At 40.6% G+C, this 72,089-nt stretch overlaps 1 protein-coding gene and 2 pseudogenes across 1 annotated transcript; all 3 read right to left on the bottom strand.

Moving 5' to 3' along the window:
• Positions 1-5,503: 5,503 nt before the first annotated feature.
• Positions 5,504-11,007, bottom strand: LOC122239490. Its single transcript, XM_042989204.1, has 3 exons — positions 10,963-11,007; positions 10,121-10,304; positions 5,504-6,216 (listed from the first exon to the last, which is right to left on the bottom strand). The coding sequence occupies exons 1-3, from the start codon at positions 11,005-11,007 to the stop codon at positions 5,504-5,506; spliced, it is 942 nt and encodes a 313-aa protein (XP_042845138.1).
• A 6,125-nt stretch (positions 11,008-17,132) lies between these two features.
• LOC122239489 lies at positions 17,133-18,797 on the bottom strand (annotated as a pseudogene).
• A 28,853-nt stretch (positions 18,798-47,650) lies between these two features.
• On the bottom strand, positions 47,651-52,924 carry LOC102951463 (annotated as a pseudogene).
• Between the last annotated feature and the right edge of the window lie 19,165 nt (positions 52,925-72,089).

The raw sequence follows: 72,089 nt of genomic DNA, 5'->3' as shown, positions 1-72,089 counted from the left end.
ACTATAGGCATAAGTTTTATTCAGGATTCTGCAGTTTCCCAGCAAAGTTTGGCCAAGAGTTTTTTTTTTGTTTTTGTTTTTTTTTTTTGTTGTTGTTGTTTGTTTGTTTTTAAGGCTTTGATTAGCTCTCATGACCTTTCCTGATGGTGGGGGTCTCCAGGCAGCATGGAGGTAGTGGTTACTCCCCAGGGCAGAAGACATATGTTGAGTAAACTTTTCAATAAATGATGGACTATTATCTCTATGCAAAGACATTGAAAACATGGGATACTTTCTTTTAGTAGGATTTTTACTACTTGAGTTTTGTTTTGTTTTGTTTTTCTGTTCTAGAAGGATAAACCCTATGTAACTAGTGAAGGTATCTACAAAGACAAGGGAGGTATTTATATCCTTGAGATGGGGACATCTGAGTGAAGTCTATCTGCCAGTCATCTCCAGGGTATGTGCCTCACTTCAGGGTGGGCTGGAGGAGTGGAGATGGTCTATGCCCTTCCCCAGAGGTGTTTTTGTAATGTAAATCACAGGCCCTGGTGACTTCTTTGATCACACATTACAGGCCAATTCCTGAAAAGACTTTATCAACTAACAAGGTTAATGCTTTTCTTTCCAAATGAGAGTTGTGTGTTCCCCTGATGATTTTCCATCAGGATGCCTGGGGAAGCATCACCTTTTGATATTGTTTTCATCATCCATCAGGATCTAGTTGGTAGCCTTTCTGCAGAGCTCAGTTTGTTTCCCTTTCTGTATGCTGGGGCCTTGTTGGAGGCCTGTCTTAAGAGAGAATAAATATGTTGTATTGAGAGTGCTGTCAGGGATGAATTTTTAGCCACATTGTCTGCTAAATTGTTTCCTGCAATACTTAAATATCAGTATTTCCCTACTGATGGTCTCTGAAATGGATTACAGCCACTTCTGTAGGCTCCTGTACTGCTTGTAAGAGATCAAGGATCTCTTGGCTATGTTTTATGGGGAGTTTGGGGCAGTTAAAAGTCCCTTTTATCTCCAAATGCAGCATGGGTGTAGAGTCAGTGTACATATTACCTCTTTTGCCTTTTCCTAGTTTTAAAGCTCTAGTTAAAGCAATAATCTCAGCCTTTTGTGCTGATGTATTGAGAACAGACCTCCTGCCACTATGACCTGGTGAAGGTCTACCATGGCATATCCAGCTCTTTTAACCCTTTCTTTTATACTACTGCTGCCATTGGTAAATATTATATTGTCTGGGTTATCCAAAGGTTGGTCTTTTAAATCTGTATTACTGGAGTAGACTTGTTCTATGGTTTCTACACAGGGGTGAGCTAAGTTTTCATCGCCTTTGGATCGCAGAAGGGTAGCCAGACCAAGAATTTGGCACACTTTAAGGATCTCTTCTGGACACTCTAGGAATAGAGCCTGATACTTAGTAAGGTGCCCTTCTGTTAGCCATACATGTCCTTTAATTCCTAGACTCTCTGTAGCTAGTGTGGAGTTCGTATTTCCAAGGACTGACCTAGGTTTACTTTGGTGCCTTCTTCCATCAAAAGTGCAGTGGCAGCGACTCCCCTCAAATATCCCAGCCATCTGGCTGCCAGTGTGTCCAGTTGTTTAGAAAAATAGGCCATTGACTCTTAGGCCAGTACTGATTTTTTAATAACTACCCACCCCCCAGGACTACCCCTTGCCTTTTAGCCACAAATAATGTGCAGGGCTTTTCAAAATTAGGAATTCCCAGTACAGGGACGTTTGTGAGCAGGTTCTTAATTCTTTGAAAAGTCTCTTGTTGTTTTCCCATCCATTCAAGCAGGTCGTTGTCTGGGCCTCTCAAAACTTTATTCAGGGGTTTGGCTATCAATCCAAACCCTGGAATACAGATTCTGTAAGAGTCTACCATACCTAGAAACATCTTAAGCTACTCTTTCATTTGTGGTAAGCCTACATGTGGTATGACTTCTTTGAGCTTCACAGGAAGTTCCCATTTTCTTGGGATCAGAATATACCCCAAATAAGTTAATTCCTGTTTGGAAATTTGGGCCTGTGTTGGGGCAACCCTATGCACTTATTCTCCCAGGAGGTTTAGAATCAGGATGGTGTTTTTATCTGATTCTTCCTTGGAGGGGCTATGGATTGAGTATATCATCTACATATTGTTAGAGAACTCCAGTGGCTAAAGTGAACTTTCTGAGTTTTCTGGCAAGAGCATTACCAGATAGGAGGGTACTATCCCTAAAGCTCTGTGGTGGGACTTTCCAGGCATACTATTGAGTTACATTGATAGATAGGTCAGTCCATTCAAAAGCAAACAAGTATTGAGATTCTAGATATAAGGGTATGCAAAAGTAGGCATCTTTAAGATCCAGGACTGTGAAACAAGTGGTACCTTCAGGTATCTGGTCAAGAGAGTGTAGGTATTAGGCACAATAGGGTGTATGGGAATGACAGCCTCATTTATAGCTTGGAGGTCGTGGACCCTCTGGTACTCCCTACTTGGTTTTAAAAGTGGTAGGATTGGATAATTACAGAGAGACTGACATGGAACTAGGAGGCTATATTTTAGGAACTTTTCTATTAAGGGCTGGAAACCTTGTTGGGCTTGAGGTTTAATGAGGTACTAGTGTTTGCAGGTGTAAGTAGTTTTGTCCTTTAAGGTAATTTTTGCAAATGTTGCAAATACTGCTTTCCCTGGAATTCCTTTGTCCCACATGTAGGGATTGACTCAGTCTTAGATTTATGGTGCAATATTATCAGAAGGGTCTTCCTGGTGTGGGGGCACAAGCTAACTAGGAAGAGGCCCTTTGTTTCTGGGAAGTTGATAGTATCTCCAAGGGTGGATAAGAAATCCTTTTCCAACAGAGGGCTTGTGCATGTTGACATGGCCAGGAATTTTGAGTTATGAGACAATTTACCCATAAAGAAGGTAGGGTTTCAGTGAGATATTTTGATTTTGGCTTTCCCTCTCCCCTAACAATAGAACATGATTCAGAGTTCAAGGATCCAGAATGGGAAGTAAGGACTGAATATGCGGCTCGCTCCCATGTTATTCAGAAATCTGACAAGTTTACTTGCCACATCAAGAGTTACCTATGGTTCCTCCCCAAAATGGTGATGTTTTCGTGGGAGCCAGCAGGAAACTCAGGCCCCATCAGTCATTCAGGGCAATAACTGGTAAGGAATCAGATCTTGATTGCCTTCAGACATGAGGTCAGTCCCTCTTCCAATGCCCTTTGCACCCAAATAGAGGGCAGGACACTTTACTGGAGGATAATTTGGAGGGCATTCTTGTCTACAGTGGGCTGGGGTCCCGCAGGAGAAACAAGCTCCTTTACCTTGTGCTCTTCTTTGGGGTTGGTTTGGGTGGCCATGAGGTGGTCAGGCAGCCTAATGGCAGTGGCTAAAAGCCTTAGTCTGTCTTCATTCCCTTTGTTCCTTCCTTTCTTCTTCAGCCTGATCTCGATTTGAAGACAGAGAAAGTCACATATACAAGCTGGTTAAAGGGAGTTGGGGCCCTAAAGCCATCTTTTGGAGCTTTCTAAAAATATCTGGGCTGATGGGCTTATGAAGAGGGTCCCCAGGATAATTGCTTTTCTGGAGTGTCTGGGTCTACATTAGTGGATTTTTGTAGTCTTTCCACCAAGCAAGACTAGAAAAGGACAGGATTATTGCATGGGTTGTTATGCCCAGAATTTGCGATCCCCAAAGACCACCAGGGAGCCAAGTCTGATGCAAAAGCAAAGAGCCTTTATTCGAGCTAGCTCGAGCTCAATCCCCTACCTGCACCGATGCAGCGGTGAGATGCCAGAGAGAGCCAGCGAGTTTCAAAAGCACAAAGGTTTTATAGGGGTCTAGGGGCAGTTGGTGAGGTAATGGCTGTGGCCTCAGCCGATTGGCTGGGGAAGGGTCGGAGTCCCATTACGCAGGTTGCCGGGCGTGTTTTGATCAGGAAGTTTGAACGAGTGAGCGGGAGGTTACTCAAGGGGAGAAGGCGTGGTCTGAGGTTTCTGTGATTTTCCTGGAAAAGGGCCATGTCGGGGACATAGTCACTCAACGTGGACACAGAACAAGATGGAGTCGGCCGGCGTTAGTCCGCTCTTTCATTCCCCCCTTGTCATCTAGCTTGCGGACCCAATCATGGGATGGCTGCATTTCTATTTTGTCCTCTTCTGTTATTAGGTGCTTGCACTGAGCACGGAGGACCATTAGTTGGATGGCTCCCACGCAGTCCCTGACAAACTGGACCAGTCTGTTGATTATACAGGGTCCAAGGGTTACTAGTAGGAGCAGGATGGCGAGGGGTCCGGCAAGGGCTGAGATGAGGGTAGTTAACCAGGGAGACCAGTTGAACAAAGACTCGTACCAAGACTGAGATTGTTCTCTCTCTAACTTCCGTTTTTGCAGCCCTTCCCTTATGAGGGCCATAGATTCTTTTACGACCCCCAGTGATCAACATAGAAGCAACATTCTTCCCTTAGGGCTGCACATAGTCCTCCTTGCTGCAGGAATAATAAATTTAATCCCCTTCTGTTTTGGACTACTACTTCTGATAAGGAAGTAAGGGATTCCTGTAAATGAGAAATTGATTTTTCAATTCTTTCTATGTCTAAGTCAATGGCTGCCCTTAGCGTTCCGTAGTTTTTGTCCTGAATGACGACTGAGGATATTCCGGTCCCCGCCCCCGCTAATCCCAATCCCAAGAGCACAGCCAGAGTTAAGGTTGTAATAGGCTCTCTTTTATTTCGGGGGTTAGCAGAGCCTAAACTGTTAAGTATTTCTCCCCCCAAATGGCATACTAACTTGGGGATCAACTGAACGAGTATGCAGAAGCTTTCTTTCGAGGAGTTAAGGACCTGGGAGTGGACGCAGGGAGTAAGGCCGCTGGAACAGGCCCACCATGCATTTTTGGGAGGGAGTAGATACACTGTATTCCTGGGAACTGTTTGGGTTTCGTTACAGAGATGTGACTGCTCAGGGGGTACGTGGCCTATAAAAGTGCCTTGCCCTGTTACCGCCTGGAGGGTTAGTCTTGCAGTAGCCTGCTGCCATCTGCAGGAGCTAGAGTTGGAGGCTGTTTTATAATTGCCTGTAATGTCAATACCTTTGTAATATGGGGGCCGGACATCTAGACAGAGCCAACAGGACTTGGTCAGGTTGGGCCTAGAAGTGTTTAGTACGTGGTATGCTCCGACAACCTTGCTCCACAGGAGGTTTGCATCAGATAGTAAGTTGTGACCTGGGGCAGGAGATGCGGGTGACGCTCTGGTAGGGACAGGGGATGTGGAGGGTGGTGTGGCTGGGGCCTGGGTGTTTCTGGGCGTGGCTGTCCAGGTAGGGGCAGGTCGGGGAACTAGTACTTGGTTGGGTCCTACCCTTGTGGGGGACTGCTGGGTAAGGGGAGTCACTTGCATTCAGAGAGTAAATAACACTCCCTTGTCTTTGGCTCCTGGCCTAACCCGGTCGTATATCCTGAGTCCCCAGGTTTTTCCACTCTCCCATCCTGTTGTTTTTTTACCTTGGCTTGTAAAGGATATAACTATGGGATTGCCATGCCCCCAGACATATGGTGGTCGGGGCCACTGGGCCGCTTTACCACAATGAGATCTCTGGTGCGTGGTGGGGTCCACCAGATGTGCCCCGTGAGACACATGACCAAGAGGTGCCAAAAGTAGTCAGCTGCGTCCCCGCATGTGCTCGAGCAAGAGTGGCCAGGGCAGACATAGAAATAAAGGTTCTGCGCATGGAATCCGGGGGCATATGGTGACAAGGGAAACAGAGTTTGGAGGTCTACGCAAAATTCTGGGAACCAAGTGTCCCTGGGGTGGCTCTGGGAAGTCTGATTAAGTATTGTCCCCGAGCTGGTGTCTATGATCTGCCAGGTGATGTTTTGGGGGGCATGGGGACTCTCAGCAGCATGAGCAGTGACAAGCAGAGCTAAAAGAGTTACCAATATTAGGTGGGTCGAATGCTCTGTAGCTTGAGTTTGAGCAGGTTGTGTTGGTCCCGATTGATGGCCCATTGCATGACGAAGTCCTTCTGGATCCAGGAGCGGTCCACTGGCTGAACATCGATGTGGACCCAGGTCACGATGCCGTCTACTTTGAGAGCAGTGGGGGTTGTCAGCACCACGATGTAGGGTCCCTTCCAGCGTGGCTCGAGGGTCTCTCGGTGGTGCCTCTTGACGTAGACCCAGTCTCCCGGCCTGTACTGATGAGGTGTCAGCGTTGGCCAAATGTCCTTGTGCACCCTCTGGAGCCCTCTCAAGGAAAGAAAATGTTCTTGATCTTTAAACTCAACAAGAAGTTCAGCTCGAAGGTTGGGAATAATAAGGCGTGGCCTGCCAAACATGATCTCATAGGGAGTAAAACCCAAGGTGTAAGGAGTGTTCCTAACCCGGTAAAGGGTGTATGGTAGGAGAGTCACCCAGTCCCTGCCAGTCTCCATGGTTAATTTGGTAAGGGTCTCTTTTGGGATTCTATTCATTCTTTCTACCTGTCCTGAGCTCTGGGGCCTATAAGCACAATGTAATTTCCAGTTTGCCCCCACTGCCTTGGCTACTGCCTGCATTACCCGCGAGATAAAAGCTGGTCCATTGTCTGATCCTATCATGGCAGGAAAACCATACCTGGGTAAGATGTCTTCTAGTAGCTTCTTAGCCACCGTCTGAGCCATTTCATACTTGGTTGGGTATGCTTCCACCCAGCCAGAGAAGGTGTCCGTAAATACTAAAAGATATTTATAACCATACTTTCCTGGTTTGACTTCAGTGAAGTCAACCTCCCATTGGGCTCCTGGTCTGGTGCCTCTGAGCCTGGTTCCTTTTTTATTTGATGTGGCTCTCACGTTGGTGAGTTGGCAGGTCTTGCAGGCAGATACAACTTGCTCTATTTTGGTGTCCTGTTGGTGAATCTTGATTCTGGCATGTCGGATTAAGTCTTTTAATTTTCGGGCCCCCATGTGAGTAGACCAATGCATGTGCTCTAATACTGAGACTCCGAGCCGGTCTGGCAGCACGAGCTCCTTGTTAGGTGTATACCACCATCCCTTTATCTCCTGGGCCATGGGAAGTTTCTTGATCTGCTGTAACTCCTTCAGGGAGTATTTGGGCTGGTCTGGTAAAACTGGGTCTCCCGGATCTGGTAGTTGTATGGTCATGGTGGGGACTGAAGTAAGGGCTACTGCCTTGGCTGCCTGGTCAGCTTTTTGATTACCTCTAGCTACCGGGTTATCAGCTTTCTGGTGCCCTTGACAGTGGATAATGGCTAGCCTGGCAGGAAGCCATAAGGCCATAAGAAGGTCAAGTATCTCCTGCTTATTTTTTACAGTCCGTCCTTCTGCCATCAGTAACCCCCTCTCCTGATAAATTGTCTCATGAATATGAGCTGTGGCAAACGCATAACGGCTGTCTGTGTAGATGTTAAGCCATTTTCCAGCTTCCAGCATCAGCGCCTTGGTGAGGATTATGAGCTCTGCTCGCTGGGCTGACATTCTGGAGGGTAGAGCCTCCACCCATACGGTGTCCTTTTCGGTGACAACCGCTGTACCCAGATACCTGTGTCCATCCCACACAAAGCTGCTGCCATCAGTGAACCAAGTAGCCTCGGCATCGGGGAGGGGCCGGTCGGTCGGTCTGTCTGTAATCCTTGTACTTGCTCCAGTATTCCAACAGTCATGTAGTGGAGCACCTAGGTCGGGTCGGGCAGCAGGGTTGCAGGATTGAGGGCCACACTGGGGTGGAACCGCACTCATGGAAGGTTGAGTAGGAGGCTCTTGTAATGAGTCATACGTGTGTTGCTCATCCATCTATCAGGAGGCTGTTTCAGGACCACTTCAATGGCGTGTGGGGTCGTGATCCAGATCTCCTGTCCTAGGTAGGGTCAGTTTGTCTGTGTCCTTGACTAGGAGTGCTGTCGCTGCAAAAATTTTTAGGCATGGTGGCCTGTCGGCAGCCACTGGGTCTAGGTTCTTGGACAGGTAAGCCACCGGGCTGTTCCAAGGGCCTAAGGCTTGCGTTAGAACCCCTTTTGCTATTCCCTTATGTTCATCTACAAAGAGGTGGAAGGGCTTCATAATGTCTGGCAGGCCCAGGGCTGGGGCACTTAGAAGGGCCTTTTTTTAACTGATTAAAGGCAGTTTCTTCTTTTTCAGCCCATTTAAATGTTTTCCCCTCTTTGGTAGCTTCATATAGGGGCCTGGCAATCTCAGCAAAACCTGGAACCCAGAGGCAGCAGTAGCCAGCTCATCCTAGAAATTCCCTTACTTCTCTTCGGGAGGTGGGAGTAGGGATCTTTAGAACAGTTTGTTTTCTGGAATCTGATAACCGCCACTGTCCACCCTCCAGGATATATCCCAGGTAGCTTACCTTCTCCCTGCATATCTGAGCCTTCTTCGCGGATACCTGGTACCCTAAGGCCCCCAGGGTACCCAGCAGTTCCTGGGTCCCTCGCTCAGTCTTTGGCCATGTCGGCAGCAATCAGGATGTCATCTACGTACTGTAGGAGGGTGAGGCCAGGGTGCTCCCTTCTGTACTCACCCAGGTCCTCATGTAGTGCCTCATCGAAGATGGTGGGCGAATTTTTGAATCCCTGAGGCAGCCTTGTCCAGGTGAGTTGCCCACTGTGGCCCTCCTCCGGATCATGCCACTCGAAGGCGAACAAGGGTTGGCTCTGGGGTGCCAGCGGCAGACTGAAGACGTCCTTTAAATGTAGTACAGTATACCAGACCCTGGAGGGTGCCAAGGAGCTCAAGAGAGTATATGGGTTGGGAACAGTTTGGTGTATGTCCGTGACCCTCTTATTTACTTCCCGGAGGTCTTGTACCAGTCGGTAGTCATTTGTGTGAGGCTTTTTGACCAGCAGTAGGGGGGTTGTTCCAGGGAGACTGGCAAGGAACTAGTACCCTTAGGCTTCGTAGTCTCCGGATGTGTGGCTGGATCCCCTTCCGGGCCTCCTGAGACATGGGGTATTGTTTGATCCTTACCGGACTCTCTCGTGGCTTGAGCTCTACCAGGACCGGGGTTCTGTGAGCGGCTAGTCCTATCCTCGCCCCCGTCTCTGCCCAAACCGAGGGGAATTCTTGTAGCCATCTGTCTATATTATCCTCTCTCGGGAGCGCCTCCTGGTGGAGGCGGTATTCATCCTCCAGTTTCATGGTCAGGACCTGGATGGGGTAGCCCTTGCCATCGGTGACCTGAGGCCCCCCTTGTCTGAAAGTTATCTGAGCTCCAATCTTGGTCAGTAAGTCCCATCCTAACAGCAGGTAGGGGCATTTTGGTATTACCATAAAGGAGTGGGATACCCGGCCTGGCCCCAAATCTACCTTTCTTCAGGTAGTCCATGAATACTGGCTCATACCAGTTGCCCCTTGTACCCAGGACTTCTTGCTGGCTAGTTTTCCTTGTGGGGTGCGGAGGACCGAATGTTGCACTCTGGTGTCAATGAGGAAATCAACAGGGGTCCCCTCCACTTTAAGAGTTACCCTGGGCTTGGGGGGAGGGTCTGAATCCCGACTCCCCTAATCACTCAGTTCATTTAACTCTAGTACTTTTACTCAATCAGTCTTGCTTCCCTTCCCGCTGGCCTTTTTCGGACAATCTCGGGCCCAATGCCCTATCTCCTTGCAGTATGCGCACTGATCTTTCTGCAGCCTCTGCTTCCTCCCCTTGGTGGTTCCTTTACCTTTTCTTACATCGTCCGCCAGCTGCAGGAGACGGCGGTCTTGTTCCTTGGGGGAGTCAGCAGTGGTAGCTACTAGTATTCTGGCCAGGTCTCGAGTCTGCTTACTGCTGGCAGCCGCCATGGCGTGAGCCTGCTTGTCTCAGGAGGCTCCCGGTTATTATATACCTTTTTGGCTACCACCAGTAAGTCCTGCAGACTTTTTTTCTCCTAGTCTATCTATTTTCTGTAATTTTCTCCTAATGTCTATGACCAATTGGTTTACAAAGGCCATGATAACAGCTGCCTTGCTTTCCAGAGCCTCTGGATCCATGGGGGTATAGGTACGGAATGCCTCCATGATCCATTCTAAAAAGGCAGCCGGAGATTCATCTTTTTCCTGTTGCACATTTCCTACCTTGGCCAAATTGGTGGCTTCCTAGCATCCATTCAGAGACCCCCCATTAGAGTCTGGCGGTAGACCCGGAGCCTCTCCTTACCTTCTGCCATGTTGAAATCCCACTGGGGCCGAGTTAAGGGGAAGGAGGCATCTCTCTGAGCCTGGTTGGTGGTGGGATTCCCATCTGCGCCCAGAACTAGTTTTCGGGCTTCATTGAGGATTCTTTCTCTTTCTTCAGTCGTGAACAGGACCTGCAAAAGCTGCTGGCAATCGTCCCACGTAGGCTGATGAGTAAAAAGAACAGAGTCTAATAAATCAATAAGCCCTGCTGGTTTCTCAGAAAACTTAGGATTCTGAGCTTTCCAATTGTAGTGGTCACTAGTGGTGAAAGGCCAATAGTGATGGGCTGATTCCCCTCCGCGTCTGGGGGTCCGGTGGCTCGCAGGAGCAGAATAGTGGAGTTGGTGGCAGAGGTGGATTGCTCCCTCTGAGCCCTTTGTCTGCTAAAGGGCGGGCTTCCCACTGGAGTGTTTCCGCCTCCTGCTCTCAGAACAGCGTCTGCCTCCCCCCGGAGGGGGAGGATGGTGTTCTTCTGGCATCCTAGGAGGATTATACGGGGGGGGGGGAATAATTCTTCAGCCCCCCCCCCATAAGACAGGGTAGAGGGGTGTTGAAGGCTGGGTAAGACTTTTCTTGTTCTCCTTCTTCTCTGTCCCCTGAAAAGCAAGAATGCGTTTTGGCTCCGGAGGGAGTGGGGCTAGGAAGGGCTTAAGCCAAGAGGGTGGGTCTTCTACAAGGTCCTGCCAAGTGATAATGTAAGGGAGCTGATCAGGATGGCCCGTCTTAGGCCGAGAGATTATACCCCTGACTCGGTGGATACCTCTGGTGGCCATCCGACATTGAAAGCTGGCCACTCGCTAGAAAAAAACACCTGCCACCGACCCTTTCAGACTTCCACACTGAGGTTGTTAGTTCTTCCCCTGACATCCTTAAAGTGATCAATCATAATACTTAGAGGAGTAGTCTGAGTCTGTCTCATAATGTCCGTCCAGTAAGTCCACAGAACAAAACAGAGAAACACAGAAACAAATAGAGGGCCCCTAGAAACAGTCTTCCAACTCCGTGGAAGCAAAACTGAAAGCTAGATGATGGCCTCGCGCCGACCGGCGGGAGCAACCCGCTTCGTGTCAGACCTTTGAGGGGAATCCACGTCCCTCCAGAAGGGAGGATCAGAATGTCTTCCGAAACTCCTGGCCCATGGTCCTCCAGTGTGTCCACTTAGACCGCGCCGGGCACTACCAGAATTTCAGAAATGAGCTCACACAGAACAGATGGAATGAACATACACTAACCGTGGCCAGTCAGGCTCTCCGGGTCAGGGTTCCCTCGGGGGTCTTGGGGATCCTGGGACAAGCCCTCAAATGTTATGCCCAGAATTCACAATCCCCAAAGACCACAAGGGAGCCAAGGCCAATGCAAAAACAAAGAGCCTTTATTCGAGCTAGCTCGAGCTCAATCCCCTACCTGCACCAACGGAGCGGTGAGATGCCAAGGAGAGCCAGCGAGTTTCAAAAGCACAAAGGTTTTATAGGGGTCTAGGGGCAGTTGGTGAGGTAATGTCTGTGGCCTTAGCTGATTGGCTGGGGAAGGGTCAGAGTCCGGTTATGCAAGTTGCCTGGCGTGTTTTGATCAGGAAGTTTGAATGGTGAGCGGGAGGTTACTCAAGGGGAGGAGGCGTGGTCTGAGGTTTCTGTGATTTTCCCAGAAAGGGGGCATGTCGGGGACATAGTCACTCAAGGTGGAAGGCACAGAACAAGATGGAGTCGGCCGGCGTAGGTCTGCTGTTTCAGGGTCTTGGGTGATTTCCCTAACCTTGTAATAATTCACTGGCTTGATTATTGCTGGGAATGGCCAGCAAACACTGAAACAGTGGATGAAAGATTACTCCACACTTTGCTATGAAAGAGAGGAGAAGGCATGGGGGTCAACGTTTGCAGATGAAGAAGACCCATTAGCCTCACTCATATTCTCACTTATTGCAGTGCTGGGCCAGTCACAAATCTCAGTTGGCTTGTTGTGTACAGAGGGCATATAACTTTTTAAGCATGCAAAAACAAAGGGTGTATGACTTAAAGGTGAGAAATTACAAGAAACTAATCAAATCAGAGCCAAAGGCAAGTGTCTATATGTCCTATTGTTTTGCTAAACTTTGTACACAATGTATAGATAACCGAGTTCCCCAAGGACTGCAGAAACTTCTGGGAGGGCTGGCCCCTGGGCATTCTGCAATCAGGGCAGTTACAAGCCTCTGACATTCCAAGAGACCCAAGCCCCTCCCAAACTTAAATGTAGCCCATCAGAAATCTCTGTGTTACATTTTAGCTAGCCAAGCATTGTGTATAAGCTCGTCATCCTCAGTAATAACCCCAACAGATGATAACATCTTTCATGCCCTCCAAAAGGCATAGACCATGTGGTCCCTGCTGCCCAAGCTGGTAATTCAAATAGGGGTATATTTGAGGTACTTCCATCATTCCTTTTGGATAGGCTAGGAATCATGAAGGGCATCTGCAAGGTTCGTGCTTCTGCCAGGATGTGGAATTGCTCCTCTGTGTTGGCAGCAATGAAAGAGATTGACCATAAGGTCCTTCCAGATTAATTCAAAAGACTGCGTCAGGTTCCTGAATTCCTAGTACATTTGCTGGGATCCTCAGAAAGTTGGCTTAAGTGCTCACGGCACTCCCTGAAATCTGACATTGAAAATGGAACATATACTCTTGTGGTCCCCTAAGGTCCACCCACCACTCCATGTAGGGGGCAGAAGAGGTCTTTCTCTTGGCATGAATCTGGTAAAGGAGAATAGAGTGGTTGATGTGGTTGATGTGAGTAGTTGCTTCTGATGGAGCTGATGGATCTGGGGTGTCACTCTGGGTCTTGGGTTGTTCCCTGTGGGGAGCAACTGTGAGAATTCCTTTCTTGGGACCAATTTCTAAATGACCCCTCCTCACTGTGCATGTTCTATACTTGTTAGGGTCATCCCTGAGGACCATAAAGGCCTGGTCATAAGTGATTTCTACCCATTTTTCTAGTTTCTTACAGAAAAGATCAGGTTGCAATATAGTGTCATAGTTAAGACTACCATTTTCCAGCCAGATTTCCCCATTCCCTAGCTTATACTGAAGCCAAACAGTGTTACAAAAGAAGATAAGAATTTTCCATTTTAGGCTTTTTAATCAGAGCTGATCCTAGTATGTCAAAATGTATCCCGGGAGTCTTTGGGGATAGAGGTGGAAATTCCCATTGTCTTCAGGGAGAGAGTTGACTCCTATAATGAGAAAAGGAGCAAGTGAATAAGGGCTCCCATTATTAGAAGACTTGAGTTCTATTCTTCCAAAGAGAGTTATCTCTCTCTTTATCATGAACTTGGTAGGATCTCAGGTGGGATCTCTTTCAGAGAGTTCCAATGATGAGTGGACCATGGCTGTCCTTAACCTGCTGTCCACACATCACCCTGTAATCACAGCGGTGGTTAGCATGCTGTGTGATGGCCCTGCCAGTCCTGGAATCCCAAAGCCTGTGCTTTATCTTAAGCACAGCCTTAAGTGGCAGCCTTCTGGCCCTGAGAGAAGAAGGCTTCCTGAAGACCTCAGTATAGATGATGCTAAACAATTATCCCTGACATGCTGGGGTAAATCCCTCAGGAATGGGCATCATCATGACTCTAAGATCTCTTAATGTCCCATTCTCCTTGTTCTGATCAGGTGTTCAGCAACTGGTGGCAGACAACTGCCACCAAAAGGCAAGGGTCTTTTTGATTGTTTAAATGTTTCTTGTCTATAGGTATCTGTTGATCTCTCCCACTTTTCAGTCAGTTCTGGTGAAATTAACCTCTATTTTCCAATTCTCTTTTTATCCCTGAATTATTTGGGTTGCATTACATTTAATTAAGTGCCAACTAAGACAGACCCACAGGGATAAATCTCAATAAGTGGGGTCCTTTTCCAGGGAGTAAAACAGTTTATAGTCTGTTTTACATTATATTACACAGATACAACAGTCTGACTTGGCCCTCTTGCAAGACCTTTGTTATAGGTGGCAAAACATCTCACAGGTCCTAGTGCCCCACCTTCAACAAAGGATAGTTCAGAAAGGTATGAGAGGAAATGGCTGAAGCTAGACCCAGGGCCGGGGCCTAGGTGGTCAGAGTGTCCCATAACTAAGAGAGATTTTTGCAGAGATAGAGATAGACTGGGAATATCAAGAGTCACCTAGGGATCAATGTGATGGATCTCAGGGTGCTGTTTGTAAGCATCACTCATATGAATAGCCATGAATCACTCTTTTATGTGTCTCAGTTTCTCCTACTGGAAGTCTGAAATAAGCAGGGGGGCTTGGAGTACTGGAGTACTCAGAGTGTGCGTGCATGCCTGGGTCACCAGAAATTAATTACCATAAGAGGGAGTTCCCCATGGGACTAATGCTCTTCTGGAGGAATGACCTTAGATACTTCCCCTAGGTTCTTAGTTGCTCAAGAAAACCTTTCTGTGGGAAGGAACAGGTGCCCCTTATTCTTTAGGAGTGAAAATAAGTGTCCCATAAATACTAACAGACTACTACTGTTCCCAGTAGATCAGGAAGAGAGAGTAGAACAAAGAAAATATGGTTCCTAAGCAACTCTCAGCACAAGGGAGGCAAGAGTTGAAGACTCACCAATGAAGAGTGCTGCTCAACATACGGTTATCTGGTCCCTTTGTGGTCACAAAAAAGATATTGCTGGGTGGACTGGGGAGACTCCCAGGCCCTGAGCTCTCCACCCAATCTGTCCCCTGGGACAGAGTATATGCACATACATATACATATACATATACGTATACATATATATGTATGTATATGTATACGTATATGTATATACATGTATACATCACACACACATATATATCACATCTATCTATCTATCTATCTATCTATCTATCTATCTATCATCTATATAATATAGATAATGAAGATGTGATCTATCTATATATCTATATCTATATCTATCTATCTATCTATCTATATCTTACTATTTTCAATAACATGGATGGAGCTAGAGAGTATTATGACAAGCAAAATATATCAATCAGAGAAGCAACAAATACCATATGATCTCACTCATACACGAAATTTAAGAAAAAAAGGAAATGAGCAAAGGGAGAGAGAGAGAGTTAAGACTCTTAACTATTGAGAATAAGTGGCTGGTTACCAGAAGGGAGGTTGGTGGGGTAATGGCTTAAATAGGTGATGCAGATTAAAGAGTGCCCTTGTTGTATGGAACAACATATTGTTGTTGTATGGAACATACATATGGAAGTGTTGTATGGAAGTGTGGAATCATTATATTGTACACTTGAAACTAATATTACACTGTTTGTTAACAGGAATTAAAAACTTGAAAAAAAAAAAACAAAGATGTGGCACACACACACACACACACACACACACTGGAATATTAATTATCCATAAAAATAATAAAATCTTGACATTTGCAATGACAAGGATATAACTAGAGAGCATAATGCTAAATGAAATAAGTCAATCAGAGAAAGACAAATAACATACAATTTCACTCATATCTAGAATTTAAGAAACAAAGAAATGAGGGGTATCTGGGTGGCTCAGTCATTTAAGCATCTGACTCTTGATTTTGTCTCAAGTCATGATCTCACAGTTCATGGGATTGAGCCCAGCATTGGGCTCTGCACTGACAGTGTGTATCTTGCTTGGGATTCTCTCCCCCCCCCACCCCTCTCTCTGCCCCTCCCCAGCTCGCCCTTTCTCTACATCTCTCAAAATAAAGAAATAAACTTAACTAAAGAGAAACAAATGAGACAAGGGTATTAAAGAGAGAGAGAGAGAGAGAGAGAGAAACCAAGAGACAGACTCTTAATTATAGAGAACAAACTGATCATTACCAGAGGGGAGGGGGTGCAGGTTGTGTTAAATAGGTGATGGGAATTAAGGAGTACACTTATGTTGAGGACTGGGTGATTTATGGAAGTGTTGAATCACTATATTGTACACCTGAAACTAATAAAACACTGGCAGTTAACTGGATATAAAAGAAAAATTAAAAATAGAGAGGATCTTTGGGTCACTATGGCCATAGAAGTGATAAACTCATTGGACCATGCCAAATTTGCCAATAGGAGATATCCAAATCTAATGTTTTCCATTCTCTGTGAGCCTTAGCAGGAATCGCTGTGATGGAAGGATGGGCTCAGTGGCAGGCAATAAATACCCAGGTAAGGGGAGAGTGAACCCTGGTACAAATATATGGCTCTACAGGATTTTCCTTCCTGTCATTAAAGCAAGAAGTTAATTAGGCTTTAACAGGACGCCTGAGGCCATCAAAAGGTCGGTCAAGGCCTATTATTAGGAAAGTTAGCAACCTGTGTTTGCCACATTCCACAAACAATCCTACAAAAAAGCCAGATGAAACTACCCAGGCCAATTCAAAGAAGGGCAGAAACCCTGACCAAGTAATGGAGAAAAGGAAAGAAACCTTGCTCTCAAAGTAATCTTCTCCCCAAATAATAACTGTTTTACCTCTGAGTTAACACCTGTAATACAAGATAGAAGACCCAAACCCCGGGCACATCTCTCCCTTGAGCTCGCCTGCTCTCACATCTCTAAGTGTACCCTCACTTTAATAAACTTTCTCACTTGCACTGCTCAACCATTGTCTGGTCCATTCTTGCATTCTTTCTTGCCAGGAGACCACAATCTTCCAGTGAAGTCCCAGGGGGCAGATTGGGTGGAGAGCTCAGGGCCTGAGAGTCTCCCCAGTCCACCCAGCAATATCTTTTTTGTGACCACAAGGGACCAGATAACTGTATGTTGAGCAGCACTCTTCATTGGTGAGTCTTCAACTCTTTCTTCTCTTGTGCTGAAGAGTTGCTTAGGAACCATACTTTCCTTGTTCTACTCTCTCTTCCTGATCTATGGGGAACCAGGCTGGTAGCATTTATGAGAGACTGATTTTCACTTCTAAAGAATAAGGGACACTTGTTCCTTCCCACAGAAAGGTCTTCTTGGGCAACTAAGAACCTAGGGGAAGTATCTAAGGCCATTCCTCAAGAAGTGCTCTCAGCACTTGCAATGATATCAAGGGACAAGATGACCTTTTCTTCTATCTTGTAGGAGATAACAGACCTAAACAGATTAAAGATGATATACTCCACCAAATTCATATCTGGAATTTAGTAATTCAAGGGCAATGACAGATGCATCTCCAATCACAGGAAGTTTTCTTCCCACTTCTTTGAAGGTCACCACAAACTGAAATGCCCAGAGTCTAAGAGACCCCCAAAAACGAACCACCAGAGTCCAGAGTCAAAGCTAAGCAGCAAGGGTCATTTATTGCAGGTTCGAACCTGGACCTCTGCGCCCTCGTTGCCGGTGACGCCGAGAGGCCCTGAGAGAGGTTTTTACCCCCCTTTTATAGACAGGTACAAACAAGTCATGGGGAAATCAGGAATTTTCCACAGTTACAGAGCTGCGATTGGTTGGTGTTTAAAGTTGGACACTTAACAGTATTCGATTGGTTCCTGCCTTTAGGTCAGACCACAACAGGGGGTACGGGTATCACAATGATTGATCAGGAATACACGGATGTGCCAGGCAACAATGATTGATCAGGAGTACACGGATGTGCCAAGTAACAATGGTTGATCAGGAATATACGGATGTGCCAGGCAACAATGATTGATCAGGAATACATGGGCGCGCCAAGCAATTGTACAGAAGCGGAACAAGCTGGTTAAGCTTGGTTAGGTTTCAGTTTCCCGTAACTTAAGCTTTTAAGTTTTAATTTTCTCAGGCCTCTCAAAACTTGTCAGAGTGAGTCCTATGAAGTATATTGATGATTTTACCACAAATTCCAACAAGTGTAACTTCTTTCTCAGCTGCTGTGAATGTGGCCACCTCAGTTTTCATCTGTTTAGGAACTGAGGAATGAATACTACCACAGTACCCTCAATCTGAGGACATATCAATAAGAAGGTATTACTTCTTGTCTTCAGGCACCTTAATATCAGCTTTTTCATAGAGAGCCAAAGATCCTACTTCAATACACTTGAGCTGGTTTTAGCTCCCTATCTGCTTGGGTATATGTTGCTGCTGAAACCATTTTCATAGACTTGGTAATTTTCTGGATGCTTTTGATTGACTTTAATTACCTGGCACTGTTGCATCCACACAACTCCTGAAACAATGCTACGGGTACCAGTGACAGTCACAGCAAAAGTTTATTGCAGTGAGAGGCAAGGCCGACCGATCGGGACACTCTTAATCAGAGTGTGGCCTCGAACAGCCTGGGTACATAGTTTTTATAGCCAACCACCTCGTCTTATCATCACCTGGGAACAGAACAAAGAAATAGTTCCCAGATGGGGGTGGAAACAGTTCAGACCTTCTGCCGTTAAGCCGTAACCAGTTGACCTCCTTAACCCTGCCTCCGGGGCCACTTTTTCAAAGTTCTCAACATGCCCTTGCCCCAATCCAATCAAACACTAATCCAGTTGATTTTCCTTGAACTTTTGTCCCCTTGATTGATAGGACAAGGCTGTTATCTCTTAACCTACAGTGTCAAAACAAAGCTGTTATTTCTCAAGGCTACAGGTTAGCCCTAAAATTTAACCCTACAGGCAGCACATTTTAAAGTTGCCATTTTGAACTTGGATCCATTGCATCTGCACAGCCCAGGCCAATAGCCCAGTGATGCTCATCTGAGAGAACATGGTCGTACCAGACATGATGAAGGTCATTCAGATAGGCCTCTGTGGTTCTCTTTTTTAGTGGTGTTGTTATCTGCTTTTGGTATCAGGGCAATGCTGGACTCATAGAATGAATTTGGAAGTTTTCCTTTTATGTTTTTTTTTTTTATTACTTTGAGAATAATGGCATTAACTTTCTTTAAATATTTGGTAGAAATAATCTGTGAAGCGATTTGGCTCTGGGTTTTTGTTTCATGGAAGTTTTTTGATTACTGATAGAATTTTTTTGCAGGTTATGAGCCTAAGTTTTCATTTCTTTCTTTCTTTCTTTCTTTCTTTCTTTCTTTCTTTCTTTCTTTCTTTCTTCTTCTCTCTTTCAATTTAGATACAAGTTAATTACCATATAGTGGAGCATTGGTTTCAGGAACAGAATTTAGTGATTCATCACTTACGTATAATGCCCTGTGCTCATCCCAAGTGTCATCTTTAATTCTCATCACCCATTTAGCCTATCCCCCCACCCATCTCCCTTTCATCAACCCTCAGTCTGTTCTCTATACTTAAGAATGTCTTATGGCTTTTCCCTCTCTCTGTTTTTTTTTTTTTTAAGTTTATTTATATATTTTCGACAGAGAGAAAGCGCATTGGGGAGGGGCACAGAGAGGGAGACAGAGAATCCCAAGCAGGCTCCGCTGTGCTGTCAGTGAAGAGCCAAACGTGGGTCTTAAACTCTGGAACCATGAAATCATGACCTGAGATGAAATCATGAGTCAGACACTTAACTGACAGAGCCATACAGGAACGTTCCCTCTCTCTCTCTCTCTTTTTTTTTTTATCTTGTTTTATTTTTCCTTCCCCTTCCCTATGTTCATCTGTTTTTTTTTTAAGTTAATTTATTTATTTTAATATATATAATGGAATATTACTCAGCCTCTTGGTGTAGGCAAGTTGCTTGTGCTGGTCTTCTGGTGGAGGGCCTGCTGCATGGATTCTCAGGCTGATTTGTTTCAGTGGAAATGTGCCTCCAGGGTGCAGGGTCTGGGGTTTAGTGTAAGTGGCTCCAGCCTCCACTAGGTGGCGCTGTTTTGTTTCCTGAAGTTTTTCAGTGCTAATGGGGAGGATGAACATGGAGGCCCCCCACCCTCCAGCTCTGGAGAGTGGCCCCGCCCCGCCACTCTCTAGGAAATGGTCACAGAAGAGAAATCAGTCACCCCTCTTGTATCCCCAGTTTTCATCAGAACACTGCATTCACCTTGCCTGTGTCCAAGCTTTTTTTTATTTATCTCAGGTGCACTACTGAGTTTCAAAACTCCAAATTTTAGGGATTGCCTGGTGTAGATCCACTCTGTTCCTTTGGGGGAGGGTCTCAGCACGTTTTTGCCAGCCCCTGTGAGGTAAGTGGTCACAGGACTGCCCGATAGTTCACGGTTTATGTCAAAAACAGAGCAGAAATCTGGCCCCCCTGTGGGCACCAGTAACCCACTCCTATGCCTGGAAACAGCATAGCACATTGAGGCCACCTGTCTTGTGATACAGGGGATCCTCAGACCACGCTGTCACTCCTGGGATTCCTCCCCACTTCTCCACCTGAGAGCCTTTAGATACATCCCCTACTGTAGCTGACTTCTAAAAGTTCAGATTTTGTGCTCCACTGCTTATAATACTTTGTGGTAGCCTCCGTAAGCAGGCTTCCTCAATGCCACCATACCTGCAGTTTTCTCTCCCACAAATCAACTCTCCACACCTCCTACTTTCCAGGAAATGCTCACCTTTTTACAGGCAGACTTGCAGTTTTTGTTCTCTCAAACCTCTAATTGAGTTCTTTGGTGTTCAGAATGATTTGGTAACTATCTAGCTGTGTTCAAGGGATGAGACAAACTTGGGATTTCCCTGCTTTTCTGTCATCTTAACTCCCCACCTCCCAGCACTTCTGGTTTTTAAAGCCAAATGTTATAGGGATTTGTCTTCCACATGTGAGCTCCATGATTCAGGGGTCCATTTCTCTGCCTTCTTCACTCATAGCTAGCTCCTTCCCTCCTTCACACAGCACTCTTATACCTTTCTGACCTTCATAATGTTTCAGATGCAGATTCTTCTCTGTATTTACTCGTGTAGTTCTGCCAGTCTTTGGATCACTCCTAAGGTTATTGACTTGAATGTGGATGATATCTAGTTGTAAATATGGGATGGGTTGAGCTCAGGTTTCTCCTAGTCTGCCATCTTCCCAAGCTCAATCATCTCTCTTATTTTTAACCCTGAAGAAGACCCACTTTACTCTCAGTACAGAGAACTATTTTTACAGGGTTCTACTCTTAATTATAGGACATCAATACTGGGTTTTATTAGGACTGCCAAAACCATCCGAAAGGTACTGGAAGGCATTGACATGGCTGCCAGGTGTAAAGGAGATTCTTATCCAGACACCCAGTTACTTCAGCCTCTTGCCCCTCCATTACCACTTCCCCAGGAAGGTCCCTCCAACAAAGTTCTCTCAGTGGAAAGGGCTCCCCATTCTTTTTCCAATAAACCTCTAACCTAATTTTGCCCCTTATGAGAACACACAGGCAACCTTTACTGAGTTACAAAATTTTGAGTTACTGGTCACTGAATTTCTAAACAGCTAGTCTCTTAACTCCAGGCTCTGAAACCAGCATTCTAACAGCTTATAACCCCTTCTGCCATACATTCTCTTGTCACAGCCACACACTAACCATTCTGGGTCTAACCCATCCCCTGCCACTTCCTCTGCCCCCTTCCCTAACCTCCAGGATAGTTAGAACCTATGTACCTATTCTAGGAAATTAGTAGCTCCCTGGAGCCTGTCCCATGTCCTGGGGATAATCACCTTTATACTACATTGGTGGTTCAGTGGGACAATAAAAGTGCACAGTGCTTTTTGGCCCTATAAGACACCAGGGCTCAAGCTATTGGCATTCCAGAAAATTTCTGTAGCTCCCCCAATGGAGATCTCTTCTACCTACTCCAGTAAAACAATCAAAGATGAACACACCCATTTGGATGTAACTATTTAATGGATACCTCTGGTGATGTCTACCTGGCTTTTTCTTTGTCTTAAGTTTGTTTGTTTGTCTGTTTGTTTATTTTTGAGAGAGAGAGAGAGAGACAGAGAGACAGAGAGACAGAGAGATAGAGAGAGAGATTCACAAGCAGGCTCCACTCAGCAAGTGCAGAGCCCAACTCGGGGCTTGATCCCATTAACCTTGAGATCATGACTTGAGCCAAAACCAAGAGTTGGACACTTAACCGACTGAGCCACCCAGATGGCTCTTTTATTTTTTAATTATACATATGGATACATTGACACGATGCCATACCACTCTTGGCTTTCCTGGTGGGATTTGCCAAATGGCCTCTGTTATCTCATCTTCCCCTGGTCAAGATCGTAAACACTCCACAGTACCAAATTAAATTCTTTTTTTTAATGTTTATTTATTTTTGAAAGAGAGAGAGAGAGAGCATGAGCAGGGGAGGGGCAGAGAGAGAGGGAGATACAGAATCCAAAGTGGGCTCCAGGCTCTGAGCTGTCAGCACAGAGCCCAATGCGGAGCTTGAACTCATAAGCCATGAGATCATGAGCTGAGCCAAAGTTGGACACTTAACCAACTGAGCCACCCAGGCCCCCCTCAACTTAAATTCTTAAATAAAGCGTTGAAGATCTACACCCTGTCATTAAAAATATGCTTTAAGGAATTATTAATCCCACAATATACCATTTCAATGGCTCTATTTAGCCAGTAGTTAAGCCAGCCATTAATGAATGTCACCTGACTACTGACTATGGAAATCTCAATGCTCAGATTTCCCAAATCAAGGTTCCAACTCTTAATATCATAGAATTGATTGAAAACGTATATTAGGCCCAATAAGCATCCTTTGTGGTCATTGACATCGCTGATGTATTCTGTTTATATCATAAAGGTATCTCAGGCCCTATTTGCTTTAATTTTTGAAGGAGCTCAATATACATTTACATAGATTCCAATAGTATATTTAAACCAGTCTTCAGTGTCACATAAATTCTTCCATCAGGATTTGAATATATCACAATTTGAAAAGTGCCGTTTTTGGCATTATATTGATGACATGATGTTTGGAGATCCCTCAAGGGAAGTGGTATAGCCCTATTTGCCCAGTCTCACTAACCACCTGCATGAATGTGGTTGGGCAATCATCCCCTCTAGATCCAAGTCTAGTCTCATCTGTCAAGTTTCTGGGTATCATCTGATCCTCTAGGGGCCCTAAATTCCCCTACCAAAATTTAAAAATCAGTTATGCACCATTAAACCATCCACTGCACTTAGATAGGCATAATGGCATACTAGGTCTTTTCCTGTTCTGGAGCAACATCTCCCATCTCTCACTAATTATTTGCTCTATATATGCAAGCACAAGCAAGTCTGCCACTTTCAATTAGAGTGAAGCCCAATAGTGTGTTTTGGAAGCTGCCCAGCAGGCAGTCTAACAGGCCCAACTTTTAGTCCCACCTGTCTCCATATTCTGAGCCGTCCTTGTCCATACCATAGAGTCTCTGGAACAAACATGAGTTTACCTGGCTTCTTAAGGAATTCTGGACTAAGCATCTAACTCCAGGGGAAACTTGATAAACTCCCTTTGAGTCAATTTTGGCATTCTATTGGGCTCTTTTTTTTTTTTCTATTTAAAGAGTGTATATATATATATATATATATATATATATATATATATATGTTTTAATTTAAATTCCAGTTAGTTAACATACAGTATAATATTAGTTTCAGGTGTAGAATTTCCTAACTATAATTTCCTGTTACTACTTACTCCCTATAAAAGTTCCTATAATGCCATGGGTTAGAGACACTTCCCAATGGAATTCATCATGGCTACTGATGCCCCCTTGCTAAAATTGAAATGGTACCTTCAAGACAGGGATAAACCCCTTACCAAGACTTTTCCAAATACAGGAGGGTGTGGCTTCCCTCATGCTGAGCCCCTTTCCTTAGGGACTTAGGAAGCTTCCTTTGGAAGCATTAGGGAACTCCAACTTCCTCCTCCTCTTGCTACTTGGGTATCCCATTGAGACCAACTTCTGAAATTTTCAGGAAGTTGTTGTTCTTCCCCAATGATAGTGCCATCATTGTACACAATGAAGCTTGCTGGAAGACCATGGCATTCCACAAGGCCTTGGTCACCTCTAGTCAAGGATGCCCTCCTCCTTCCCATCCTGGCTCAGTCTAATTGGCAGAACTTGTAGCTATTCACCTAGTCTTTAAGAAGATCATAAAAAGGGGTCTTTTGAAGGTCCACATTTTCACAGAATGTTGGGTTGTGGTTAATGACCTTTTGGTTTGATCTGGTCAATAAGGGGGGATTAGCTATACAAAGCAAGATCATTTCATAAAAGGCAGGTTCACATGAAGTGTACCCAGATATAGATGGAATAAGAAAATTCCCCATTCATATCATTGTTACTCATATTTCTATTCACAATAACTGCTTTACATTGGAAGCCATTGTCAACAATATTGCAAATTTCACCACTATCCTGCTACAATCCGCCTGGCACAGACTTCTAAGGGTACCAACCCTTCCTACCAGCTTACAAAATAGTCCCACACAACCAGGAGTTACCAGGAAACCCATACCTTAACAGGGCACAAGCAAGGTCCTTCCCCTCTCCTCAGGGGCAGGCAAGGTTGTGACAAATTAGTCTATTCTCTACTCCCAAACCCAATGATGGAGACTATCTAAATAGAGACACATTCCCTAGGGAGAATGACCATACGACAGCTGGTAAATTGATTTCATCAACCCACTGCCCCCTTCAGCTGAGGCTTCCAGGTATGTAGGCACAATCATCAATTTTTACATAAGATTTATTTGGTAAACTTTACACAGAATTCCTCCTCAAAGGAAATAATAACTTCCTTTACTAAATTTATTCTTGCTTGGTTTGAATTTTTTAAGGTTTGTTTATTTTTGAGAGAGAGAGAGAGAGAGAGAGCGAGAGCGAGCACATGAGCAGGGGAGGGTCAGAGAGAGACATACATACACAGAATCCAAAGCAAGCTCCAGGCTCTGAGCTGTCAGTACAGAGCCTGACATGGGGCTCAAACCCACAAACCATGAAATCATGACCTGACCTGAAGTTGTATGCTTAACCAACTGAGCCACCCAGGTGCCCCTATTCTTGCTTGCTTTGTATCACTAAAAATTATTGCCTATGACAAGGACACCTACTTTCCCTCTTAGGAAACTCAACAGTGGGATGTCAAATTTAATATTCTTTGGACTTTCATCTAGGCTACTGCCCCCAGGCAGCTGGCATGATTGAGTGTCATAATGGCATCCTTAATGAGACTCTCTTTAAATTACTTCTACACAAGTGGTCTCTGAAATAAATTAAACTTTCTCAAGCCCACATCTTATTTAGCTCTCAACCCCAGGGCCTTTAACCCCACATATTAATTATTATGTATCCCTCAAAATTCCACTTGGGGTCATCTCTGGCAAGCCTCAAGCTTTTATTATCCAATACAATGTCCTTTTTATTTTATTCTCTGACTCCACTGCCCCCTTCTGCTCTGATTTCCCAATTATCTTATATTCTGCTTCATGCTTCATAACCTGATTAAGACTAGATAACCCAATATCATCCACTCATTATTGGATGCCTCCAGGCCAAAAGCCCACCAAGTTAATGTCATATAATTTCTTTGGAAACACTGAAAATGATGAGGACTCTCCAGAGGGAGCCTTCTTCATGCCAGCCACTCTCCCTAAATATAGTTACTGCAAGGGCTGGCTAATGACACTAAATTCCCTTACAGATTTACAAAAAGTGGAAGCCATTACCCTGGGACCAAGTGGTACAGTTGTCTAAAGAGGGTGTCTTTAGAGTGTCTAAAGAGGGAAAGAAACTCTCCATATTTGGAGATGAGAGTGTGCAAGACAGCTACAAGCCCTGCAAGTCTTACACCACACTGAATGAGGTAACCCATGACTTTCTCCCTGAGAGCAACCACACTCATCCTCAATCAACATACAAATAGCTCAGCCAGAAGGGAATCAACCCAAGCTCATATAATGCGAATACTTGATTTGGTTTTGGCTATTCTTACGGCTTTATATGGCCTGAGCGATAGGGTTGTTGGTAAATACCTCAGGCCTAACAATCACCCAGATATAATGCTGGAACAATATCATTCCAGCCCACAATTGCACCCACTAGGTAGAAAAGTGGGGAATGTTGGAAAGCCCTGTTAGAATGCCTGAGGGGGTGCCTGGGTGGCTCAGTCAGTTAAGTGTCCGACTTTGATTCAGGTCATGATCTCACAGTTTGTGGGTTTGAGCCCCATGTCAGGCTCCGTGTTGACAGGCTCAGAGCCTGGAACCTGCTTCAGATTCTGTGTCTCCCTCTCTCTATGCCCCCCTCCCCGGTCTCAAAAATAAATAAACATTAAAAAAATACAACAAAGAAGGGTTTAGGAAAGTATACAACTGAGTATGAGAGCAGATGGATTGAATTCTTTTTCAGGCAATGGGCTTTCTAAAGGCAGCAATGTGTAAATGACTTTCCCTTGTTTTTTGTACATCAAATATTGCTACAAGCTAAGTGGCTTTATGATTGTCCATACAAAAACCTATCTGGTTACAGTGGCTGTGCCCCCATGATTTGTCCATCGCCATCACTGTTTGTTTCCAGGATTTCCTAAATAGCATCTCCACATCTCTCTTAGTCTGGGATATAAACGTGTCCAGAATCTTTATATGCCCTGGGTGAGCTCCTTGGGAAATGAATTAGAAGCCACTGATTCTGTTGCTGAATATACCTTTGATCTCAGAAAGCTCATAATAATCTGTACCAGATATGCAGCTCATTCTTCAGGGAAGCCTCTAAGTTATGTTATGCCAGCCCACCTCCCTCCCATGACCAATACCCCAACTGGATAACCACATGGATCACACATATTCTATTTTGACAACACTCTGGAGTACCTTCCCTTTGAGTGAGAAAGACTCAATACTGGTGGGACACTATCTCAGATGACATCACCCAAGCCCAAAAGTTTTCCGTTAGTTTCCTATGCCTCAAGAATGTAGAGCTGTCAGTAGAGATGACATTCCAGGGACATGTAACCATGTCAGAAACCTCATTGCTTGCCCAAATGGCCCCACTCACCAGTTTGTGGTGTTAACATAAAAAATAGTAGTATTTTTACTACTACTTCTAATAACTACTAAAAATAGTAGTTATTTTACCAGCAAAAAAACATTTTATTCAGAAATAACAGATAATTGCAATTTGGGACATATAAGTTACTGCAAAACCATGGACGAATCTGGAGAACAACAACAACAGCAAAAGGGCTACTTTAAAAAATATATAATGTTTATTTATTTTTGAGAGAGAGAGAGAGGGAAAGAGAGGGGGAGGGGCAGAAAGAGAGGGAGACACAGAATCTGAAGCAAGTTCCAAGCTCTGAGCTTGTCAGCATAGAGTCAGACATGGGGCTCAAACCCGCCAACCATGAGATCATGACATTAGCTGAAGTCGGATGCTTAACTGACTGGGCCACTCAGGAACCCCAAAAAGGCTACTCTTATAGAAGAAAGGAGGTATTGGAAGAGGTTTTATTTTTATTTATTTATTTTTTAACAGAAAGTCTTTGGAATAAACTGGGAGTTCAAAGTGCAGAAGCTTTTCATTGGTTAAGTTGTGAAGGTCTCAAACTCGCTGAGTTATTGCTCACCAGGAAAACAAATAAACCTTTCCTCCTCCTGTAGTGGTACATTATAGTCTTTTTCCTGTTGGGAATGCAAGACACCCCTTTTCTTCGTGGGTCTGCAAAGGGTTGATAAGCAGTGGTATGGTATGAGTTCTCCCTGGTCTGAACTCCTGAGTCCATTTTAGTGAGATTTTTCCCTATTAATTTTTATGTTTACCCCTTTTGATCAAGATCTTTCCTCAAAAGCATCACTGATAAAGTGTCAAGTTTTCATTATTTAGTGTTTTTTTTCTTCAGTTCCAGGGAAGATTTTCCTGGTCGTCATGTCAGAGGCAAAGTACATTGCAGTTGTAAACCACTAAAGACCATATTTAAGTAAAAAAGAAGCTTAAGAGGGGACACTCTGACACTTCTTATGTAAAACCTATAGTTTCTCAAGGTTGTAAGGATTGGAGATTATGTCAAATTGTTCCACCAGCATCACTTATTGAGTACATAATTTTTACAAATGTTTGACAGACAACAAGTATTAAATCAAAACACAATGAGAATTCTAAATTGCAGGATGGTTATAAACCAAGAACTCAAACATGTAGGTCACCAGATAAATAGAGGGTTAACTAGGTGAACCAATGGGAGTTTTCTGATATGTTATAAAAAGAAAATAGAACAGTTGAATACAGCAAGAGAAGAACAAGTTCAGAAGATACAGTGCAAGAGTATAAATAAAGCAATAACTGACACACTTTTTGCAAAACAAAAATATTAAAGATGTTTTAGAACATAAACACAAATACATAAGTATTGTTATCTCAAAAGAATGTTTTGGTGGGGCGCCTGGGTGGCTCAGTCGGTTAAGTGTCTGACTTCAGCTCTTGATCTCCTCGTTCATGGGTGCAAGCCCGGATCAGGCTGTGTGCTGACAACTCAGAGTCTGGAGCCTGCTTCTGATTCTGTGTCTCCCTCTCTCTCTGACCCACCCCTGCTCATGCTCTGTCTCTCTCTCCCTCTCAAAAATAGATCAACTTTAAAAAAAAATAAAAGAATGTTTTGAAACAAAATACATTATCAATAATACTGTCTATAAAGTTATAAGTTAAAAAACATGAATTTGGATAAGAATCTAGAGTGCATTAATAATCAAGATGAAAGAAAAACCTTTGTGAATTCTGAATATTTTAACCCTTTATAAGAAAGGAAGTAAAAAGATTACTTGGTCATGGGATTATGATGAGGCTATTTCCGAAAGGTTTCAATGAAAGGAAAAGGTTTCTCCTTTTACAGTGTTTGGTAAATATGGACAAAGGAATGGTCTTTCTACAAAAGAGACAGAGTAGAAGCAACAGTGGTAAAAAGTACACAAGCCTGGTTCATGCATTTTGGGAAAGCTGTCTTATCAGATGCTGTCTGCTCCAATTCCAGAACATCTTTACTTTTAGATCACAAGATGGTGTGCATGCCCGGTTTGGTGCTTTCTTAAATGTGTCATGTGAATCTAAGAGTATATTCCCTGGAGATTTGTAAAATAAGGGCTGGTTACCAAGACTTACAAGAGAAATTTTAGCAAGGTTCAAGAGTCTTTGTGGAGCTGTGTTTTTTTAACCTTTCTTTTTAAATTTTATTTTAACATAGTTAATATACAGTGTTATATTAGTTTTGGGTGTACAATACAAGGATTCGATAGTTTCATGTATTACTCCATGCTCATCAAGAGAAGTGTACTCTTAATCCCTTTCACCTATATTATCCATCCCTCCACCCACTTCCCCTCTGGTAACCACCTATTTGTTTTCTATAGTTAAGAGTCAATTTCTTGGTTTCTCTCTCTGTGTCTTTTCTTTTTTTTCCTTTGCTTGTTTTCCCCCTGAAGTTCCACATGTGAGTGAAATCATATGGTATTTTCCTCTGACTTATTTCACTTAGCATTTTACTATCTATATCCATCCATTTTGTTGCAAATTAAAATATTTCATACCTTTTTTTTGTGGCTGAATAACATCCCTTTATACATTACATCTTCTTTATTCACTCAGCTATCCATGGACACTCAGGCTGCTTCCATAATTTGGCTAAGGTAAGTAATGTGGCAATAAACACAGGGGTGCATCTATCCTTTCTAATTAATGCTTTTTTTTTAATTCTTCGAGTAAATAGTGTAATTACTGAATCATATGGTAGTTCTATTTTTAATTTTTTGAGGGACTTCCATTCTGTTTTCTAAGTGGCTATATCAGTTTGCATTTTCACTAATAGCACAAGAGGGTTCCTTGTCACCACATCCTCACCACCTGTTATTTCTTGTGTGTGTGTGTGTGTGTGTGTGTGTGTGTGTGTGTGTATTTTGCCATTTTGACACGCATGAGGTGATATTTCATTGTAGTTTTGATTTATATTTCCCTGATGGTGTGCAATACTGAGTATCTTTTCATGTATCTTTGGCCATCTGGATGTCTTCTTTGGAGAAACGTCTGTTCATATATTCTGCCCATTTTTAATTGGATTATTTGTTTTATGTTATTGTTGAGTTGTATAACTACTTTATATACTTTGGTATACTAACCCTTTCTTGGATGTTACGTTTGCACATAACTTCTCCCATTCGGTAGGTTTCCTTTTAGTTTTTCTGATTGCATTCTTTGCTGTGCAGAAGTATTTTATTTTGATATAGTCCCAATAGTTTACTTTTGCTTTTGTTTCTTATGCTTCAGGAGACATATATAGAAAAATGATGTTAAGGCTGATGTCATAGAAATCATTGCCTGTGCTGTCCTCTATAATTTTTATGGTTTCGGGTTTCACATTTACGTCCTTAATTCATTTTCAGCTTATTTAAAAAATAATAATGTTTATTTATTTTTTAGAGACAGAGAGGCAGAGAGACAGAGAGACAGAGATAGAGAGAACAAGTAGGGGAGGGGAAGAGAGAGGGAGACACAGAATCTGAAGCAGGATCCAGGCTCTGAGCTGTCAGCACAGGACCCAACTCAGGGCTCAACTTCATGAGTAATGAGATCATGACCTGAGCCAAAGTTGGACACTTAACCAACTGAGCCACCCAGGCACTTCTTTTCAGCTTTTTTTTTTTTTTTAATGTGTGGTGTAAAAAAATGGAAATGTTTCATTCTTTTTCATGTAGATGTCCAGTTTTCCCAACACTATTTCTTGAAGAGACTGTCTTTTCCCATTGGATATTCATTCCTGCTTTGTCAAAGAATAGTTGACTATATATATTTGTGAGTCCATATTTGGGTTCAGTTCTCTATTCTGTTCCATTGATCTTTGTGTCTGTTTTTGTGCCAGTACCATACTCTCATGATGATTACAGGTTTGTAATACAGCTTGAAGTTTGGAAATGTGATGCCTCCAGCTTTGCTTTTTCTTTTCCAACATTACTTTGGTTATTCAGGGTCTTTTCTGGTTTCATATATATATTTTTAAAATTGTAACAGCTCTATGAAAACTATTGTTGATATTTTGATAGAGATTGAATTTAATGTGGAAATGGCTTTGGGTCAATATTTGATCTTCTAATCTATGAGCATGGAATGTTTTTCCATTTCATTCTGTCTTCAAGTTCTTTCATAAGTGTTCTATAACAGATCTTTTACCCCTTTGATTCAGTTTATTCCTACGTATTTTATGGGTTTTGGTGCAATTGTAAATGGGATTGATTCCTTGATTGCTATTTCTGCTGCTTCATTATTGGTGTACAGAAATGCAACTGATTTCTGTACATTACTTTTGTATCCTGCGACTTTGCAAAATTCATGCATCAGTTCTAGAAGTTTTTAGGTAGAGTATCTTGCATTTTTCCATGTAGCGCATCTTGTCATCTGTGAAGAGTGAAAATTTTGCTTCTTCTTTGCCAATTTGGATGCCCTTCATCTTTTGTGTTGTCTGATTGCTGAGGCTAGGACTTCCAGTACTATGTTGTACAAGAGTGGTGAGAGTGGACATCCCTGTTGTGTTCCTGACCTTAGGGGAACAGCTCTCAGTTTTTCCCCATTGAAAATGATATTAACTGTGGTTCTTTAATATATGATGTCAAGGAATGTTTTTATTCCTACTTTCATGAGGGTTTATATCAAGAAACGATGCTTTTTTTTTTTTCCAAATGTTTTCTCTGCATCTCTTGACAGGGTCATACATTTCCCATCCTTGATTTTATTAATGTGGTGTATCACACTGATTGATTTGCAGACATTGAACCAGATCTGCAGTCCAGGAATAATTACCACTTGATCATGGTGAATATTTCTTCTAATGTAATGTTAGATTTTATTTGCTAGTATCTTGTTGAGAATTTTTGCAACCATGTTCATCAGTGATGTTGGTCTGTAAGTCTCATTTTTAATGGGGTCTTGGCTTTTAAATCAAGGTAATGTTGGCCTCATAGAATGAGTTTGGAAGGTTTCCTTCCATTTTTATTTTTTGGAACAGTTTCAAAAGAATAGGTATTAATTCTTTAAATGTTTGGTAGAATTCCCCTGGGAAGCCATCAGGCCCTGTACTTTTGTTTGTTGGGAGATTTTTGATTACTGACTCAATTTCTTTCTGGTTATGGGTCTGTTCAAATTTTCTATTTCTTCCTGTTTCAGTTTTGGTAGTTTATATGTTTCTATGAATTTATTTCTCCCATATTACCCAATTTTTTGGCATATAATTGCTCATAATATTATCTTACAATCGTATTTCTTTGATGTAGATTATGATCTCTCCTCTTATATTCGTGATTTTATTTATTGGGTTCTTTATCTTTTCTTTTTGATATGACTGTCTAGGAGTTCATCAATTTTGTTATTTTTTTTTTAAAGAACCAGAGCTTCTAGTTTCATTATTCTGTTCGACTCTGTTTTTTAATTTCTATTTCATTGTTTTCTGCTCTAATCTTTATTATTTCCTTTCTTCTGGTGTTTTGGGCTTTACTTGCTGTCCTTTTCCAGTTCCTTTAGGTAAGGTTAGTTGTGTATTTGAGACTTTTCTTTTCCTTGAGTAAGGCCTGTATTGCTATATATTTCCCCCTTATGGTCGCCTTTGCTGCAGCCCAAAGGTTTTTTTTATTTTTTTCTTTTTCTTTTTCTTTCTTTCTTTCTTTTTTTTCTTTATTTCTTTTTTTTTTCTGTTGTCTTTTCATTTTCATTGGATTACCTATATTTTTTCATCCTTTAATTGTCTGCTTAACCCATTCGTTCTTTAGTTGGATGTTCTGTAACCTCCATGTACTTGAGGGATTTCCAAATTTTTTCTTGTGGTTGATTTCAAGTTTCATAGTGTTGTGATCTAAAAATATGCATGATGTGATTTTGATATTTTTGTACTTGTAGAGGGCTGATTTATGACCCAGTATGTGAACAATTCTGGAGAATGTTCCATGTGCACTTGAAAAGAACATGTATTCTAGGGCTCTGGGGCTCAGTTGGTAAGAATCCAACTTCGACTCAGGTCATGATCTTGTGGTTTGTGGGTTCAACCCCGCTGTGCTGACAGCTCAGAGCCTGGAGCCTTCTTCATATTCTGTGTCTCCTTCTCTCTCTGTTCCTCCTCTGCTCATGCTCTGTTTCTCTCTGTCTCTCAAAAATAAATAAACATTAAAAAAAAAAGAAATAAAATGACATGTATTCTGATGCTTAAGGGTAAAATGCTATGAATATATCTGTGAAGTCCATCTGGTCCAGTGTGTCATTCAAAGCCATTGTTTCCTTGTTGATCTGCTTAGATGATTAGTCCATTGTTGTACATGAAGTGTTAAATACCTCTACTATTATTGTATTATGATCGAGTTCCTTTAAGTTTTTATTAATTTATGTATTTGATTATCATAATTTGGGGGCATAAATATTTATAATTGTTAGATTTTGTTAGATAGCCCCTTTTATTTTGATTTAGTACCTTATTTATCTCTTATTACAGTCATTGGTTTAAAACCTAGCTTGTCTGAGATAAGTATGGGTACTCCAGCTTTCTTTTGATGCACATTATCATGATAAATGGTTCTACACCCCCTCACTTCCAATATGGTGGTGTTTTGGGGTCTAAAATGAGTATCTTGTAAGCAGCATATCAATTGATCCTTTTTTAATCCATTATGACATGCTATGTCTTTTGATTGGAGCAATAAACCCACTTACATTCATAGTAATTATTGATATGAATTTAGTTGGACTGCATTACCTATAAAGTTGCTCTTCCTGTAGATTGTCTCTCTTCCTTTCTAACCTTTTTGTGCTTTTGTTCTTTCCCGCTCAAAGGGTCCCCTTTAATAATTCTCACATAGCTGGTGTAGTGTTCACAAACTTCTTTAGTTTTTGCTTGTCTGGGAAACTATTTATCTCTCCTTCTATTCTGAAATACTGCCTTGCTCAATAAAGCATTCTTGGTCGCATATTCATCCCATTCAGCACATTAAATGTATATGCCACTCCATTCTGGTTTGCCAAGTTTCTGTGGACAGGTCTGCTGCTAACCTTATATGTCTACCCTTGTAAGCTAAGAACCTTTTGTCCCTAGCTGCTCTCAATATTCTCTCTTTATCTTTGTATTTTGCAAGTTCACTTTGATATGTCTTGGTATTGAGGGTTTTTTTTTGTTTTTGTTTTTTTTTTTTTTTGTTTTTTTTTTTTTTTTTTCTTTGAAGGGAGTTATCTTTTCCTGTAGGACTTGAATGCCAGTTTCCTTTCCCAGATTAGGGAAGTTCAACTATAATTTGTTCACATAAATTTTCTGTCCTTTTTTCCCTCTCTTCTTCTGGGACTCCTATGATATGGATATTATTGTGATTTATAGAATCTCTGGTTTCCCTAAGTCTATATTCATGATCTATTAGTTTTCTTTCACTCTCTTTTTCAACTTCATTATTTTTCATAATTTTATCTTCTATGTCACCTATTTGCCTTTTTGATTATCTGCTTCTTCCATTCTTGTTGTGATTACCTCCAGTCAGTTTTTCATCTCAGTTATAGCATTTTTTTATTTCAGCCTGACTAGTTTTTAAGTCTTTTTTCTCCACAGCAAGGGTTTCTCTGGCGTCCTCTATGCTTTTTTTTTTTTTCAAACCCAGATACTTTTCTTATGACTGTTGTTCTAAATTCTTCATATATATTATTCCTATCTGTTTTGAGCAAATCCCTGGTTGTGGCTTTTAATCTTTCGTTGAGGGAGAATTCTTTAGTCTTGTCATTTTGTCTAGGTTTCTGTCTTTTGTGTGCTATGAAAGCTTGTTACGCTTTCTGTTTCTGAGAGTAATACCGTATTAAGAAGGGGTTATACAATGTCCATGGCATGGCACTTTACTGTTTCTTGTGTGTGCTATGTGCACTCTGCTACTCTGCTGTTGTGTTTTGGCTACTCTTTCCCTAAAGTCAGTCCTCTGTAGAGTTCCTTCTTGCTTGCAGTGAGGAGTGTTTGGACCTTTAACTAGGTGTGCTTTGATTTGTTTGGTAAAATAAGCTTGTTTTTAAAACAAAAGAAAAAAACCTGGTTCAAAAAAAGAGAGAGAGAAAGAGAGAGGGAGAGAGAGAGAGAGAGAGAGAGGAAAGGAACAACAAAAAAACAAACAACAAACTATAAGCCTGATTCCAAAGGAAAAGAAAGAAAAAAAAAGAAGAAAAAAATAAAAGCTAAGGAAAGAAAAAGCCAAGCCAAGAAAAGAAAAGAAAAGAAAAGAAAAGAAAAGAAAAAGCCTTATCCAACAAAGGAGAAAGTTAACCAAAGAAAACCCAAATGAACAAATAATTATAAGCCTGATGAAAAAAAGAAAGAAAAGAAAAAAAAAGAAAATAAAGAAAAGAGGGAAAGAAAGAAAGAAAGAAAGAAAGAAAGAAAGAAAGAAAAAAGAAAAAGTCTAGTCCTATTTCCACAAGAATTGAAACTGATGCTTTAGAGTGCTCTATGATCAGTAGACTTGATGCATGTGGTGGAAGGCTGTGTCCATCCTCTGTAGGAGAGGCCCTCTGTGCTGGTTCAAAATCAGGCCTGCCCTTGTAAAGATGTCCATGTAGGGCCCAGGGAGGGTGAGGTTAGGGGTAAGTGGCCCCAGCCTTGACTGGGGTCTCTGTGTTGCTCGCTGAAGTTCCACCGTGCTGGGGAGTAGGGGAAAATGGTGTCACACTGCTCTTTCATCCTGGGTAGGGGAGCTGGCATCCACTACTGTTCAAGTAGCCTTCACAAACAAATGAATAATTTTCCTTTCTGTGTCCCAAGCTTCCATAAGATCTCTTCCCTCAGCCCTTCTATGCCCAGGCTGTTGACACACCCAGTGCCATAGCTCTCCTGTGTTTTATCTCTGGTCCCCCACTGACTCTAATTTCCAAATCTTAAAGAAACCAGCAAAGGGCAGACCAACTCTCCTCCTTCAGAGGAGAGTCTCAAAGTACTGTTTCTCTAGAGCTGTTTTGTCCCAGGAAAGCAGTAGCCCAAGGCCATGCAGGTGCCTAGAGCTTATAACGAAGCACAGCAAAAACTGTGACCACTTTATTTGCCCTCTGTATGTTCCTCTGTCCCCTGCTGTTGAATGGCTGCTCAAAGGTGACAGTCAGGTCTTTTATCCTTGGAGAAGCAATATACCCTCTTCCAAGTGCATTCCATTAAGAAAAATGCTGTCTTTCCAGAGAAACCCAGGATACTCCCATATCGTGCTGTTTTCTATCCACTCCCAGACCTCCCCTGCTTCTTTCCTGGGACACTGCTGCCTTCCAAGATCTACTCCAGCAAATGGTGCAGACTTCCAAAGACTCAGAAGTTCAGCTCCACTATTTGCAAAACCATGTGATAGTTCCTCACGATTCCCCCATCAGTGGTTTTGGAGGAGTGCTTTTCTTGCATGAAACTGACCTGCTGCTCTCTCTCTTTATCCTCTGTGAAAAGGACTCCCATCCCTCTGCAGCACTGTGGCTTCTCTATCCCCCAATTCTCCTCTCTACACCTCATACCTGCCATGTTCTCTCCTTCAGATTATGCAGATTGTTCTCTTAATCCTCACATCAATATCCTAGGCATTCAGAATGGTATAATGTTGATCTAGCTGTGTTCAAGGGATGAGACTAGCCGAAGGCCCTCCTACTACTGTGCCATCTTAACTCCTCTGAAGTCTGATAAAATAAATTTTCTGCCCCCTTTTTTCTCTCTTTTCCCAGAACTCCTATAATATGAATGGTATAATGTTTGATGGAATCACTGAAATCCCTGTGTTTCTTCTTGTTTTCCATAATTTTCCTTTCTCTCTTTTGTTCAGTGTCATTATTCTTTATTATTTTTGTCTTCCATATCACTAATTTGTTCCTCCATGTCTTACAGCCTGTTATTGCATCAAGACTGTTTACAATTTAATTCAATACATTTTTCATTTCTGACTCTTTTTAACTCTTTATCTCTGCAGTAAGGGTCTCCCTGAAGTCTTTCATTCTCTTCTCAAGCTCAGCAAGTATCCTTATGGTTGTTGCTTTAAATTCTCCATCAGACGGGGCACCTGGGTAGCTCAGTTGGTTAAGCATATGACTCTTGATTCTGACTCAGGTCATGATCTTATTATGGTTCACGTATTTGAACCTTGAGTTGGGCTCTGTGCTAACAGTGTGGTGCCTGCTTGGGATTCTCATTCTCTCCTTCTCTTCTCTGTCCCTCCCCTGGTTGCATGCCCTCTCTTTCACTCTGTCTCACAATAAATAAACTTTAAAAAATGTTTAATCAGGCATGTTACTTATATCTGTTTTATTTATATATCTGGCCATGGCTTTATCTTTTTCTTTCATTTGGGATGAATCCCTCTGTATTGGCATTTTTTTCCTAGGCTCTGCCTTCTTCTCTGTGTTAGAAAAGCCTGTTATGTTTCCTTATCTTGAAAATAATGGCTTTATGAAAGTGAGATCATTTAATGTCTAAGGTCTGTTGCTTCAGGGAGTGTATCTTGTGTGCTTTTTGTGTGTTCTGATGTTGTGCTTGGGCTGCTCTATCCTTCAGGCAAATTTTCTTCAGAAACTCTCCTTATTTGCTGTAGGCAGTGTTTGGTCCCTGCCCAGATTTTTTCAAGCTTTAACTGAGTGTGCTATAGTCTGCTTGTGAAATGAGACCCGATAATACTTCCACTAGAACTGAGGCCTTGCAAAACTCTCTGATTGGGAGACACAGTGTAGGAAGGGTTTTGTGTTGGTATTCTGAAACAGGGACCTTCTGTGTACTGGGGCTGAGGGAAGCTTGACTGAGAAGACCAGTTCCACCAGAGCACAAGGGTGGGGGTTTGGTGTGAGTAAATTAGGTAGACAGTGTCAACTCTGTGCTGCTTCCCACAGGTGGCTCTGTGTTTATGCTATGGAGCAGGTGGGGAATGGCACAAGCCAGCTCCTTTGTCCCCTGAGAGGTATCTCTGTGAACACTGCCTCTCGGGGAAGCACTCCAAGAAACCAAATAATCTCCCTGTGTGCTCCCAGACATTTTTCAGATCACTGTTTCCATGCAGCCTGCCTCCAGCCTCCAGCCTCCAGGTTTCTTTGTTTGTTTTGCCAACTTTGTTTCTAGGAGCAGCACAGTGTCCTCCAGGCTCTATCCCATCCAAGCCTGCTGACCTTTAAGACTTCAGACTGTAGAGACAGTGTGATCAGGGACTTTTGGCAGTATTCTGGGCCCCCAAATACATTCTAAGAATACACGGGACTGTTTTACTATCTCTGTTTCTTCATTTAAGAACTGTTGTCCAAGGCATTCATTAAAAATAGCCAAATGGAGGGGAGCCAAGATGGGGAAACTGGATGGAAGTTTTTTGTGTGTCTCGCATCCATGAAATATAGCCAGACCAACACTAAAACATCCTGCACACCTAGAAAACTGATCTGAGGATTAACACAACAATCTTCACAACCTGAAATACAGAATTCAGCAGGTACGCAGCACAGAGAGGCAAACTTGGGAAGAGAGAAGCCGTGGAGGGCAGGGAGGCACTTTTGCATGTGGAGAGAGGATGGAGACGAGGCGGGGGCAGAAAATGGGGAAAGCACCCCTCCCCAAAAGCAGCTTGGAGAGAAAGTGGAAAATTGGAAAGAGCCACAGGGACTAAACTAAAAATGGAGAAAGGAGAAAAGAGAGGGTTCAAATTCCATTAAGACTACAAACAAGAGGAGCACAGAGTCTGCAACTCCACAGCTCCATACTTGGTGGTGCACTGGTGGGAAGGGTGAATCCCCAGGAGCAGAGGGGTCTGGGAGGTTCCTGGGCCACATGGGGAAAAACGGTTCCACTGCTGGAAGGACATTTGGTAGAGACTGTTGAGGCCACCTCATCCCAGCAGACCCCAGAGAATGGCCACATTCATTCGTGCTGGAACAAGGTCATGAAGGGTGAAGCCTGGTGCCAGATGTGTGTTGTGATTTTCCATAATCCCTGAAACTCTGCTGCTACACTATCTCGCAAACTTTTTCTGGGGTTGGCTGCCACCTGGCCAAGTCTCTGTGCATCAGCAGCAGCACAGTTCCACAAGAATTCCTGGGTGCAGCTGGCATTTGGCCATTGCTTGGTGAGACCCTCCACAGAGGGGCAGAACGGGTCAAAGCCACAGTCCCTCAGAAGTAAGGGACCAGGGAAAACAGCCACACCTGAGACAAAACTTGGGAGAGAGGTACTACTTGGGGCTTGGTCATGGACAGTGTAAAAGCAGGGAGTGGACAAGAGGTGAAGACAAAGGGCAGGTGCACGATTGCTGATCGGGGAGAACAGAGTTCCGATACTAGAGACTGGGTAGCTGGGTGACGCCATTTTCACTGCTCTTGGGCATGCACATACACACCTACCAGCACCACAACAATCCACCCCAGTCGGCTAGCACCGCCATTTAGTGGAGAACAGAGATGTTACTCTAAGCTCCGCCCAACTGGTCCAACCTCACTCTTCAAGAACACAAGTCTCACCACCTGCTTAGTTTATGGAGTATAAAGTGCTTCATGGTCTGACTTCTAGGGGAAAGTGAAGTAATTTCAGTGATATTTCAGTGTGTTAGCAAGTCCATCTATTCCATTTTCTTTATTTTTTTCACTTTTTCATTTCTTTTGCTTGAATAGAGAAATAGAAAAAATTCATTTTTTATTTTCAAATTTTATTAAAAATATTTTCTTTAATTTTTTTACTATATTTTTTACTTTTGTGTAAATTTTTTCAAATTCTATTATACTTCCATCATTTTATTGTAGTCTACTTCACTGTATTCACTTTTTCAAATTTTCAAACAATTTCTTTTTTTCTTTTTCTTTTTCATTTATTTTCTTTTTCTTGAATACAGAAAGAAAAATTCATTTTTATTCTCAATTTTTATTAAAAATATTTTTCTTTATTTTTTTACTATATTTTTTACTTTTGTGAAAAATTTTTCATATTCTATTATACTTTCATCATTTTATTTTAGTCTACTACACTGTCTTTTCCAAATTTTTAAATAACTTTTCCAAATTTTTAAATTTAAATTTAAATTCCAAATTTCCAAATTCACTTTTCCAAATTTTTAAATAACTTCTTTTTTTCTTTTTTCTCTTTTTCATTTATTTTCTTTTTCTTGAATACAGAAAGAGAAAAAAATCATTTTTTAAAAATTTTTATTGAAAATAGTTTTCTTTAATTTTTTTTCTACTACATGCTTTAGTTTTGTGTAAATTTTTCAAATTATACTTTACTTCCATCATATCATTTTAGTCTACTTTGGTGTATTCATTTTTTTCAAATTTTCAAATGATTTCCTTTTTTTTCTTCCTGCCCCCTTTTGTGTCTAATCTATCAAGACACTTTCAACACCCAGACCAAAACACAAGGATCTAGCACCATTTATTCGATTTTGTGTGTGTGTGTTTAATTTTTAGTTTTAATATTTTTAATTTTAATTTTTTCTACATCATTAATTCCTTTTATCCCTTCAAAATGACTAAATTAAGGAATTCACCCCAAAAGAAAGAGCATGAGAAATGACAGCCAGGGACTTAACCAACACAGATAGAAGCAAGATATCTGAACCAGAATTTAGAATCATGATAATTAGAATATTAGCTGGAGTCGAAAATAGATTAGAATCCCTTTCTACAGAGATAAGAGAAGTAAAAACTAGTTAGGATGAAATAAATAATGTTATAACTGAGCTGCAATCACTGAAGGATGCCACGGCAGCAAGGATGGATGAGGCAGAAGAGAGAATCCGCAATATACAGGACAAACTTATAGAGAATAATGAAGCAGAAAAAAAAATAGGGAGATTAAAGCAAAAGAGCATGTTTTAAGAAGTAGAGAAATCAGTGGCTCATTAAAAAGGAACAAAATCATGGGGAGCCTGGGTGGCTCAGTTGGTTGAGTGTCTGACTTCGGCTCAGGTCATCTCACGTTTCATGAATTCAGGCCCTGCAGCAGGCTCTGTGCTGACCTGCTTCGAATTCTGTGTCTCCCCCTCTCTCTGTCCCTCCTCTGCTTGTTCTCTCTCTCTGTCTCTCCAAAAATGAATAAATGTTAAAAACAAATCTAAAAAAAGGGACAGCATCAGAATCATAGGGGTCCCAGAAGATGAAGAGAGAGAAATGGGGGTAAAAGGGTTATGTGAACAAATCATAGCAGAAAACTATCCTAACCTGGGGAAAGACATAGACATCAAAATCCAGGAAGGACAGAGGACTCCCATTAGATTAAAAAAAAAAAACAAAAAACAAAAAAACGGACCATCAACAAAGCATATCACCGTCAAAGTCACAAAATAGGTAAGGAGAGAATCATGAGAGCAGCAAGGTAAAAAAAAAGTCCTTAACCTACAAGAGAAGACAGATCAGGTTTGCAGCAGACCTATCCACAGAAATTTGGCAGGCCAGAAAGGAGTGGCAGGATATATTCAATGTGATGAATCAGAAAAATATGCAGCCAAGAATTCTTTACCCATCAAGGCTGTCATGCAAAATAGAAGGAGAGATAAAAAGTTTCCCAGACAAAGAAAATTTAAAGGAGTTTGTGACCACTAAACCAGCCTTGCAAGAAATTTTAAAGGGTACTCATTGAGGGGAGAACAGATAAATAAATAAATAAATAAATACCAAAAGCAACAAAGATTAGAAAGAACCAGAGAACACCACCAGAAACTCTAACTCTACAAGCAACAGACTGGCAATAAATTCATATCTTTCATTACTCATTATACACCTCAGTGGACTCAATGCTCCAATAAAAAGACATAGGGTAACAGAATGGATAAGACAACAAGACCTATCTATATGCTGTTTATAAAAGACCCACTTTACACCTAAAGACACCTTCAGATTGAAAGTAAGGGGATGGAGAACCATCTATCATGCTAATAATCAGCAAAAGAAAGCCACAGTAGCCATAATTATATCAGACAATCTAGACTTTAAAATAAAGACTGTATCAAGAGATGTAGAAGGGCATTATATCATAATCAAGGGGTGTATAGACCAAGAAGACCTGACAATTGTAAACATTTATGTGCCAAATGTGAGAGCACCCAAATATATAAATCCATTAATCAAAAACTTAAAGAAACTCATTGACAGAAATACCATAATAGTAAGAGACTTCAACACCGAACTCACAGCAATTGATATATCATCTAATCAAAATATCAACACGGAAACAATGGCTTTAAGTGACACACTGGACCAGATGGATTAACAGATATATTTAGAACATTTCATCCTAAAGCAGTAGAATATACATTCTTCTCCAGTGCACATGGAACATTCTCCAGAATAGACCATATACTGGGACACAAATCAGCCCTAAGTAAGTACAAAAAGATCGAGAACATACCATGCATATTTTCAGACCACAATGTTATGAAACTCGAAATCAACCACAAAAAAAGATTTGGAAAGGTAAGAAATACTTGGAGACTGAGGAACATCCGACCAAAGAATTAATGGGCTAAAGAGGAAATTAAAAAGTATATGGAAGTCAATGAAAATGATGACACCACAACCCAAAACCTCTGGGACACAGCAAACACGGTCATAAGAGGAAAGTATATAGCAATCCAGGCTTTCGTAAAGAAGGAAGAAAGATCTCAGATACACAACCTAACCTTACGCCTTAAGTAGCTGGAGAAAGAACAGCAAATAAAACCCAAAACCAGCAGAACACAGGAAATAATAAAGATTAGAGCAGAAATTAATGCTATCAAAACCAAAAACACAGTAGAACAGATCAATGAAACCAGAAGCTGGTTCTTGGAAAGAATTAACAAAATTGATAAACCACTAGCCAGTTTGATCAAGAATAAAAAGGAAAGGACCCAAATAAGTAAAATCAAGAATGAAAGAGGAGAGATCACAACCAACACAACAGAAATGAAAACAATGAAAAGAGAATATCATGAGCAAGTATATGCCAATAAAATGGGTAATCTTGAAGAAATGGACAAATTCCTAGAAACATACACACTAGCAAAAGTGAAACAGGAAGAAATAGAAAATTTGAACACACCCATAAACAGGAAATCAAATTAGCAATCAAAAATATGCCAAAAAAAAACAAGAGTCCAGGGCCAGATGGCGTTCCAGAGGAATTCTACCAAACATTTAAGGAAGGGTTAACACCTATTCTCCTGAAACTGTTAAAAAAAATAGAAATGGAAGGAAAACTTCCAAACTCTTTCTATGAAGCAAGCATTACCCTGATTCCAAAACCAGACAGAGACCCCACTAAAAAGGAGAATTATAGACCAATTTCCCTGATGAAAATGGATGCAAAAATCCTCAACAAGATATTAGCCAACGAGAACCAACAATACATTAAAAAAATTATTCACCACGACCAAGTGGGATTTATACCTGGGATGCAGGACTGGTTCAATATCTGCAAAACAATTAACATGATTCATCACATCAATAAAAGAAAGGACAAGAACCACATGATCCTCTCAATAGATACAGAGAACGCATTTGACAAAATACAGCATCCTTTCTTGATAAAAACCCTCAAAAAAGTAGGGATAGAAGGAGCATACCATGAGATCATAAAAGCCATATATGAAGGACCCAATGCTAATATCATCCTCAGTGGAGAAAAACTGAAAGCTTTCCTCCTAAGGTCAGAAACAAGATAGGGATGCCCACTGTCACCACTGTTATTCAACATAGTATTGGAAGTCTTAGCCTCTGCAATCAGACAACACAAAGAAATAAAAGGCATCCAAATCGGCCAGGAGGAGGTCAAACTTTCACTCTTTGCATATGACATGATACTCTATATGGAAAACCCAAAAGATTCCATGAAAAAACTGCTAGAACTGATTCATGAATTCAGCAAAGTTGCAGGATATAAAATCAATGCACAGAAATCAGTTGCATTCCTATACACCAACAATGAAGTGACAGAAAGAGAAATCAAGGAATCGATTCCATTTACAATTGCACCAAAAACCATAAAATACCTAGGAATAAGTCTAACCAAAGAGGTGAAAATTTTATACGCTAAAAACTATAGAAAGCTGATGAAAGAAATTGAAGAAGACACAAAAAATAGAAAAAGATTCCATGCTCCTGGTTAGGAAGAACAAATTTTGTTAAAAAGTTGATTCTACCCAAAGCAATCACACATTCAATGCAATACCTATCAAAATAACACAAGCATTCTTCACAGAGCTAGAACAAATAATCTTAAAATTTGTATGGAAGAAAAGACCCTGAATAGCAAAAGCAATCTTATAAAAGAAAACCAAAGCAGGAGGCTTCACAATCTCAGACTTCAAGCTATACTACAAAGTTGTAATCATCAAGACAGTATGGTACTGGCACAAGAACAGACACTCAGATCAATGGAATATAACAGAGAACCCAGAAATTGACCCACAAACGTATGGCCAACTAATCTTTGACAAAGCAGCAAAGGATATCCAATGGAATAAATACAGTCTCTTCAGCAAGTGGGGCTGGGAAAACTGGACAGCTACATGTAGAAGAATGAACATGGACCACTTTCTTACAACATACACAAAAATAACCTCAAAACGCATGAAAGACCTCAATGTAAGACAGGAAGCCACCAAAATCCTCGAGGAGAAAGCAGGCATAAACCTTTATGATCTTGCCTGCAGCAACTTCTTGTTCAACACATCTCCAGAGGCAAGGGAAAGAAAAGCAAAAATGAACTACTGGGACCCCATCAATATAAAAACTTCTGCACAGTGAAGGAAACCATCAGCAAAACTAAATGGCAACTGACAGAATTTGAGAAGATATTTGCAAGCGACATATCAGATAAAGGGTTAGTATCCAAAATCTATAAAAAAACTTATCAAACTCTAACACCCAAGAATCACATAATCCAGTGAAGAAATGGGCAAAAGACATGAATAGACACTTCTCCAAAGAAGACATCCAGATGGCCAACCGACACATGAAAAAATGCTCAACATCACTCATCATCAGAGAAATACAAATCAAACCCACAATGAGATACCACCTCACACCTGTCAGAATGGCTACAGTAACAACTCAGGCAACAATAGGTGTTGCCAAGGATGCAGAGAAAAAGGTTTCTTTTGCATTGTTGGTGGGAATACAGGCTGGTGCAGCCACTCTGGAAAACAGTATGGAGGTGACTCAAAAAACTAAAAATAGAACTACCCTACGACCCAGCAATTTCACTACTAGGTATTTATCCAAGGGATACAGTTGTGCTGTTTTGAAGGGACACATACACCCCAATGATTATAGCAGCACTATCAACAAGAAGCAAAGTATGGAAAGAGCCCAAATGTCCATAGATGGATGAATGGATAAGGAAGATGTGGTATATATATACAATGGAGTATTACTCGGCAATCAAAAAGGATGAAATCTTGCCATTTGCAACTATGTGGATGGACCTGGAGGGTATTATGTTAAGTGAAATTAGTCAGAGTTTTAAAGACAAATATCAAATGACTTTACTCATACGAGGACTTTAAGAGACAAAACAGATGAACATAAGGGAAGGGAAGCAAAAATAATATAAAAACAGGGAGGGGGACAAAACATAAGAGCCTCATAAATATGGAGAACAAACAGAGGGTTACTGGAAGGGTTGTGGGAGTGGGGATGGGCTAAATTAGTAAGGGGCACTAAGGAATCTACACCTGAAATCATTGCTTCACTATATGCTAACTAATATGGATGTAAATTAAAAAGAAATAATAAAATTAAAAAAAAGAAGAAGGAGAAGAACTGTTGTCCGGGGAGCCCTCCCTCTGGGACCCCTGTCAAGACATCAGACGGAACTTGTCATGAGCTTTTCTTTTTCCTCCTAAGGAAGAAAGTGCACTTTGAATTACTGAATCTAAGTCAGGCTTTCCTGAGCCACTTCCTGAGTACACTCTTTGGGACTACCCAGGTGTTGAGGGAGTTGAGGAAGCAGCCTATGTACCAGCTCCCTACTCTTTAATACAAGACTATGCAGAGCCACTTGAACACGCTGACGTTTCCCCTCTCTCCTTGTGGGCCTGGTTTCAAGTCTGCCAAGTCTCAAACATATTGTGGGCAAGATCACGTGATATTTGTGTCATCACTAACCTTTGGGAGGGTGCAAGGAGATCCTAAGAAAGAATTGAAGAATATCCAAAGCACAAGCTTTATACAAAAGTAAACCCATTGAGCTGCGTTATCCAGAATTGGAAAACATTCAGGTACCCCCACCCCATCCCAAAATCAGATGATTTTCTTCTATGAAACAGCCTAGCCACAATACGTTTTGGAGCATGAAGAGAAGTGGTCAGAAAATGGAAACTTAAATTTTAGTATGATATTGCAAATGGGCTTATTTTTTTAGAGGAAAAAATGGGATGGGATTGCATATATTCAGTGCTTTATGGCATTATATCAAAATGAGGGAAATATAAATATACATACAAGGGAAATGTAAATTTTTTAAACTAAAAACCAAAGCTAAAATCCTAAAAATGCTTTCTATACTAAAATACCAGTTTGATGGTGTGCCTGGATGGCTCAGTCAGTTAAGTGTCCAACTTCAGCTCAGGTTGTGATCTCACGGTTTGTGAGTTTGAGCCTTGCATCAGGATCTGTGCTGACAGCTCAGAGCCTGAAGCCTGATTCAGATTATGTGTCTCCCTCTCTCTCTACCCCTCCCTCCCATGCGTTCTGCCTGTCTTTCTCAAAAATAAATAAACTAAAAAATTTTAAAAAATACGTAAATGATGAAGAAGACCCACTCCTTCAGGTCCACATAAAGTTAGAGGTCTTTTTCCCAAATCCCTGTCTCTACCTCTAAATTGGCCACTGGGTCCTAATGAGTTCCTCCCTTATTCCCCTGACACTCAGACCCCAGCTCCTTCAGCTATGTCAGTGCCTGCCCTTAATCTTTATTAGTGCCCCCAAATCCATTTCTGACTTCTCCTGTATCGTTTTATCCTCCCTTACCAGATATCACTTCCAGTTTAGAGACCAGTTTTAAGTCTGAGACTTGAATACTTTCACTGAGGCAAGTACCTGTTGGAAACAGGTATCTTATCAGTGTGCAGTTCCCATTTTATACTTCAGACATATACAATTGGAAGTCACACACCAAAGGGGTATGGGCTAACCACATTGAGTTTATAAATTCAATGCAAGGTATCTTTTCTACGCACAATCTGACCTGGGAAGACTTTTAAGCTTTTCGAACCACTTTTCTAATGGCAGAAGAAAAATATTTGCTAGCAAAAGCCAGGGAATAAGCTGATACAGAATATCAGCCAGGTCAGGCTCTTAGAGACCAAGTGAAGAGACAGTGCTGGATGCTGACTCTGAATGGAATCCTAACTCCTTTGATGGGAGAGAGAGTTTAGGGTGCTTTCATAACCTTCTTTTTAAAGCTGTGCAAGAGATTAGTATATCTCCTATAAACTTGTCAAAATTAAGGGAGAGTCAACAAGGGACAGTTGAGAATCTATCAGTCTTTTTGGAAAGGCTTCAGGATTGCTTGACATGGATTACAAACTTGGAAGGCTTAAGGTAGTCAAGTGGTTTTCAGTACCTAGTTCACATCTAAAAGTGCTCTAGAAATCCATAGGAAACTTCAAAAATTGGCTCTAGATTCCACACTAATCCCACTCATTTCATAGAGTCAGCTTTCAGGATGTACAATAATCAGGATGTGATGGAGGGAGAGAAAGAAGAAAAGAAAATGGAAAAACAAGCTGATCTCTTGGGAGTAGCTCTACAGCTGCACAAAGTAACCAATGAGAGGAAAAGACACTATAGGTAAGCGCTGTGTGCTCCCTCCATGGGAACAAGAGGGTACCAACAAAGTTGAGGTCCAATCAATATGCAGATTGTAAGCAGGAGAGGCATTGGAAATGGGATTGTCCAAACCTGAAAGGGAAGGGGGAAGAGAAAAACTGAATTATTTTAATTGTTCCTCACTGAAGATGAGATATAATCGGGTCATGGGCTCTCCAGTTGGTCTTGGAAAATCAGACCCTCACCTCTATATAACCTTAATGGTGGAAAGACAGCCAGTAAATTTTTTACTCATACCAGAACCCCTTTTTCTGTGTTTAATACCCAAAAGGGTGTCCTTTCTAATGAAAACTGTAAGACAAAAGGAGTCTCAGGAAAAGGAAAGACAAGATGTTTCTGGAGACTTTGAACTGTGAAATAGGATCAAAGTTGTTAAAAAATATATTTCTTGTATGTGCCAGAGTGTGTTGTTTTTCTTTTAGTGTGAGACGTTTTTGTTCAGTATGAGGGCACAATGAGTTGGAAACAGAACAAATTAAAAATCCAATTCCCTAGGGGCACCTGGGTGGCCAAATCTTGATTTCAACTCAGGTCATGATCTCATGGTTCATAGGTTTTGAGACACGCATCGGGCTCGGTGCTGACAGTGCAGAGCCTGCTTGGGATTTTTCTGTCTACCTCTGTCTCTGCCTCTACACCACTTATGTTTTCTCCCTCTCTCAAAATAGATAGATAGATTTTACTTTTCCTCTGCAAAAAGTGAAAGTTTGACTTCCTCCTTGCTGATTTGGATGCCTTTTATTTTTTTTCTTTTATTGTCTGATTGCTGAGTCTAGGATTTCCAACACTATGTTGAAAAGTAGTGGTGAGAAGTGAGAATGGACATCCCTGTTGTGTTCCTGACCTTAGGGAGAAAGCTCTCAGTTTTTACCCATTGAGGATGATGATAGCTGTGGGTCTTTTGTATCATATTTATCATCTTGAGGTATTTTCCTTCTAGTTTTTATCAAGCAAGGATGCTGTATTTTGTCAAATGCTTTTTCTGCATCTATTGAGAAAATCATGTGGTTCTTATCCTTTCTTTTATTAATGTGATGTATCACATTGATTAATTTGTTGATATTGAACCATTCCTGCATCCCAGGAATAAATTCCACTTGATCTAAGTGAATAATTCTTTTAAAGTATTGTTCAATCCTGTCTGCTGGTATCTTGTTGAGAATTTTTGCATCCATGTTCATCAGGGAAATTTGTCTGTAGTTCTTTTTAGTGAAGTCTTTGATTTTTGGAATCAAAGTAATGCTGGCCTCACAGAATGAGTTTGTAACTTTTCCTTCCATTTCTATTTTTTGGAACAGCTTCAAAAGAAGTGGTGTTAACTCTTCTTTCAGTGTTTGGTAGAATTCTCCTGGAAAGTCTTCTTGCCCTGGACTCTTGTTTTTTGGGAGAGTTTTGATTACTGATTAAACTTTTGTACTGGTTATGGGTCTGTTAAAATTTTCTAATTTCTTCTTGTTTCAGTTTTGTTAGTTTATATCTTTCTAGGAATTTACCCATTTCTTCCAGATTGCCCAATTTGTTGGGTTATGTTTGCACATAAAATTCTCTTATAATTGTTTGTATTTCTGTGGTGTTGGTTGTGATCTCTCCTCTTTATTAGTGATTTTATTTGGGTCCTTTCCTTTTTCTTTTTGACCAATCTGGTTAGGGGTGTATCAATTTTCTTAATTTTTTCAAAGAATGAGCTCCTGGTTTCCTTGATGTGTTCTAGTGTGGTTCTTGTTGTTGTTGTTGCTTGTTAACATTGATTTTTGGTTTAATTTTTATTAGTTCCCTTCTTCTGCTCGTTTTGGGTTTTATTTGCTGTTCTTTTTCCATATCTTTCAGGTTTAAGGTTAGATAAATCTGAGCCCTTTCTTCCTTCTTTAGGAAGGCTGTATTGATATATGCTTCCCTCTTAGGACTGCCTTTGCTGCATCCCAGAGGTTTTGGGCTCTTGCGCTTTCATTTTCATTTGTTTCCATGTACTTTTACATTTCCTCTTTAATTTCTTGGTTAATACCTTCATTCTTCAATAGAATGTTCTTTAATCTCCAAGAATTTATGGTCTTTCCAATTTTTTCTTGTGGTTGATTTTGAGTTTCATAATGTTGTGGTCTGAAAATATGGAACGTATGATCTCTATCTTTTTGTACTTGTTAAGGACTGATTTGTGACCCAGTATGTGATCTTTTCTGGAGAATGTTCCATGTGCGTTGGAGAAGAATATATATTCCGCTGCTTTAGGATGAAATGTTTGACTCTATCTGTTAAATACATCCAGTCCAGTGTGTCATCCAAAGCCATTGTTTCCTTGTTGATTTTTCTGCTTCCATGATCTATTCATTGTTGTAAGTGATATGTTGAAGTCCCCTACTATTATGGTATTATTATCAATGAATCTCTTTATGTTTGTGGTTAATTGATTTATATATTTGGGTGCTTCCACGTTGGGCAGATAAGTATTTACAGTTGTTATTTCTTCTTGGTAGGTAGAACCCTTAATTATGATATAATGCCATTCTTCATCTCTTGTTACAGTCTTCATTTTAAAATCTAGTTTGTCTGATATAAGTACGGCTAATCCAGCTTTCCTTTGATGATCATTAGCATGGTAGATGGTTCTCCATCCACTTACTTTCAATCTTCAGTTGTCTTTAGGTCTAAAATGAGTCTCTTGTAAGCAGCATGTATATGCATCTTGTTTTCTAAGTCATTCTGATACCTTATGTCTTTTTATTGGAGCATTTAGTCCATTTAGAGTGAGTGCTGAAGGATATGAATTTAGTTCCATTGTGTTGCCTGTAGAGCTGGTATTTCTGGCATTTAGTCCATTTAGAGTGAGTGCTGAAGGATATGAATTTAGTTCCATTGTGTTGCCTGTAGAGCTGGTATTTCTGGTGATGCTCTCTGGTCCTTTCTAGTCTTTTTTGTTTTTGGTCTTTTTTGTTTTGTTTTGTCTTTTCTCCACTCAAAGACCCATCCTTAAAATTTCTGTTATCAACAGATGCAGAGGAGTATTTCTTCTATGGGTCAAAATATTTTTCTGCCTCTTCCTCCTCTTACTGTTTTTTTTTTTTTTTCAGGGCACATGCTAACTTACCATGCTCATGGCCTCCCAATTATTTTATTTTTCTTTTTCCCATACAGTGTGTATACTGGTCTTTGTAAGCACAGAGCAGTTCTTAGAATACTTAGTAAGAACCACCCAAGGGATGCGGAGATTAGGACAGAACTCCAGTCTGATGTAGGTTTGACAGCAGAACTCAGGCACCAAACCCACTATCTTCACTACCTCAGCAGTAGCCCAGTAACTCTTTCCTTTGTATTTGACTTTTAGAACCTCCCTACATCCATGCCACACAGAATATTTATTCAGCTGCAACTCTTGAAGGCAAGACTGGGTTTATACGTTCATTGATAAGTAAAGTGAGGACCTCTCTGAGGACCAGAATATAGTTACCATGTCCTACAAATTGAGGCAGCTCATGGATTCTTAGTTAAGATATAGCCCTGAGAAGCAACGGTGGTTGAAGTATATCCTTGGAAAGTGTCATTTTCCATTAATCATCCGGGGTGTTCTGCTCTTAATTCATCAGGCTCTCATCGACAGTGCTGGAGGATGGCATTTGTTTTTCTGACTGAACCAGAAAAATTTCCTCCATTTGTGTACTTGTGTTCTGTTAGGGGCACTGAGGGCATGGGCATTGGTTTCACACCAGCCCAAAGGAAATACATCCATGGATCCTACAACTATAGTACATTCATGTATGAGCTCCTTAGAACCCACCTGGAGCCACAGGTAGGAGCCTCTCACTGCAGTAATGGTGGCAACACACACTTCTTCAGGGATAAGAGTATTCACTGTCTCAAGCTTCATATTCTCTTTAAATTCATGCTCAGAAATTGGCGGAAAAAGGCACCTCTGGGGAGTAGTTTCAGCACCACACTGTTTGAGGTATTTGGTCCAATCAAATTCTTGGCCAGGGTATCCAGGAGGGTGGCTGAGGTGTAAAGCATTTTTCAGACTCCATTGTATAGGGAAAATACCAGGACTGTGGGCATGGCATACAAAAGATCACCTTGAATGATTTTCTGATTTCAAATCATCCATTTCCACCAAGAAATACTTCTCATAAGAAAGCTTTACTACTGTAGTAGGAGAGATCCCACAAGGTGACCAGGGTTCCACAGCTTCCCATTTCATATTTACAGAGAATAAATGAGTACTAATCACTTGTCCCTAAATAAGTATGATGGCAATTGCTCTTCCTCCTCATCTTTCAGTTTGGCAAAATCTCTTGTCATTTGGCTTCAGATGTCAGATGGCTAGTGGGGGCTAAAGCTCATATCCTTACCGAGCAGCCCAACCTACCTGATGAAGAAATGGATCCAAGTAATACAACAAAATTCTCAAAATTGTCAGAATTTTCAAGTTCTTTCTAATGCAGCTTCAGTAAAAATCAAGTAATCAGTGAGTCTTGGAAAAGTTAACATTCTAACCTAGAGCCAGGATCAATGAGATCTAAAGGATTCCTTCCATTATAGATGCCCTCTATCAGTACACCAGGGGGATTGAAACCTCTCCTCAGGGACTGCCGCAGAAACTCATCCCAATCAGACACTATCTCTGATGTCTTCTGGAGTTTCAACGGTCTTTTTTTAAGTTTATTTATTTTGAGACAGAGAGAGAGCGGAGGAGGGGCAGAGAAAGAAGGAGAGAGAGAATCTCAGGCAGACTCTGCATGACAGCACAGTGCCCTATGCAGGGCTCCAACTCACAAACCATGAGATCATGACCTGAGCTGAAACCAAGAGTCAGACGCTTAACCAATTGAGCCACCTATGCTCCCCTCAATGGTCTTCTTATTCTGCTCACACCTTTCAACCAGGTAGAAGTCAGCCTTCTTGATGTCACACCAGAATTCTGCCCTCTGGCCCATCCCCATAGCTATTGCAGGGGAGAAGGAGCAACTGCTCACAGGTGGTAATGATGGTGGTGACCAGCCCAGTTGGTTTCAAGGTCTGTTTTCACAGCCACCTCCAGTCTTATCTCAGGATCAAACCTATTTTGCAAATGTGTGTCCACATGTTTAAAAGATCCATGGGGAATTACAGTGGACCCTGTCTCTTCTAGATAATATTCCCAGCTCAATTCCACTTCTTCCAAACCAGATCCAGCATCTGCATCAAGTTGTTGCTACTGGCTCATTTCCACAGAACATGAGCTATCTCCTCCCCACACAAAGGACAAGCCTTATGGTTGTGCTAAGATCTGAAGTTTACATGTAGGTGTCAAGTATCTGTTCAATGGGCATTCATGGGTCCAAATGAAAATGCTCTAAACTCTTCAGTTGTTGTCCCCCAGGAAGAAGGGCATTCTCCTAAATTATCACAACGTCATTAAAGCACTTACCAGGAATTTTCATGTGCACCCTCACTCAATCACTGGCTTTTCCTCCTCCAGTGCTCCTTTTCTTTCTTCCATTCCCTGACCTGGCATTTCTCCTACTCCTGCTGCCCTCTTTCCCTAGCTCCCGCCCTCCTTCCTGCTGAGCTCTATGGGGCTGGTGGCTGGCTGGCAGCTCTTCCTGCTCTCTCTGCTCTGATTTTAAAACAAACACCTACTATCAGGGAAATACAAAATCAAAACCACAATGAGATACAACCTCAAACCTGTCAGAATGAATAAAATTAACAAGTCAGGAAACAACAGGTGTTGGTGAAGATGCAGAGAAAGGAGAACACTTTTGCACTGTTGGTGGGAATGCAAACTGGTGCAGCCACTCTGGAAATCAGTATGGAGGTACCTCAAAAAATTAAAAATAATGACCCAACAATTACAGTACTAGGTATTTATCCAAAGAATACAAATATGCTGATTCAAAGGGGCACATACACCCCAATGTTTATAGCAGTGCTATCAATAGTAACCGAATTAAGGAAATATATATAAATAGATGATACAGACATAGATATAGATGATAAAGATACAGATATACATGTGTATGTATGTGTGTGTATATATACATAATGGAATATTACTAGGTTATCAAAAATAATAAAATCTTACTATCTGCAACAATGTGGATGGAACTAGAGTATATTATGCTAAGCTAAATAAGTCAGTCAGAGAATACAAATATATAATTTCACTCATATGTGGAATTTAAGAAACAAAAAAAAAGGATGAACATAGGGGAAAGGAAGGGAAAATAAGATAAAAACAGAGAGGGAGGTAATCCATAAAAGACTCTTAAATAAGCAGAACAAACTTCGTGTTTCTGGAAGAGAGATGGGTGGGGGTATCAGCTAAATGGGTGATGGAAATTAAGGAGGGCAATTGTTAGGGTGAGCACTAGATGTTATATCTAAGTAATGAATCACTTACTGAAACCAATATTTTTTACCAATCTACTCCTGAAACCAATCTACTCCTGAATTACCAATCTACTCCTGAAACCAATATTACAGTATTGGTTTCAACTAACTTGAATTTAAATTAAAAAAAAAGAAAAAAAATAAATAAAAAGTAAAACAAATATCTTCCTGATGTTGGTTCTTGTCACTATTATCCTAAAGATGTCAAAAACTATAAATACACTGGAGCATCCTTGGGAGGTAAGTTCCCTAGTAAATATAAGTAAGATCACAGCAAAAGGAAACTACCTAAACAACTGTTGGATTTACAAACCAAAATTGGAAGGTCTGTATTTCATCCTGTATAAATGACTTTGACATAAAATGTGTTATGCATTCCCCTAAATCATTTGAAACTCCCCCTTGCATAGCCACAGAGAAATTCAACATGTAAATCTTGCTTCTATTATCAATGATACCAAATGGAGTGGAAGAGAATATCATTCTTAAATTGCATCTCAATGCAAAAACCATGTTATAAATGCACTTCTGATACAGGTAATGGTAGTCAAGAAGGCCTATTTTCTATAGTTCCTTTTAATGTTTATGATAATTAATTTTCAAATGAGACTTGCTGGTATTCAGAAAAGGAATATGATAGTACAACTGCAGAAAGATCAGTGTAGGGCATGGACAGGATTGGCCAAACCTACAGGATTTGGGGAACTTCTCTATTTACCACCCAAGGCATTTAACAGTGATGACCTGGGATTAAATAAATCATGCAGTCACATGGAATGGACCTTTGTCTTCTATATGCAGGGGCAGTCCAATATGGGGCCTCAAGTTGTTTAACTGGCTTGACTCAACCCAGTCCTGCAGATTCTGCACACAATCAAGGGTATATTATTCATTTGTGGATCACCCAATCATTAGCTTCAAATGGGCTGTTCTCCAGCTGGAAATTTTATGTTCACAATTTTTGTCCATGTGTGCATTGATAATGTCCAGTTTCTTGGACAATGTACTTTGGGTCTAATGAGTCCCAGGAGAATTACCATATGCAATCATACTAATCTTTTCAATGGGAAAAAAAGCCCTAGGACTGATCCAGGCTGGCATTGGATTGGCTTTTGGATTAGCCACGACTTGGGGAGGTTTCATATATCATAAAGTTACTCTAAGGAATCTAATACACTAGGGACATTAGATAAAAATATAGGCAACACCCTCAAATACTTAAACATTTCTCTGGATTCCTTAGAATCCAGTGTTAGACAATAGATTGACCCTAGACTACTTATTAGCAGATGGAAGAGGGAAACTATATTATATTATAATTATATATATATTTATATAATTTCTATAATATGTATAATTATATATAATTTATAATTATATATTTATATATAATATATGTTATATAATATTATATAATATATATTATAAACTACATTACATTATAACTATATTATATATTTTATATATATATATATATATATATATATATATATACACACACACCTCATGCTATACCTATATTAATACTTCAAGTAAACTATAGATAAATATATAAAAAATATTCTGGACAAGGAAACTTGGCTACATACTTTTAACCAAAAGAGATAATTCCCTGGTGAGGTTCTGCAGGCTATAAAACAGCACTATCCAGTATTACATGGTTTCTTTCCTTTCTGGGGTCACTACTAATCCTACTACTTTTATTACTATTTGGACCTTGCATACTTAAGTGTATGGTACAATTTGTGCATACTGCATAGAGGACATAAAATTACAGATGGTAGTAGAAAAAGGGTATGAACACCTTGGGGTTAAACTTGGTGACCCACAAACATATCTAAAACTAGCTGAGAAAAAAATTCTGCTCTTCTATCAATCCTATGACTATATCCATGTTCAGCAGGAAGTAGCTACAGACAACGACTTTCACCTGATGCCCCTCACGAATGAGGAGCAAAATAAAAACTGGGGGAGGGATTTTGTTACCAGAAAGACCTCCAATGAACCCTCTTCTTCTTCACAGGAGTGTTTGGCCTTATCTTTTAGCAGTAAACAACAGGAAGAACTCCAAGCAGCCTAGGCCAATTTGAGCTTGACCAATTCATGCCTGCACAGATGGACCATGAAGTGACCAACAGTTAACCTCTACCTCATTAAAATGTCAAAACCTCTGTCCAGAGAAGAGCACAAACCTCAATAATATAACATGTAATGTATGTATAGACATGTTTCTGTAATATATATGTACAACTTTGTGCCCACCACAGCATATGATAAAACTCCCCTTTCTGAATATTTATCCTAACCCTAAATAAAAGAAACTCACTCAACCCTGCTTGAGGAGTCACAGCTTTGGAAGTTGCTTTCTGTGATTTCCTTATTTGCTGCAAATAAAGTTTCCTTTGTGTGACAACTCCACTTGATGTAATCTCTATCTGTAATTCACCAAAGAGTGAACTCACATTAGTTAAGTTATAGTTTGGCTACTGGTTTTCTTGATAGCAGCGGTTTTGGCAGAAATATCAGTGAGATGGTTCCCTTCAGCCTCCAGAGAGTTGATTCTGGAATGCCCAGGAAACTTAATAATAATGAGACCTGTCAGAAAATGCATGCCATCTAATGCATTTTGGACACCAAAGACATTTTTAATTTTATTTTCATCGGAGTAAGGAAACTGCATTGTTTTCACAACATTATGAATTTATGAGCTATCCCAAATGCATACAGACTATTGGTATAAATTTTTGTGGTGTTATTCATGGCTAAGATACAAGTACCTAAGTTTCAATTAAGGGTTTATGACTCAGCTTGCCCTGCCAAATCAGCCACATATATAAAATGATGCTTTGATGACTTAATAAGCAATTGCAGTTGCTTGCCCAATGTCATACTTACCATTTTCATCCTTTAAATAAGAATCATCATCATTCCATGAAAAATCACCATAGATTATAGGAATTTCATGTAGATTTCTTAGAAAGTCAAAAGGTGATGTGTCAACAGTAAGCCTTTGTGAGGGATCTTGTTCTGGATCTAAATATGTTTTTTTTTTAATTTTTTTTTATTTTATTCTGAGATCAGATACCCTAAGTACTGAACCTGAGTTGAAGCAAACTGCAATTTTTTCTTTGGAGATTTTAAGTTCCTGTAGGGCCTTAAAGGAACAAAGGTTGTAACAGGTGGATATTATCTTCCTGTGAAGAGGTTTGAGAAGAGAAGCAGAAAAGCAAACAATCCATGTATTGAACAAAGTGGAGCCCACCGAAAGCTTTATAGTATTCAAATTAGCTTTTAATATTTCTGAAAAATAAAGAATCTCGGCGATACCCTGGGGCATTACTGTCCACAATGTATTTCTGTTCTTCCCAACCAACCCTCCTCTCCCTCCCACCCCCTATCAACCCTCAGATTGTTCTCAGTTATTAAGAGTCTTTTATGGTTTGGCTCTCTCCTTCTCTAGATATTTTTTTTTTCCTTCACCTCCCACATAGTCTTCTGTTAAGTTTCTCAGGATTCACATAAGAGTGAAAACATATGGTATCTGTCTTTCTATGTATGATTTATTTCACTTAGCATAACACTTTCCAGTTCCATCCACCTTGCTACAAAAGGCCAGATTTCATTCTTTCTCATTACCATATAGTATTCCATTGTGTATATAAGCCACAATTTCTTTATCCATTCATCAGTTGATGGACATTTAGGCTCTTTCCATAATTTGGCTATTGGTGAAAGCATTGCTATAAACATTGGGGTACAAATACCCCTATGCATCAGCACTCCTGAATCCCTTGGGTAAATTCCTAGCAGTGCTATTGCTGGATCATAAGTAGATCTATTTTTGAGTTTTTTGAGGAACCTCCACACTGTTTTTCAGAGCAGCTGCACCAGTTTGCATTCCCACCAACAGTGCAAGAGGGTTCCCGTTTCTCCACATCCTCTCCAGCATCTATAGTCTCTTGATTTGTTCATTTTAGCTGCTCTGACTGGCGTGAGGTGGTATCTGAATGTGGTTTTGATTTGTATTTCCCTGATAAGGAGTGATGTTGAACATCTTTTCATGTGCCTGTTGGCCATCTGGATGTCTTCTTTAGAGAAGTGTCTATTCATGTTTTCTGCCCATTTCTTCACTGGATTATTTGTTTTTTGTGTGTGGAGTTTGTCGAGTTCTTTATAGGTTTTAGATACTAGCCCTTTGTTCGATATGTCATTTGCAAATATCTTATCTCATTCTGTCAGTTGCCTTTTAGTTTTGTTTGTTGTTTCCTTTGCTATGCAGAAGCTTTTTATCTTCATGAGGCCCCAATAATTCATTTTTGCTTTTAATTCCCTTGCCTTTGGGGATGTGTCAAGTAAGAAATTGCTATGACTGAGGTCTGAGAGGTCTTTTCCTGCTTTCTCCTCTAGGGTTTTGATGGTTTCCTGTCTCACATTCAGGTCCTTTATCCATTTTGAGTTTATTTTTGTGAATGGTGTAAGAAAGTGGTCTAGTTTCACCCTTCTGCATGTTGCTGTCCAGTTCTCCCAGCCCCATTTGTTAAAGAGACTGCTGTCTTTTTTTCCATTGGATATTCTTTCCTGATTTGTCAAAGATTAGTTGGCCATATTTTTGTGGGTCTAATTCTTGGGTTTCTATTCTATTCCATTGGTCTATGTGTCTATTTTCGTGCCAATACCATGCTATCTTGATGATTACAGCTTTGTAGTAGAGGCTAAAGTCTGGGATTGTGATGCCTCCCGCTTTGGTCTTCTTCTTTAAAATTGCTTTGGCTATTTGGGGTCTTTTGTGGTTCCAAACAAATTTTAGCATTGCTTGTTCTAGCTTCAAGAAGAATGCTGGTGCAATTTTGATTGGGATTGCATTGAATGTGTAGATAGCTTTGAGTAGTATTGACATTTTAACAGTATTTATTCTTCCAATCCATGAGCATGGAATGTTTTTCCATTTCTTTATATCTTCTTAAATTTCCTTCATAAGCTTTCTATAGTTTTCAGCATACAGATCTTTTGGTTAGGTTTATTCCTAGGTATTTTATGCTTCTTGGTGCAATTGTGAATGGGATCAGTTTCTTTATTTGTCTTTCTGTTCCTTCACTATTAGTGTATAAGAATGCAACTGATTTCTGTACATTGATTTTGTATCCTGCGACTTTGCTGAATTCATCTATCAGTTCTAGCAGACTTTTGATGGAGTCTATCGGATTTTCCATGTATAATATCATGTCATCTGCAAAAAGTGAAATCTTAACTTCATCTTTGCCAATTTTGATGCCTTGATTTCCTTTTGTTGTCTGATTGCTGATGCTAGAACTTCCAACACTATGTTAAATAACAGCGGTGAGAGTGGACATCCCTGTCGTGTTCCTGATCTCAGGGAAAAAAGCTCTCAGTTTTTCCCCATTGAGGATGATCATAGCTGTGGGTTTTTCATAAATGGCTTTTATGATCTTTGAGTATGTTCCTTCTATCCCAACTTTCTTGAGTGTTTTTGTTAAGAAATGATGCCGAATTTTGTCAAATGCTTTTTCTGCATCGATTGACAGGATCATATGGTTCTTTTCTTTTCTTTTATTAATGTGATGTATCACGTTAATTGATTTGCAAATGTTGAACCAGCCCTGCAGCCCAGGAATGAATCCTACTTGATCATGGTGAATAATTCTTTTTATATGCTGTTAAATTCGATTTGCTAGTATTGTATTGAGAATTTTTGAATCCATATTCATCAGGGATATTGGACTGTAGTTTTCTTTTTTTGCTGGGTCTCTGTCTGGTGCAGGAATCAAAGTAATTCTGGCTTCATAGAATGAGTCAGGACGTTTTCATTCCCTTTCTATATTGGGACAGCTTGAGAAGAATAAGTATTATCTCTGCTTTAAATGTCTGGTAGAATTCCCCAGGGAAGCCATCTGGTCATCGACTCTTATTTGTTGGGAGATTTTTGATAACTGATTCAATTTCATCGCTGGTTATGGGTCTGTTAAAATTTTCCATTTCTTCTTGTTTGACTTTTGGAAATGTGTGAGTGCTTAGCAATTTGCCTATTTCTTCCAGGTTGTCCAGTTTGTTGGCATATAATTTTTTATAGTATTCCCTGATAATTGCTTGTATTTCTGAGGGATTGGTTGTAATAATTCCATTTTCATTCATGATTTTATCTATTTGGTACCACTCCTTTTTCTTTTTGAGAAGCCTGCGTAGAGGTTTATCAATTTTGTTTATTTTTTTCAAAAAAACAACTCTTGGTTTCATTGATCTGCTCTACAGTTTTTTTTAGATTCTATATTGTTTATTTCTGCTCTGATCTTTATTATTTCTCTTCTTCTGTTGGGTTTGAGGTGTCTTTGCTGTTCTGCTTCTATTTCCTTTAGGTGTGCTGTGAGGTTTTGTCTTTGGGATTTTTCTTGTTTCTTGAGATAGGCCTGGATTGCAATGTATTTTCCTCTCAGGACTGCCTTCGCTACATCCCAAAACATTTGGGTTGTTGTATTTTCATTTTCATTTGTTTCCATATATTTTTAAAATTTCTTCTCTGATTGCCTGGTTGACCCATTCATTTTTTAGTAGGGTGTTCTTTAACCTCCACGCTTTTGGAGGTTTTCCAGATTTTTCCTGTGGTTGATTTCAAGTTTCATTGCATTGTGGTCTGAAAGTGTGCATGGTATGATCTCAATTCTTTTATATTTACTAAGGGCTGTTTTGTGATCTTGGAGAATGTTCCATGTGCACTCGAAAAGAAAGTATATTCTGTTGGTTTTGGATGCAGAGTTGTAAATAAATCTCTCAAGTCTATCTGATCCAATATATCATTCAGGGCCCTTGTTTCTTTCTTTATTCTCTGTCTAGATGTTCTATCCATTGTTGTAAGTGGAGTATTGAAGTCTCCTGCAATTACCACATTCTTATCAATAAGGTTGCTTATGTTTGTGAGTAATTGTTTTACATATTTGGGGGGTCCCATATTCGGTGCATAGACATTTATAATTGTTAGCTCTTCCTGATGGATAGACCCTGTAATTATTATATAATGCCCTTCTTCATTTATTGTTAAAGCCTTTAAATGAAAATCTAGTTTGTCTGATATAAGTATGGTTACTCCAGCTTTCTTTTGATTTCCAGTAGCATGATAGATAATTCTCCATCCCCTCACTTTCAATCTGAAGTTGTCCTCAGGTCTAAAATGTGTCTCTTGTAGACAGCAAATAGATTGGTCTTGTTTTTTATCCACTCTGATACCCTATGTCTTTTGGTTGGAGCATTTAGTCTATTTACATTCAGTGTTATTATTGAAAGATATGGGTTTAGAGTCATTGTGATGTCTGTAGGTTTCATGCATATAGTGATGTCTCTGGTACTTTGTGGTCCTTCCAACATTTCACTCACAGGATCCCCTTTAGGATCTCTTGTAGGGCTGGTTTAGTGGTGATTAATTCCTTCATTTTTTGCTTGTTTGGGAAGACCTTTATCTCTCCTTCTATTCTGAATGACAAAGTTGCTGGATAAAGGGATCTTCACTGCATATATATTTTCTGTTCATTACATTGAAGATTTCCTGCCATTCCTTTCTGGCCTGCCAAGTTTCAGTAGATAGGTCTGCCACTAGTCTTATTGATCTGCCTTTATAAGTTAGAGCATGTTTATCCCTAGCTGCTTTCAGAATTTTCTCTTTATCCTTGTATTTTGCCAGTTTCACTATGATATGTCGTGCAGAAGATCGATTCAAGTTACGTCTGAAGGGAGTTCTCTGTGCCTCTTGGATTTCAATGCCTTTTTCCTTCCCCAGATCAGGGAAGTTCTCAGCTATGATTTGTTCAAGTACATCTTCAGCCCCTTTCTCTCTCTCTTCCTCTCTGGAATTCCTATGATACCGATATTGTTCCACTTGATTACATCACTTAGTTCTCTAATTCTCCCCTCATACTCCTGGGTTTTTTTTTTTTTTATCTCTCTTTTTCTCAGCTTCCTCTTTTTCCATAATTTTATCTTCTAATTCACCTATTCTCTCCTCTGCCTCTTCAATCCATGCTGTGGTTGTCTCCATTTATTTTGCACCTCATTTATAACATTTTTAGCTCCTCATGACTATTTCTTAGTCCCTTGATCTCTGTAGCAATAGATTCTCTGCTGTCCTCTATACTTTTTTTCAATCCCAGTGATTAATTTTATGACTATTATTCTAAATTCTTGTTCCATTATATTATGTAAATCTTTTTTGATCAATTTGTTATCTGTTGCTACTTTCTGGAGTTTCTTTTGAAGAGAATTCTTCCATTTCATCATTTTGGGTAGTCCCTGGGGTGGCTCCAAAGTGCAGGACACTTCCCCTGTACTGTGCAGAGTAACTGGTGTTGGTGGGCGGGGCCACAGTCAGACCCGATGTCTGCCCCCAGCCCACTTCTGGGGCCACAGTCAGACTGGTGTGTACCTTATCTTCCCCTCTCCCAGGGTCAGGACTCACTGTGGAGTGTTGTGGCCCCTGTCTGGGCTATTTGCACACTGCCAGGCTTGTGGTGTTGCTTCAGTGGCATCTGGCGTATTAGCCAGGGTGGATCCACAAGGTGCACAGGTATGGGAGGGGCAGGCTTAGCTTGCTTTGCTGCTGGTGATCCCCTGTGGGAGAGGCCCTGCAGCACTGGGAGGGAGGCAGACCGTAGGAAGGATGGATCCACAGAAGCACAGCATTGGGTGTTTGCGTGGTGCAAGGGAAGTTTGGTGACGGGAACTGGTTCCCTTTGGAATTTTGGTTGGGGGATGGGAGAGGGAGATGGCGCTTGCCAGCACCTTTGTTCTGCTGAGCTGAGCTCTGTATCCCCAGGCTCAACAATTCTCCCTTCCGTTGTCCTCTCGCCCTCCCCGTTCTCAGAGAGCAGAGCTGTTGCCTTTTAACATTCTAGATGTTAAGTCCCACTGGCTGTCAGAACTCATGCAGTCCAGCCCCTCTGCTTTTACAAGCCAGACTCGGGGGCTCTACCTTGCTGGGCAGGCTGCCCCTGCACCGCCCCAGTGCCCTTCCACCAGTCTGTGTAGTATGCACTGCCTCTCCGCCCTTTCCACCCTCTTCTGTGGGCTCTTGTCTATGCTTGGCTTTGGAGAGTCTGTTCTGCTAGTCTTCTGGTGGTTTTCTGTGTTATTTAGGCAGATGTGAGTGAAATCTAAGTGATCAGCAGGACATGGTGAGCCCAGCAGCCTCTTACGCTGCCATCTTCTCTCCAAAACCCCCCATTCTGTTTTGTCAGCTTCCCATGCCATGTTATGTCTGATTCTAGCCTGAAAACTCCAATTTTGTTTCCTTCTTAGACACTCCTTGATTCTTCACCCTTTGTCCCCACTTATGAGGAAGGGAAACTGGTAATCTCTTATGTCATCTTGCCAACCATGTCAAGTATCCAGTTCGAGTCTCTTGTCTCTGTGAAGAATATATGGATAACTCCCAGAAATGAGCCTTAAGAAGCCCTGACACTTGTATCTCCTCTTGCACTTCTTCGTTAAACACCTTATTAATTGTTTCTTGATCCAACGCAGTTAGATTAAGAAGTAAATGGGACTTTGGCTGAGTAAAGTTGGGGACATCTGGAACCACTTTCAAGCTTATAGTCTCAGATCATGGGAGCCCCTTGTCATTTCTCTTTCTTCTCCATGATCTGCATGCTAAGAATGCCTGGGACCAAATCCAAGAGTGTAATCTAGCCAATGTCTGAACCTAGGCACTCCATCCTGGAAATAAGATCCATAATAGTGGCTCATAAACAATACAGAAAATGGGGAGCACCCAATGCTTCCCTGAAGACTCTTCCTTTGGTTGCACATTGAATAATCGGGACCATATTAAACTAGATGAGCAAAAGAAGTTAGTTTTCTTTTGTGACATCACTTGGCCCCAATAAAATTTGACCAGGAGAAATGGACACTAAGTGGATCCCTTAACTTTAATATCATTCTACAGGTGGACTTATTTTACAAGCAGTCTTAAAAGTCATTAGGGATTCCTTACATGCAGGGTTTCATGAAACTATACCAGGATTTTAATTTGTTTAATTACTTCCATGCCTGTGTGGACTCTATCTCTGTCTTTGATTCCAAAGATTCTGAATAAAACTTACTTTCAGATCCCCTCTTTCAGCATACACCACAACCTACATGTTCAAATTCTTTTCAGACTCCTATATCCCCCTTTATCCCCCCAAGAACCTTCCTCTTATCCTAGTCAAGCCTTTAGAGGACCAACAGGGATGGAACCAAGAGTCTCAAAGCTATCTCAGATGAAGTTGCAATCAGACTGTAAGTTAGCCTCCACCTTTACTACACCCACTACTCAGAGTCACTCTCCCCTTGGAGAAGTAGTTGATAATAATGGAGGAGTTTCTAGGATACATGTCCTCTTCTCCATGGGGAACCTAAGAATTTTTAAGGACAAATTTGGTAGATTATCATAAAACCTATAAATTTAGGGATGATTCATCAGCATGAGGCTGACATTTTTGCTGACCTGACAGGATGCTATTGTCATTTTATCTCATTGCTGTACCTTTAATGAGAAGAATCATATTGTAAGAAAAAGTAGAAATTATACAGATAGTCTAGTGACTGTCAACTCTCATCAAGAGATTTAACAAGTGGGTGGTGATGAGGTACCAGAACAGGATCCCCACTGGAATTAGGATAATATTGACCAGACTACATGAGACATTACATAACCTGCTAATCAGAAGGAATAAAATAATGTATGATGAAACCTGTAAATTATTAGATAGAAGAAATCACTCATGGGAAGGATGAAAACCAAGCAGTTTTCCTGAGGTGGGTAACAAGCATTCTGGAAACATATCAACAAAGACACAGAATCTTCAGAGGTTTTTTTTTCTGTGGTTTTATTATGAGCATATATAAATGCAATAGATTACTGAACATTAATTTTGTATCCTGTAATTTCACTGATCATTTATCCATTCTAGGAGTTGTTTTTTTGTTTTTGTTTTTGTTTTTCTTGCTGGAGTCTTTTAGGTTTTCTATATAGTGTACCATGTCATTTGCAAATAGTGAAAATTTTACTTCTTTCTTACCAATTTGGATGCCTTTATTCCTCTTTCTTATCTAATTACTATGTTAGGACTTCCAGTACTATGTTGAATAAAAAAGTGGTGACAGTGGACATACTTGTCTTCTTCCAGGAATTAGAGAGAAAGCTATCAACTTTCCCCACTGAGTATGAGGTTCACTGTGCATTTTTTCTTTCTTTTTTATTGTTTATTTATTTTGAAGTCAGGGGCAGAGACAGAAGGAGAGAGAGAGAGAGAGAGAGAGAGAGAGAAAGAGAGAGAGACTCTCAACCAGGCTCCACACTATCAGCTCAGAGTCCAACCCAGGGCTGCATCTCATGAATGGTGAGATCATGACCTGAACCAAAATCAAGAGTCAAGTTCTCAACTGACTGAGCCACTCAGGCACGCCTTCCTGTGCATTTTTCATAGATGGTCTTCAGTATGTTGAGATATACTCCCTCTAAACCTCCTTTGTTCAGGGCTTTTATCATGAATCGATGTTTTACTTTATCATACTTTTTTTTTCTCTGCATCTATCCAAATGATCATATGTTTTTTATCCTTTTTCTTATCTTTGTGTTTGATTGATTTGCAAATATTACTACCCTTCCATCCCAGGACTAAATCCCACTTAATGGGGTTAAGTGATACATATTTTTTTTAGTTTTTAAAATAATTCCAGTTAATTAGCATACAGAGTAATATGTATACAATATAGTGATTAAACAGTTCCATAAAACAGCATCAGAAGTGCACCTATATACCCATCATGTATATACCCACCTCCTCTCTACTTTTTCCTGTGTTAACCATCAGTTTGTTCTCTGTAGTTAAGAGTCTATTTCTTGATTTGTCTCTCTCTTTTTCCCTGTTGTGCATTTGTTTTCTTTCTTAAATTCCACATATGAGTGAAATCATATGGTATTTGTCTTTCTCTGGCTGACTTATTTCACTTAGCATTATACTCTCTAGCTCCATCTATGTTATTACAAATAACAAGATTTCTCTTAATAAATGAGTAATATTCTTGTGTGTGTGTGTGTGTGTGTGTGTGTACCACAACTTCGCTATCCATTCATTAGTTGATGGACAATTGGGCTATTTCTATAATTTGGCTATTGAAGATAATGCTGCTATAAACATTGTAGTGCCATATCCCTTTGAATTAGTATTTTTGTATTCTTTGGGTAAATATATAGTAGTGCAATTGCTATATTGTACTGTTTTCCAGAGTAGCTGCACCAGTTTGCATTCCCATCAACAATGCAAGAGGGATCCTCTTCTCTACATCATCACCAACACCTGTTGTTTCTTGTGCTGTTGATTTTAGTCATTATGAAAGGTGTGAGCTGATATCTCATTGTAGTTTAGATTTGTATGTTCCTAATGATGAGTGATGTTGAGAATCCTTTTATGTGTTTGTTGGCCATCTATTTGTCTTCATTAGAAAAATGTTTATTCATGTCTTCTGTACATTTTTAAATTGGATTATTCATTTTCTTGGTGTTCAGTTTGATAAATTCTCTATAAATGTTGGATGCTAACCCTTTATCAGAAATGTAATTTGCAACTATCTTCTCCCATTCAATAGGTTGCCGTAACTGTGCAGAAGCCTTTTATTTTGATGAAATCCCAATAATTTATTTTTTTATTTTGTTTCCACATAGTAGTGGACTTCCAAATGTTCAGATTTTGAACTATGCTGCTTATAATACTTTGCAATACCATCCATAAGCAAGGTATCCCTCCCCACCACCTTACCCACATTTATATCTCCCCAAGTCAACTCCCCGCACCTCCTACCTTACAAAAGGATTGCTCTTCTACTCATATACTTGCAGCTTTTGTTCTCTCAGACATCCTATTGATTTGTTGAGTGTTAAGAAAGATTTGATAACTATCTAGCTGTGTTCAAGGGACAAAATAAGCTTAGGGTTCTTCTAATCCTCTGCCATCTTAACTCCTAAATTTGAGAATAAAGAGTAAAGCTGTGAAATCCCAGGTGCCCAACCTTTTGCCACAATAAAAGTAGAGTTCTAGGTTCCAGTGATCTCTCTCTCTCTCTCTCTCTCTCTCATGTTTTTTTTTTCTCTCTCTCTACATGTAACCATACTGTGTGGCCCCAGGAGAGCCATGTAATTCCTAGGACTTGCAAGTAATAAACCTTATTTTTTTGTAAGTTCTCTGATGGTTGTTGCTGAGATGCATCTTGTAATTATAACAAACACAAGGGAAGAGTTAAGGTGGTGGAGCAGCATGGAGACCCTGAGCTTGTCTGGTCCCTGAAATGCAGCTAAATCAGAACCATACCATTTTGAACACCTAGGAAATTGATCTGAGGATTAACACAACAATCTGTGTAACTGGAGCCACAGAACTTTGCTGGTACATGGGGGAGAAAAAAGTCTATAGATGGTACAGAGCAGTTTTCATGGAGAGAAGAAAGAGAGAGAAAGTGAAAGGGGGGACAGTGCAGTGCATTGTGATTCTGCAAGAAAATCACTCTCCCAAAAGTTGCTGGAGAGAAAGAGAAAGAATGAAAACACAGGGCACTGAACAAGAAATATGTTCCCTAAAACCATTGACTTGGAGAAAGGAGAGGGTTTCAATACCACCAGGATTATATAAACAGTGGAGAACAGAGTCTGTAGTTTTGGAGTGAAGTGCCTGGTGGTGCTCTGGTGAGGAAGTTGAGCTAATCCCCAGGAGCAGGCCACACAGTCTGAGGGATCTGTGTACAACATGGGAAGAATCAGTTCCCCTGTTTGAAGTGCATTTGGTGCAGGCCATAGGGCCTCCCATAGGCAAAATTCCCAGCAGACCACAGAGAGTAGCCATGTTTGCTGATATTGGGAAAAAGACTTCAGAGTGCAACAAAACCTCGCACTAGCTGTGTGTTGTGATTTGCCATAATCTCTGAATCTCTGCCACTGAATGATCACATGACATTTTCTGGTGCACTTAGCCATTGCTCACCAAGAACCTCCATAGAGTGTTGGCATGGGTCTAAACCGCAAGGATCTCTGAAGTGTGGGGCTTTGAAACACAACCCCATCTGAGGTAAAACTCTGGAGAAAGGTGCTGACTGGCAGGCAGACAGCTTTGACACAGACAAGATAGAGGCGGGGAGTGGATAGAGGCCTTAGACAAAGGAGGAGTGCTTGGTCACCAGTCAGTGAGAACCTGAAGTTCCTGCACAATAGACTGGGGAGCTGGGTGAAGCCATTTTCACCTCTGCCCTGCACATGCATGCATATCAATCTGTGGGGGGGCCGGCCCCAGTGCCAGGCTGAGACCAGGTCGGGCATTGTTCCCTGTTCCATAGACTATTTTTGTCCCATAGTTTTACTCCCATTGTCTGTGCTGCTGGCACAGTTCCCCTACCTGAATTAGATGCCACGTGGTCTGCTTTCACTTTCCTCCTTGTTGTCTCAGGTCCCTGTTCGGGCGCCACTTGTCATGACCGGCACGACAAACACCGAGGTCAGGGTCCTGAGGGTAGGGGAATGCAAGAAAAAAGAGAGAGAAGAAAGTTTGGGAACAGGAGGGTCCCCTGGGCTGATGGCCCAAGTGACGGCTTTATTGTTGCTGTACACAATCTTTTATAATATAAGACTCTTATGGATCAGGTCATTCTAAGAATAATCAGGTTTCACATAATCGCTGCCAACCAAAACATTTAGTTCTGTGTTTCTTGTGAATTTTCTAGACCGGTCACAACAAGACCTTATTGATAAGATTGTTAGCAAAACACAATTCCCATGTTTGTTTTTATCTGACTCGGGGTAGAAAAAGGGAGGTAGCATTACTGACAACACCTGCAGACCACAGGCTTCAGGAATTAACTTTCTCAGCCTTGACAAGGCTTTCGTATGCCCTTGAAAGTGGGGGAATGGGAAGGTGAACCACCGGGTTGGCTAAGTCAACAGGGAACGTTGCTCGACCCGGTCTCAGCCTGGCGCCGGGGCCCAGCCCCCCACATCGATCCACCCCAGTAAGCTAAGCAGCACCGCCTGGTGGAGAATGGAGCCACTACCTCAAGTCCTGCCCAACTGCGCCTTCTAAACATTCCCCCAGAAGACCAGCACAACTCACTTCACCTGCTTATCATACAGACTATAGAGTGCTTCATACTTTCAGTAATAGGAGAAATAATGTAACTTCCTCTGGGTTACATTCTGCTTGTGAGTTCATTTATTTGTGCATTTTCTTTGCTTGTTTTTGATTAAGTTGTTTTTTTCTTATTTCTTTCTTTTTTTCCCTTTCTTGGATACAGAAAGAGAAAATTTTATTACTTTAGTTTTTAAAATTTTTTAATGTTTTATTCTGCTTCATTTTTGTTATTTTATTCTATAGGGTTTTTTTTTTTAATTTTCTTACCTTTTTTAAAAATTTTTCTTTCCCTTTTTCTCTGTCCTATCAGGATTCTTTGAACAAGCAGACTGAAACACACCTAGGATATAGCTTTCTTTATTTGATTTTGTGTTTTGTTTTTAATTCTTTAATTTTTGTTTTTTATTTTGTTAATTTTTTTTCTTCCTCCAAAATGACAAAATGAAGGAATTCACACCAAAAGAAAGAACAGGAAGAAATGACAGCCAGGGACTTAATTAACACAAATGTAAGTATGATGTCAAATAGAATTTAGAACCTTGATAAAAAGAATACTAGCTGGGGTTTAAAAAAAGCATAGAAGACAGGAGAATCCCTTTCTGTGGAGAAAAAAAAGAAATAAATTCTAATCGGATCAAAATTAAAAATGCTTACAACCAAGATGCAATCTGGAATGGATGTCACGATGGCAAGGATGAATGAAGCAGAGCAGCGAATAAGCAATATAGAAGATAAAATTATGGAGAAAAATGTACCAGGAAAAAAAAAGAGGGAAATAAAGTCAAAACCAGTCAAAACCAGTCAAAATCAGTGTACAAGACTTGGAGAACTCAGTGACTTATTAAAAAGCAATACCATCCAAATCATAGGAGTCGCAGAAGTTGAAAAGAAAGAAAAAGGGGCAGAAGGTTTATGTGAGTGAAGTGGAATGGAAAACTTTCCTATTCTGAGGGAGGGCACAAAAAAGAGAACTCCCATTAGATTCAACAAATCTAACAATCACGAAGTCATATCATAGTCAAATCACAGAATACACAGACAAGGAAAAAATTATGAAAGCAGCAAGGGAAAAAGTCTGTATTCTATAAGCAAAAAGATTATCCACAGAAACTTGGCAGGATATATTCAACATGCTGAATCAGAAAAATATGCAGTCAATAATTCTTTATCCAGCAAGAATGTCATTCCAAATAGAAGGATACAAAAAGAATTTCCCAGACAAACAAAGCTAAAGGAGGTCGTGATCACTAAACCAACCCTGCAAGAAATTTTAAGGATGGGTCTTTGAGTGGAGAAAAGACAAAATAAAACGAAAAATACCAAAAGCAAAAAAGACTAGAAAGGACCGGAGAGCATCAACAGAAATACCAACTCTACAGGCAACACAATGGCACTAAATTCCTTTCAGTTCTCACTGTAAATGTAAATGGACTAAATGTTCCAATCGAAAGACACAGGGTATCAGAATGGATTAGAAAACAAGACCCATCCATATGCTGCTTACAAGAGACACATTTTAGACCTAAAGACACCTGCAGATTGAAAGTAAGTGGATGGAGAACCATCTATCATGCTAATGATCATCAAAGGAAAGCTGGAGTAGCCATACTTATATCAAACTAGATTTTAAAATAAAGACTGTAATAAGAAATGAAGAAGGGCATTATATCATGATTAAGGGTCCTACCTACCAAGAAGAACTAACTACTCTAAATACTTATCTGCCCAACGTGGAAGCACCCAAATATATAAATCAATTAGTCACAAACATAAAGAAACTCATTGATAATAATACCATAATAGTAGGAGACTTCAACACCCCACTTACAGCAACGGACAGATCATCTAAACAGAAAATCAACAAGGAAACAATAGCTTTGGACCAGATGTGCTTAACACTGGACCACACTGGACCAGATGTACTTAACAGATATATTCAGAAACTATCATCCTAAAATAGCAGAATAAACGTTCTTTTTGAGTACACATGGTACATTCTCCAGAAAAAAACACTGGTTCACAAATCAGTCCTCAACAAGTACAAAAAGATCAAGATCATATCTTGCATTTTTTTCAGACCACAATGGTATGAAACTCAAAATGAACCACAAGAAAAAATTGGAAAGACTGTGAATAGTTGGAGATTAAAGAACATCCTACTGTAGAATAGATTAATCAAGAAATTAAGGAGGAAGTTTAAAAGTACATGGAAGCCATGAAAATTAAAACACAAAAGCACCAAATCTTTGGGATGCTGTAAAGATGGTCATAAGAGGGAAGTATATAGGAAAGCAGGTCTTCCTAAGGAAGGAAAAAAAAAAAAAGCTTCAAATACACAACCTAGCCTTACACTTAAAAGATCTGGAAAAAGAACAGGAAATAAAGCCCAAAAACACTAGAAGAAGGAGAATAATAAAAATTAGAGCAGAAGTCGGTGTTATAAAAAAAATCAAAAAACAAAAACAAAAGCCTACTAGTACAGACCGATGAAACCAGAAGCTCTTCCTTTGATAGAATTAACAAAATTGATACGCCCCTAGCTAGATTGGTTCTAGGAAATCTAGGAAATCTAGGAAAGGATTCAAATAAATAAAATCACTCGTGAAAGAGGAGAGATCACAACCAACACCACAGAAATACAATTATAAGAGAATATTATGTGCAAATATAACCCAACAAATTGGGCAATCTGGAGGAAATGGGTAAATTCCTAGGAACATATAAACTACAAAAACTATAACAGGAAGAAATTAGAAAATTTTAACAGACCCAAACCCAGTAAAAAAAAAAAAAATGAATCAGTAATCAAAACTCTCCCAAAAAAAACAAAAGTCCAGGGCCAGA

Source organism: Panthera tigris, chromosome B3, assembly GCF_018350195.1.
Source record: "Panthera tigris isolate Pti1 chromosome B3, P.tigris_Pti1_mat1.1, whole genome shotgun sequence".
NCBI classification, from domain to species: Eukaryota; Metazoa; Chordata; class Mammalia; order Carnivora; family Felidae; genus Panthera; species Panthera tigris.
This window is presented reverse-complemented; position numbering and strand designations above follow the sequence as displayed.

Bases quoted from the DNA above. Each gene is read 5' to 3' on its own strand.
- LOC122239490 (XM_042989204.1), bottom strand. From the start codon at position 11,007: ATGTCAGGGGAAGAACTAACAACCTCAGTGTGGAAGTCTGAAAGG. The intron at 10,305-10,962 runs GTCGGTGGCAGG...TTTACTCATCAG, and splicing joins CAGTGTGGAAGTCTGAAAGG to CCTACGTGGGACGATTGCCA. The intron at 6,217-10,120 runs GTAAGGAGAGGC...AGAGGGCTCCAG, and splicing joins GGATTTCAACATGGCAGAAG to AGGGTGCACAAGGACATTTG.